This window comes from Bidens hawaiensis, unplaced genomic scaffold (genome assembly GCF_021521415.1).
Source record: "Bidens hawaiensis isolate Kalapana, Puna unplaced genomic scaffold, B.hawaiensis_p1.1 tig00008534_1, whole genome shotgun sequence".
Classification (NCBI taxonomy): Eukaryota; Viridiplantae; Streptophyta; class Magnoliopsida; order Asterales; family Asteraceae; genus Bidens; species Bidens hawaiensis.
Genome location: NW_027491609.1, coordinates 485,816 through 557,904, shown reverse-complemented (window position 1 = coordinate 557,904; position 72,089 = coordinate 485,816).

The window sequence follows — 72,089 nt, the reverse complement described above, 5'->3', positions numbered from 1 at the left end:
CATTTTTCCAGATAGTTGCTCAAGCATTTGATCGATGAAAGGAAATGGAAAATGATCTTTTCTTGTGGCGTCATTAAGCTTCCGGTAGTCAATGCAAACTCGCCAGCCTGTGATGGTCCTCATTGGTATTTGTTCGTCCTTCTCGTTCATTACAACAGTCATTCCTCATTCTTGGGTACTACTTGAACGGGACTAACCCAAGGTGAATCCGAGATCGGGTAGATTAATCCGGCATCAAGCAGTTTGATTACTTCCTTCTTCACCACATCTTGCATGTTGGGATTGAGACGCCTTTGATGTTGGACCACAGGTTTGTATTTTTCTTCCATGAGAATCTTGTGAGTACAAAAGGAGGGACTGATGCCCTTGATATCCATGATCTTTCATGCGATAGCCTTCTTATGGTTTTTGAGGACCTTAATAAGTTCGTCTTTCTCTTCTTTAGAAAGGTGAGATGAAATAATTACTGGGAGTTGAGAATCTTTTTCTAGGAATGCGTATTCGAGATGTTTTGGTAGTTCTTTTAACTCTAAGGCTGGTGGTTCTTCGATTGATGGTTTTGATTTTTCATTGGATTCAGTGATCTCAAATACTACTTCTGATGCTTCCTGATAGTTATTCACAGTATTGAGATTATTGCTTTCTAAAATGGGTTTGGTACTAGTATCTGTTAAGATTTGTGTTTCTAATGAGGCATTAAGGGAAGATTTCCGAACATAGCAACTCATGATAGAATCGACGATGTCAACACAGTATAATGTGTCATCGTGATGTTGTGGATATTGCATAGATTTTCCTATGTCAAAAGTGATTGCCTCGTCATTGACCCTGAGAGTGAGTTTGCCGGGGCAAACATCAATAATAGCCTTTGCGGTGGCTAAAAAGGGTCTTCCTAAAATCAGAGGTACACTTTTGTCTTCCTCCATGTCTACAATCACAAAATCTACTGGGAAAACAAACTTGTCAATTTTGACAAGCATGTTTTCAACAATGCCCCAAGGATATTTAACGAATTGGTCAGCTAACTGAGTGCTCATGCGGGTGGGTTTGGTTCTCCTATCCCTAGTTTTGCAAAAACCGCATAAGGCATTAAATTAATACTAGCTTCTAGGTCAGCCAGGGCATTGCTAACAGACAAATTTCCTATGAGACAAGGGATAGTAAAACTCCCTGGATCGGTCATTTTTGGTGGCAGCTTGCTTTGGAGGACAGCTAAGCATTCTTTACTCAAGGTGACGTGTGAGAGTTCCTCCAGCTTCCTCTTGTTTATCAGCACTTCTTTGAGAAACTTGGCATATTTTGGCATTTGAGCGATGGATTCGATAAAAGGGATGTTGATGTGGAGTTGTTTGAAGTGTCCTAAAAACTTCCCGTACTGAGCTTCCAATCTCTCCTACTTCAGCCGTCCAGGGTATGGAATAGGTGGAATATAAGTTCGGACTGACTCCTTGGGTTTTACGGTGCCCGTTAGGATCAGTCTTTCCTGCGTTTTATCAAGGGATTCCTTTTCCATAACCGGTTCTGAAGTTGGTGAGGCAACAGTGGTTGTGCCACTTCTTAATGTAACAGCGTTGGCTGCTGCATTTGGGTTTGTTATAGTGTTGCTTGGAAGAGCGTCAGGTGGTCTTTCTGACAATTGTCAGGCAATCTGTCCAATCTGAGTTTCTATATACCGCAATGATGCTTGTTGACTTTGTAGGTAAGCTTCATGTTTTAATAATACTCCGCTAATATCAACAGCTCTTGAGTCGGCCTTCTTCTCTGCTTCATTTGTTTTCTTCATGAGTTGGATTAGCATTTATTCGAATTTCTAGTAGCTTGGGTTTTGATGGCTACTAGAACTTTGATCTTGAAATTGGGGTTTAGGCTGGAAGGATTGATTCATCGGTCTTTTTTCGAATCCTGGTAAAGTTTGAGCGTTACCTCTGTCTTTCCAGCTGAAATTCGGGTGGTTTCTCCATCCTGGATTGTAGTTATTGCTGAAAGCGTTGTTCTGTCGAGTGATGAAATCGACTTCTTCCATGGCCATGATGACTTGCTTACAGTTAATCGTCTTATGGCTTCCTCCACAAGTGTCACAGGTGAGTCTGGTTTTTGATAGTTCGGCTTGAAGTTGTTCGAATTTTTTAGAGAGGGCTTCAAGCTGTGCTGTGACAAGAGTATTGGAAATGACGTGGTGTATTCCTTTATGGGTAGGTGTAGATCTTGGTGGGTTGTAAGCGAAACTCTTCTTTGCGGCCTTCTCCAGGACTTTAAATGCTTCGTTAGGTGATTTGGATCCCAGGTCTCCACCAGCGATTTGGTCGATGGCCTGTTTGTTTTGACTGGATTGTGCGTCAAAGAAAGTTTGAACTTGTAACCATACGCTCAGTCCATGATGTGGACATCTTCTTAGAAGACTTTTGTATCTCTCCCATGCTGCGTGTAACGACTCATCATCATCAGTCCGGAATTCGGTAATGCTGGCTCGGTATTTGGCAGTTTTAGCAGGCGGAAAATATTTGAGGAGAAGCTGTTCAACCATCTGGTCCCAAGTGGTGATGGAACCAGAAGAAAGAGATTCTATCCATTCTAGGGCTTGGCCCCTCAGAGAGAAAGGAAAGAGTTTGAGTTTAGTTTGATCGTCTGAACAGTCTTGGATTTTAAAAGTTCCACAGATTCGTAAGAATCGAGATATGTGAGAAAGAGGGTCTTCGTCGAGGAGACCATGAAATTGAACTGAATTTTCCACTATATGAATGGTGCTTGATTTGATATCGAAATTTTCGGTGGTTTCGAGTGGAGCCACTCCATTGCCGTAGCCTTCGAGAGTTGGCTTGGCATACTGGCTCATGTTCGGCTCATTATTCTGGGCCGCCATCATTTCTTCGGTTTGATTTTCTCCTGATGTGGTGGCATCTACTAATTCGTCTTTGATTGCTTCGGCGGTTTCTGCTGTCCGTTTACGTGCTCGTCGACGAAAGAGTCGTTCCGGTTCAGAAATTGGAGAAACAAGCCCAGGCTCAATAGTAGAGGACATACATGGAACTAAATCAAAATTAAGACTAAGACAAAAGTTAGCTAAGTTAGTCTAAGTTAAACTACGAGTTAGGCTAAGCTACTTTAAACTATACTAAGGTCTAAATTAGTTAATCTAAAGTAAATGTAAGGTAATTAAAGGTAAAAAGTAGGCTAGCCGTAAAATTATATATTTTAGTATTTAAATATATATATATAAATAAATTAAATAGAAGTTAAAAAATTTGTACAATTATAGACAATGATTAAATTAAAACTTGGATCGTTCTTAAAACGTACCGTGTCCCTTGCAACGGCGCCAAAAACTTGATGTGTGCGTGCGCGTGCGGTTAAAATATAAGAGGTTGGATGATTTGCTTTTGCACCAGATCGTGTTTTATATTTATAAAAGTGATTTCTACAAATACTAAACACACACAAAATAGGCAAGTGTACCTATCGTATATGTAGAATAGTATTGGTAAGAACCAAGTATCGATCCGTGGACACAAGTGTTTCTAATGATAAATCGTCGTTTTACTTTAATCGGAGGTTTTAATCATTTTGGGTTAATTTTTGAACTTTTAGAAAATATAAATACTTATATATAATATATAGGTTACCAAGAAAAGATATTCTAAACGAGTTGTTCAATTAAGTGAAGGTTACCATCTAATATCTAGAATCCACTCCATTGTTCCTTGATGATTAATAGTTAAACATGTGATAGACTTGTCCTAATAATATATGATGGAATTATGATCCTCATTTTTGAGTGAACACATTCTATGACATAATGAATAATAGCATGCATATTTTCAAGTCCATCCTATGCTTAATAGCATGCTACCCCGAGAATGTCAATTTAAGTAGACGAGCAGTTGGTAAAGTAGAATGATTAGAATTGACTTCGATTTCTCAAATACCAATCATAACAACTTCGAGTGGTTGTAGTTAACTCACACAACCTCCCCTTGGTTGATTTATGTAGGTTATAATTACACATTCCGTTAACATATGATTTCTTTAACTAGCATGATATCCTAAGCAAAGCCATTTTCGGATTACCAAGACTTAGAGAAATACATCATAACTTATATCTCATCATTTCTAAGTACAATATAAAAATTCATGTTTCGATAATGTATCAAAGTATTTCTATCTTTCAAGAACATGAATTGATCATGAACGATTGCCAATATAATTGACAATAACTAACTTTGAATTAGTATTTTAAGATGGTGAAACATTTCTCATCAAAAGATAATTGTAAGATAACCATGTACTTTACCTAACTAAACCACATGTTTTATATAATCATCAAGTAAAACAAAGCTTCTTCATAGATTTTAGATGGTAAATGGAGTTTAGCTCATAATGAGCATAATGATGAACATTAAGTGAACGATGATAACAAATACATGATTAAACTTGGAATGATCTAACCAAATGTAGATGAATCTTTCTTCTTAATGATGGTGATGATGGTTGATGGTGGTGATCTCCAAGCCTTCAAACTCTTCACTAAACCTTCTATGTGAGTGTTAGTGTGTGTTTTTGTAAGTGAAAACCGGATAGAACTCTTTTCAAGGCACACCAAATGAGTGCAACATGAGCCACTATTTATAGGCAATCTGGATAGTGAGGCACGGCCCCGTGCTTGATGAGCACGCCCCCGTGCATTTTTATGACATGTGCTAGATTTGTTTTGTCTTTTCTGTGACGTGGCCACGACCCAGTGGTTGGTAGGCACGACCCCGTGGTTTTTAGTGAAATGTGCTCAATTCTTCTTTGTCGTTTCTGAAAGGTAAGCACGGCCCTGTGCTTCCAAAAGCATGGCCCCGTGTCCAGCTGTTTACTATTTTGTCTTTTCTTGTAAATTTTTTTGTCTTTTTTGAAAAGTGACCAGAAGCACGGCCCCGTGCTTCCAAAAGCACGGCCCATGCTTCCAAAAGCACAGCCCCGTGTTTCCAAAAGCACAGCCCCGTGTTTCCTGAAGCACAGCCCCGTGTTTCCTGAAGCACAGCCCCATGTTTTGCTGTTTTCTTTGGTTTTCATTGGTTTTTCTTTGGTTTTTCATTCGTTTCTTCGTTTGAGGCTTGGATTCACCTGAAAATATATTTTAACATGATAAGTAGTTATTTTAACAATATTATGCGATAGAAGTTGCAGTTTTTAAAGATTATTTGATGCTAAATTGATGTATATTTTTATATACATCAACATTTCTATGGATAAAAAATATGTTGGTAATTTTAGTGTTATCAATGTGTATATAGTATATTGGATTAACTTATCGATCGGGTAAGTAACGTTAGAGATTAAATGAGTTGGGTGACGCGGGAGTCCGTGCTCTATTTAATTCCAGATGTTATTTGGATTTTTTGTTATTAAATAATAACTTGGACCTTAATAGATTATCTAATGGGAAACTAATTAAATAGGTTTTGGTTAAAAACCCATGACATCAATTTTAGTTAGTAGCATGGAAAATATATACGAGCAAAAACATTCGATCGATAGAATAAGAACAGAAAGGTATTTATCATTATGTTCTTGATAGCATTCACAACAACATACAAATCTGATTAAATAGATCTTCGTTAAAAGGTTGGTGTAATTTATCTTCTTGAACTTCTTTGTTTTTTTTCGTATTACGTCTTGTTAGTTAGTCTCGTCTAATGAAAGGTTGTTGTTCCAAAATAGGTATGCCAAGTGTCATTCTCCAAAGAGTTCTACTCTTGTGGTGGCACAACGACTGTCAAGTGGCAGTCGGCAGCATGATTTCCCGGGAAACACCCAAGCCAAACTTTGAAGCCAGCGTGGGCCCGGTTAAGACAACATAGTTTGGCCAGAGTGGAGCATCGGGGCTCTCCAAATTTGGAGAGTGAGGTTGCCTAATTACGATAATGTCGTTGTTTTAAAAAAATGTCATTCCTATTTATGTTAGATGGTAAGGTGGTTTGAGTGTAAAATATGAGATCAATAGTTCAATCCATTTAGAGTATATTATTATTTAATTGTTAAAAAAAGGTTTATTGGATTTTAATAATTCTTATTGACTGGTATTGGTTGATTGCCTAATAATAATCCCTATTCATTTTATCGCCAATGACAGTCCCAAATTTAAAAATGTTGGTCTCCAATGGCCCCCGGTTAAAAAAGACTTAACGTCATTATACTTTTTTTTCCAAATTTCAAACTAATGTTTTAGGGTTTTTTATCGGAAGGAGGATACGGTCTATTTATGTAAAACTTAGATCGAAATGGTGCTCCAAAACGAAGAAATAATGCTTCAATTCGGGGGGTTGAACTTTCAATTAACAAAAATCAAGTTGTTTGGATCACCGTTTTGAACTAAGTATTACATCAGTTGACTCGTATCCTCCTTCCGATCAAAATCCCTAAAACATTAGTTTGAAGTTTGAAAAAAGCATAACATCGTTAAGTACTTTTTAACGGTGGACTATTGGGGCCAACGTTTTAAATTTGGGACTGTAAGTGATGATAAAATAAATAATGATTATTATCAGCCAATACCAGTTAATATGAATTATTACAATCTAATAAACCAAAAAAAAAAAAGAAAAAAAAAGGAAGGTATGGCAAGTCAATCTTTACGCTTCTATGTGTAAAAGGTGTGTGCAATCTTATGGTGTCTAACTACTCTCTAACTACATAAAGTCTTCCAACCTCTATTTGCTTTATTTTAGCAATGTCAACCAATTAGTATAACCTAGATTGAGACAACTACAATAAACAAACCTAAAAAAAAGATGGTGCCTCTAATAGATAGCAAAATCCATGTGAAGTGGTGATACGGCTATTTCTGTAGGTCCTATAACCGGATGTTACAACTTGTTCTTGAATCAATCTTGGTTGCAAGCTAGCGGAAATGGGCATGCTTCTTCTATTTATAGTAGGAAGCATGTCATGCTTTCTTTACATTACATGGGCCCAAATGGGCTTTATTACTATGGCCTTAGGCCCAATCATTACAAAGACTAAACGAAAGCTAACGTAATACATCGTGAAATAAATGAACAAATACAAAAGACTTAAATAACAAAATGGGCGCTACAAATCTCCTTCTAGTCTTTTAGTATTTGTTGTAGCTTTCGTCTTCAGTTATTCTCGTACACAAGACAACCGTCATCTCATAGTTGATCTTCAACAAGTCGACGAACAAACTTGTTGAATGTCTCAACTATAAGACCAGTGTTAGGCTTACCTATATCCCTAAGTGTGTGTAGAGGAGAATTGTATAACTTCATCACATCATCCTTCTCGAGACCCATCAACTCATGCTCATCAAACACACGTAGAGGGTGCATGAACTTGCAGCGAATCACTGCTTCACCCGGTTCATTGTCAAACTCCCAACATATAAAGTCACGAAGAGTGTTAGGCGGAAACGGTTATCCATGATAGATTTCATGCCCCTATTTTGGCATCTTGTACCTCCAAGATTTTCTTCTTTTCCCAGTGACAGGATCAATCTCAGTCGGATGCTTGTAAGTCCTCCCCTTATTGAATTTGAAGTTGGGCTAGTCATCCTTTGATTGTCTGTGCAGATGCCGTTTGAACCAGCCTTCGAATCTTTTCTCACCTACTCCATCACCAGCTTTTTCTCTAAATAAGTTCATACCAAGTTCAGACAGTGAATGCATTTCAGTATAATGCATGTACGTGATGTCGGAATTTGCATGCCTGATGACCCAATAATCACTGTCAGCGTGCCATTTTCAATATAGGATGAGAGAGTCGTCATGATAAGGGTAGTTCCTGCAACGCACACTGCCATGTTTATCAACGCGGTGCCACTTTCATTTTCTTGGCTTCAGGACTTGAGTGTCATCAGCAGTAGGATCATCCACAGCAGCTGCTTGAACGGGATCCCTGACTTCCGGTTTTGGTGAGAAGTTGAGGTAGTCAACCTCATAGTCAGAGTCCAGTCACGTTCATTTGACCTGGGCTTCAGTAGCTGTCAACGAATCAACATTAAAGATAGAGCGAAAGTCTTGGTCAAGATCTGCATCCCGATCTCTTATTTTCTTGACAGCATACCCGACTAACGGATCATCATGTGGCATATCATCATATGGAGCAGTTTGATTACCTCTTCCACTGCCACCATTAACATCATCACCTCCATTTCCACCATCATTATTGTCATCAAAGTCATCGTTGTCATCTGACTCATTGTTATTTACATATCCTTCCTCTTCATCGTCCTCTTCATAATCACTCTCAGAATCATCACTAGTAACAGTTTCAGCACCAACAATAACTGTTCCTACAATAACAACATCTGAACCACCAACTCCACTACCACCAGTACCAGTATCACTACCACCGGCACCACCATCACCACCCCCAACAATAGGACCAGCCATAGTAGGCTGTCTCTTCTTCTTCTTCTTCTTCTTCTTCTTCTTCTTACCTCTATCATCTTAATCACAGTTCACCCAACTTCCAAACACTATCTTCAACCGACCTTTCAGCTCATCAATATCTTAAGCAGTCTTCTTCATAAGTTCAGAGGCGGCCCAATATTTACCCACGGGATCTTCACAATCTTAATTTGAGCTTCTCAATCTCTTTTTCTCTTAATTCTTGACCTTAAGCCTCTCAATCTCTAACTTGAATTGTGCAATCTCTGTCCTTAGACTAGCTTCAACATTGGTAAAGGACGACAAATCATTCTTAAGAAAAGCAACCATTGACTCTAGAATTTCAATTTCAGCATGGCGTTCGGCGAGGGACATTGATTGATTGTTTAAAAAAGTTTGTTGACTGCCCATTCGTAGCTGAAGTACAACCATCATGCTCTCATATCTAGAAATCTTGGCTTTAAGCATCCCTTTTCTTCTCTAGTCTATCTAATCGTTCCTTTTCAACAACCCTCTCGTTCTCCAACTTCTATGTTCTTTCCCTTTCAACGTCCCTTTCTTTTCCAACCTCATCCATCTTCTCCTTCATCTTCTTGCTAAAGTCTAGCATTACATTTTCCCGCTCCACCCTTTTTGCATTTTATTCCTCCAGTTCCACATTCCTATCTAAGATAGGATCCATGAACATTGAAGATTTTCCAGTATTTACCACTAGACAGAGGGTTTGGGATTAGGATATATGGTCAGGTGGCTAAGGGTGGTGTGCTTGAATGGGTAGGTTGGGTGGTAGATTGGATTGGCATGGTTATGGTTTGGGTTTGGTAAGAGGTTTGTAATGTTAAGGGTAGGGTTTGGGTTTCAGTTTGAATGATTGTTGGGATAAGGATGGTGATCGGTAAGGACATGGGTGAGGACGTAAATGGGGAGGTCCAGAAGGTTGTGATTATTAGTGGTGAGGTGATACCTATGGTCTATGGGTGGGAACCTAAGTAGGGAAGTGCTAGGAGATATGAGAGGTAAAGTGGTAGGTTGGACAGGTGGGGATAGTAAATCTAAGAGTGAGGATGAGAAAAGGTAAGGTAGAAATGAACTATGGATGGGTTACGGTTTGTTGTTTGGGAGAGAGTTCGGGGCTTGTTACAGGTGAGTCGTGAAGTGAAAGCTTGGATGGTTTGGACTTTGGTTTGGTCATGAGGATTTTGGCTTGTTTACCCTTCAGCTTGGCTAGTTCTCGTTTTATGGTGTCGGGTGAGCCTACATAAGGATCTTGTTGAGTGGTTTGTGGAGGTGGTGTGGAGGTTTTTGTCCCAATGCCACTAGAAAGCTTTATTACTAAGGAAGTGGGCTTCTAGAGTCCCCAACCTTCTTCAACCGCTTCAATGGTCGCTTGGCGACTCTTCTTTCTCTTAAGTTTGTGGGGGAAAACCTACCATGAGGAGGTTTGCTAGCGGCCTTCCATTTCTTTTCTACCTTCTTCTTAGCTTTTACACCCTTGTCACTGGCTTTCTAACCTCATCCTCAGTCTCAGTCTCAGTCTCCTCATCTTCCAGCTCCTCAACAATCTGCTCCTCTTCACTTGAACCCCCGTCAACTGGTTTAATCTCAGCAAACAACCCAAACTTATCTCCATGAACATTTCATATACATTGATAACCTCTTCCCTTTTTGCTTAACTTAGAACCAAAGACAATTTGTTTCACCATTGAAACATGGTGAGGTTCTGTTTGTGGTAATTCAACTCCATAATCATCATACTCCACTTTATAGACTGGCATTGGAACTTCAGGCATGTTGTCATCAATCAACAATTGCACAAATCTTGGATACAACATCCAAGAACTATCTACACTAGCATTTGCGTGCATGCATAGAAATATATATATATATATATATATATATATATATATATATATATATATATATATATGTATTTGGAGTAGTTGAATAGTACTTTGTTGATGAAGCATGCCATTACTCCAACCCAGTTAGTCCTCAGACAGTCAAAGCCTCCCCTCAGATCAAACAAGCAATGGGCAACTATATGAAAAAGATATCTCCAGTACGGTTCAAAATGTGGTTTTTGGGGATGGAATTTGTGACGTCAACCTATACGGTTTCTAGTTTTTCTAATTTCTTCCCTAGCCAAGTGTGAACGATTACCTTTTAATTTACCAGAAGCAAAAGAAGAGTTAGTAGCAGGTTATCAAACCGAATATTCCGGTATCAAATTTGGTATATTTTATGTTGCTTCATATTTAAATCTACTAGTTTCTTCATTATATGTAACAGTTCTTTTACTTTGGGGGTTGGAATCTTTCTATTCCTTACATATATGTTTTTTATCTTTTTGGTATTACTAAATGGTCGTATCTTTTTGGTTAATAAGGTCCAAAAGGTTTATCGATCCTAGGGGGTGCACATACATAATAGGCATATAGAAATTATTGTACGTCTAATAACATCAAAAACGCTGGTTTCAGAAGATGAAATATCTAATGTTTATTCGCCCGGAGAACTAATTGGATTGATGCAAGATTCTTTTTGTCTGATGTCTTCCACTGTGTACCATATCCCATTTTCTCAACAATTTCCTACAACTCCTTCTTGAATTTTTTAAGAAGTTATTTATATCATCCTTGATGTTGAGAACCCTTATGATGTTTTCTTCATTTATTGCTAGCTTCTTCTCAGCCACTTCCACTTATGAAGTGTCCTTGACCCCTTTTGCATTTTTCCAAAACTCTTCAATCCACAATGAGTGTATCTTAGGGTTGGTTGTGATGGCATCAACAAGGACATATTCTCTTAAACCCTTGATCATTGAGGTAAAAACCTTGTGCTTATTGTTTTTTGGAAGTTTCAAAGGACAATACATGTTATGTTGATATAAAACATCATCAAACAAACGCATTAGTGCAATTGTATTAAATCAGAAAAAAATAGAATACAAAACATAAAATCTAAAATTTTGAAAAATCTTCTATGTCCAAAGGAATCGCATTAACATGTGAAAGGAATCGCATTTGCATAGAGAAAGGAATCACATTCACATGATGATTTCAATTGCATTCGCATGCTATGCGATTGTGATTCAAAACATTTTGTGATTACGATTCAAATATTTATGCGATGTGATTCTGAAAGGACGTGTGCGTATTAGGATCAATACACTGAGTTTACAATCTACTCTTTAACATAATGAGCAGAATTCATTATGAGATAAGAAACACAAGATAGATTCACTTTTAATATACTTGATATTCACTTCAACACCAATAACAATATAAGGAGTATGAAAAATCATGCTCAGTACAGGACTTGGAAATCCAGATCACTACCTTAGAATGGACGAAGAAGTCTATATTTATAGACTATACATATCTGTTGTATATGTCATATACGACATATATATATATATATATATATATATGTACATATACTCCGTATATGTACATATCCGCTAATATGACTTATACGTCCATTGAACATTCAAACCTGTTTTCTATTCAAAATTAAAAGATCCTAGCATTAGACATTATGCACTAACATATTCAAAACATTTATGCTATTGCGATTCTTATCCATGTGATACGATTCGAAACATTGTAAGAGATTACGAGTATTATCCATGCGATGTGATTCAAATCCAGGCGATGCGATTCGAATCCATGTGATGCGATTCGAAAGTTAGAGTTCATCATAAGTTCAATTTTCTTGAAAGTCCAAGGTCTCCTAAGTCCGAAATTCCTATTTGTACAACTTTTGTGACCAAACATGAACATCAAGAATACCAATCAGACTTAGGGATGTCATAACATGTCATACATGACACGATAATACACAATGACATGTGGTGCTAAACACGAACACAACACGATAAGTAATCGTGTCATTTTTCCAAACACGCACACGAACCTGTTTAGTAACAGGTTAACTTGTTAAGACATGTTAAGGGACCTGTTTTAAAGATTCAATGAATAATACATGTGTAAATGTCTTAATTAATAGATAACCCATATCATATTTGAAACAAAACACCACAAATCAATAACATACTTGAAACAAAAGACGAAAAATCCATAACATAGTTGAAACAAAAAGTCATAGAAACAAATCATAGCATCCATAAAAAATATAATATCGGGTTTTGACGAGCATTAGTGAAATGTTGTTACTTTAGTCTTAAGACTTTAGGAGTGTGTGTGTCTGTGTGTGTATAAAATAAAAATCTACACAGGTTACTAACATGTTACCAGGTCGACCTGTTTAAGACACGAAACCTGTTAAGCTCAAACCCAAACCTGTTAAAACATGTGTAGTATCTTGTCGTGTTAACAGGTCCGTGTTATAAATTGACAGCCCTAATCGGACTTAATAAAGTCCGAGAACCCCTAAAAATCCAAAAACCTAACATATCTTTACTAAAATTAAATTAAATCAGTATATACATCCATTAGGATGTCGATGACCAGGATCTATGATCGATTACAACAAACAATAACGTGAGATAGTTCTACTGATTCCATAAAGGTTTGGTTATGAACCGACAGACAAGAACATCGATTCAAAGTGAAATGATGTTATACCTTGGGTGATGGATCCATGTTTGAAGTTTTTCAAGCGTGAGTTACAAAGAGGATCAAGCAGATTTGATTGTGTTAAGGTTTGAAGTTGGTTAGAGGTTTTAGAGAGAGAGAGAGAGAGAGAGAGAGAGAGTTGAAAGAGTATGAGTTCTTGAAAAGTGATAAAGTGGAAAAGAATTTTAGGGTCTAGTTGGCTAGCCCGATTCTTTGTTGTTTATGTATATATTTTATTTGATGCAGATTTTTGCTTCTTATGCCATATACTTAGTAGGTTAGAGATTCCTTGCTATTTGGTAGTTTGCTATCTATATATTGCTAAGTGTCTTTGCTTGTAGGATGTATGTTTACTCTGTTTACCTGTATGTGGCTTTTTGAGCCGGGGGTCTCTCTGAAAGCAGCCTCTCTATTCTCACGGATAGAGGAAAGACTTGCCTACATCCCACCCTCCCCTGACCCTACCGATGGCGTGCTATGCGGTGGGATATACAGGGCTTGATTGATTAATTGATTGATAGTGTCAAATTATCTCGCGATAGGGATAAATTCTCTCGAGTTTTTGAAACATTTTACACTCTCAACCCTCGATCTTCGAAAATATTTACCGATTTAAACCCGAAAAATATTTAGACACCAAACCCAAACACTCATATATATACACACACACACACACAAGATATATTTTTGTTAGTCCATACGTTTGAAAAACTTTGTATGGAAGACCTTGATGTAAAGCAAAAAAATAATTAAAACTAAAAGAGAGAAAGAAAAAAATAAGAACAAAATAAAAATAAAATAAAGATAAAAAAATAAAAAAATAATAATAATATTAAAGTAAAATGAACCAAGTTTAAACAAGATTTTAAGTAAAAAACATAAAAACAAAACAAATGAAATGAAACAAACAAAAGGCAAATAATTTGAAATTTTAAAACAATAGTAAAAAATATTTGATAATGTATACACATACACATACATTAAACACTTATAATTTTCCCAGAAAGACCACAACATGGAATCACTTTGACGGTTAATGTCCTAGACCATACTTTCAATATTATTTTGCCAAGAAACCAAAGTCGATTGTAGATATATTTTGTCCACTTTAAACTTGACAAGTATTTTAATGTCGGCGTGATATGTTAAGGTATATATTAAGCACCATACTACTGCGGTCCCCATTTAATACCACAAGTTACAGACGTCATCATATATCTGACTTAATTAGCATTCACATATAACCTCAACTTGACTTAAACCTGTCTTATCTGATCATAGTACACGTATATACATTCGGTTTGAAAATTTATAGAAAGATTAAAATAATGCAGAAGTTCAGGGCCTTAGCAATCAGGTTGGATAATGCCACATTATCGCGCAGAGAAAGTCCAAGGCTTGAACAAAAAGAAAGAAAACAAAACAAAGCAGAAGATCCAGGGCCTTAAAAATCAGATCTTGTATGACTACAAACGTAAAAAGTCCAATGCTTTAATCAATATAAAGGAAAAAAAATAAGTTGAAATTTAAAATCCTAATGATTTCTTTTCTTTTTCTTCTCTTAATCTTTTCTGACTCTTAGTGAAGACACACAACAATATATGACAACAGTGATCAGGTAAAGAGAGGCGTGGGTGTGACATGTTATTTACATTTCTGCCTTCATGGATATGACTTTAGTGGATATGCATCCGCTTCATACATGTGCAACCACTAGTATAGACATAATTTAGTTTATATCACATTTACACTTATTCATTTGTCAAGCCTATCTACACATCGAGTAATGATCTTATTGGCTTTTGATCTACTATTTTCATTTGCTATAAACATTAGGGACAATTTCTTATCATTTTCCGATGGTCGGATCAATTTCTCAATATTTTGAAATATCCACCTCCCTCTTAACGGGAGCTCCCTCTAATCATGAGAAGTCGTTTTTGAATAAATTTTCTGATTTTGTGAACCGGGGATAAAATCTTTTTGGTGAGTTAAGTAACTCATTTTCTCCCTCTAATTTTGTGACAAATTTTGAAAAAAAATATTTTCAGATATTGACAGAAAAACAGTTTTTAATCGAAACAGATCATGCCAAGCGATTCTACAAGATATAGAAATAGGGCACGATCAAAAGCATTAGTAAAAAGGTATGCAAAATTGTGGTCAGTGTGTACCTTTTCCATATTGACAAGTTTACGGTCAAAACAATCATGAATGAAATGCATTCAGATGTCAACATGTTTTGTTTTGAGTGTTGGACCGGGTTTTTAACAATACAAACCGCTACATCATTATCACACTTTATTGGGGTGTTTAAGAAATTCAAACCGTAATCCAGCAGCTGATGATGGATCCATATCACTTGAGAACAACAACTAGAGGCGGCAATTATTCTGCTTCAGCAGTGGAGGCGGATACGGTGACTTGTTTTTTGCATTTCCATGAGACTAACCAGTCACCCAGGAACTGAGATCCTCTAAGTTGCATCCCCCATAATCATTGTCGGTGTAAGCATACGGCACCAAAGGAGACTCTTTTGGATACCAAAGACTCAAATGAGGCTTTCCCTTGAGATATCAGAAGTTATGCTTGATAGCGGTTAAGTGAGACTCTTCAGATCTAATTGATATCTGGCACACTGCCAAACAGAGAACATGATGTCCAACCTTCTTAAAGTGAGATACATCAGGGAGCCAATCATGGACCTATAAAGATGTTGATCGATTGACTTTCCCAATGGGTTTGGAGCTAACACTGGTCTTGTAGCAATCGGAGTGTTGTATGGAGTATAATCCTTGAACCCAAAGTTCAGAACAATTTCATGGATGTATTTTTCTTGATGAATCAAAATCTCATCCGTCTTCTGTTTAACTTGTAGGCCCAAGAAGAATGTCATCTCCCCCCACCCAATGAACTCATTTAAAACCGACTCTACATTACCCCTGATAACTCTCTACACAAATTATCATTTGTTGATCCAAAGATAGTGTCATCAACATACACTTGGACCAGGATCCGATCGTTTCCAACATTCTTGACAAAGAGTGTTTGATGCGATGTGGATGTAGTATGAAAAGTGGTTAAGTTTTTCTTTATTTCACACAATGTCGAGTTTTTAATTTATAAAAATGATTATTATCTTAACTAAAACACACAAAAATAGGCAAGGGTATCTATCGTAGATGTAGTAAAGTATAAGTAAGAACCAAGTATCTATCCACAAACACACTTGTTTGATTTTTACTACTAAATCGTTTTATTTGTTTTAATTGGAAGTAAACATCATAGTTTGTTTGGGTTGACAAGTAAATATTTAAAAGAAATTTAAAAGCATTAATTAAAAACAATATTTTTTAGGTTTTGATATTTTTATATAAATGATCAATGATAAAAGTGTATCATCTTGATATGAGCTTGCTATAGTGATTAAATGTGTGAACAACACCTTATTCCCAAGTCATATTATTCCATGATAATTAAAGAAAGAGATATGCATAACTTCATGATGTCCACTAAAAATCATTTTATGTATGCAAGTGGTTTATATTAAGTATTTATAAGATAACTTACTATAAAGATAAGACAACCCCTTAAATTATTAAGTGAGTTGTCCTTGATATTTAGTAAAAAATAACTCTTGTATTATACTTAAAATAACAATTAAGATTATTTAAGTTGTAAAGGATCAACCTTGATTTACCAAGTATTAACCCACACAACTTTTGAAATATTATATAACTCATGTAATAACCACCCAAGAATTGTTTAAAATATGTTATGTTGCACATTCACTTGACAAGTAATTAACAGATTTTAGTGGAAGAACGTTAACAATCTGTTTTCACAACATTATCATTTAAGATGATCAATTACTACTAATACTTCATTTGGTCCATGTTCATATTAGGATTCATGCTTTTTTTCTCAACCAAGCCCTTACAAGAATTACAGCTCCCTAGATTATCATCAATCTCGGTACCTGGTGTCTCTTTTAAAGTTTATTAACCAAGGCCTCACAAGACTAGAAATTTCTCGGCTTATTGTTAAGCTCGGAACTTGGGTCCTGTAAGAGTATTTTAACATTTCTCGTCAAGTGATACTCACAACATAATCTTTACTTATTATAAACCGATCACATGTTTAACCAATATTACTGAAATTCAGTTAAGATTCATTATAAACCAAGATGATACTATGAAAGTTTAACCGATAATAAGCATAATGTTATACATAAAAGTAATATATTAAAATATTATCAAATTTGAACAATAACCAATTTGGATGACTAATCTTTGATGCTAATGACTTCTTCCAAGAGCTTAATCTCCTTGATCTTCAAAGGTGGGATGAATGAGATAATTCCCTTATTAATGGTGGAGAAAAGAGGTGCCTGAAGTGAATTTAATGTTGTTGAAGGTGTGTTGAATGTGGAAGATGAGCATTCAGTTAATTGACTGATCTAGGGACTCAACACGGCCCGTGTGGAGTTGGGCATGGCCATGTTAATTATTTTGTCCTATTCTATTTAATGCTCATTGTCAGATGGTATAACAGGAGAGTGAACACGACCGTGTTGACCTCTGAACACAATTGTGGTAAGTTCAGAAGAGTCCAAGTCTTTTTTCCTGTACTTTCACCATGGGCGTGTTTAGGTTGAACATAGGCCATGTTGAGCTTCAGAATATTTTATTTTGTCTTTTCCTTTTGTATTATGACATGAAGTGTGTTGATATCAACATGGCCATGTTATGTCTTCTTAAATTTTGTCTTTTCATCGTATGTTCTTGACATGGCCATGCCTTAATTCACCACAGGGTGTGTGAAGTTTGTTTTCACTGATTTTCTTTGTATATCAGCTCATTTTATCCTCTAAGAATATATTTACATAGAGATAGAAATTATAAACATTAGTGGTTATTTATTCTAATATAATTTCCGATATTACGCTTATTTGGAGATATTTTAGCACCGAAAAGATGTATAAATTATTACAATGAGTGTTTGATCAATAACACCTCTCCGGGAGCCAATTTCTAATAGATGTTCTACTAATGTAGTATAACAAGCACGGGGTGCTTGATGAAGGCCATAGAGAGCTTTGTCAAGTCGATAGAAATAGTTTGGATGATCAGGATCTTCAAAACCCGGCGGTTTCTTGACATAAGTTTCCTTTTTCACTTTTCCATACAAGAAAACATTCTTCACATCCATTTGATATACTTTGAAGTTCATGTATGAAGCATAGGCTAGAAAGATACGAATAGCCTCAAGCCTGGCAACAGGGGCATAAACTTCATCGTAATCAAGATCTTCACGTTGAGAAAAAACTTGCACCACTAGCCTTGCTTTGTTTCTTATTATCACCCCTTTATCATTCTTCTTGGTTCTGAAAACCCACTTGGTACCAATCGGTCTCTTGTTATTGGGCTTCTTTACAACCTCCATACATTGAGCTTCTTGAACTGCAACAACTCTTCCAGCATTGCTTCAACCCAGGAGTATCCTTGAGAGTGACGCGATAATCTTTAGGTTCAACCTGAGAAATAGAACAAGCAAAAAGACATTTGTTAATAGCTTCAGTCTGAATCCGAATCGAAAGCATCTTCAACAAGAACTACATCAGTTGTATCTACGGCTTGTGGAGCTGGATTAACTACAACAGGTTGAGGAACTCTAGGTAATTCAATTCTAACTTGAGTACCACGAGATACATTTACATTATCCAAATTATCAATAAGAGCTTGAATCAACGCTGATTGAGGTACTGTAGTTGGGGCTGGAGCAGATGCAACTGGAGGGGTACACATGACACGAAACTGGTTGAACATGTAGTCATAATCAAACATTCTGTTTGGACCAGTGCAAGCATCTGTCTGATTTTTCTCTTGCCAGTCAACACTGAAGAATTCCACAATTACTCATGCTCTCTTGTTTTATACTCGATAAGTTGTCTTGTTGGAATCATACCCAACAAAATAACACTCATGCGCTTTTTTAGCAAATTTGGGACCTTAGTTGGCATTTATATGAAGCAGAGTGCATGGACATTCAAAGGTCTAGAAGTAGTTGACTCGCGGCTTGGTTTTGCAATAGACTTCATATGGAGTCTTCCTTAGATGCTTGTTAAGCAGCACACGGTTTTGAATGATCAAGCAGTATTAATTGCTTCACCTAAAAAAAAAACAAAGGAAGCTTTGAATTTGACAACATCGTTATGCAACCTCGATCAATTGTCAATTTCGTCTTTCAGCAACCCCATTCGGTTGTGTAGTATATGTGGCACTGAATTGGCGGTCTATCCCTTTGGAGCGGCAAAAATTATTCACCATTCGGTAGAAAAATTTCGTCTGGTTGTCACTTCGTATACATTTGATGCTTGTTGGTTTGGTTCTCCATAAGTGTCATGATCTGATCAGGATCTGAGCTGTTTCATTCTTATTAACTAGAAGAAAATTCTAACTGAAACAAGAATAATCATTAGTAACAAGACGATAGGGTTTTCGGCCTATTGCCAACGGATGAATGGGTCCAAACAAGTCCCTATGTAACAGTTGAAGAATGAAATCTATGAATTAACAGTTTTGGGCCTTTGAGGGAGTTTGTGTTGCTTGCGTTTTAAACAAGAAATACATTTTATTAGTGCAAGAGAAAGTTTTAATAGTCAAACCCCACACATGCTCACCCTTTGACCAGTCTGTTTAAATTCTTAAAGTTGACATGACCAAGACGTCGATGCCTAAATGATGAATCATTCTACAAGGCTTTGGATATCAGGCATGAGGCAGTTTGTCCTCAAGTCTAATATATAAGCGTCATTATGCCTTGGAGTGCTCATCAGAATACATTATCCTAGGACTTTAAAACCTGGTTTTAAGATCAAGCATTCATGTTCAGTCCAGAGAGTGGAGTATTTCTTGTCACAAATTTGAGAGGATATGAGCAGATTGTGTTGGAGCTATTCGACAAGATTGACATCTTTAAAGGTCAAAGTGCCATTTGAGTCGTTTCTTATCTTCTTTATTTTCCCACGCATGTCACCAGCAAAGGATACAAATCCACCATCAAACGGCTGAACGTCAAACAGTAAGGATTCATCTCCCGTCATATTTCAGGTTCAGCCATTGTCTAAGTACCAAATACTATTGGCATGCCTCCTTGACTGACCCTACACGTATCAGCAACTAATTAAGTATGGGTTCCCGAGACGTAAATATCTTGGGAAGGTTGACAATAAAATCTCTAAATTTTATTTATTTCTTGAAAACGTTTAAATCCTCGGTGTGTCATCACATGAGGAATAGTCCTTAGGAATCCAGATGTGTTCCTTGTTTTTCGCCGGTTTGAACTTTGTTTTCTTTATTTTCAAAACAAAATCCTCAAATTTTTCCTTTATTTTGGAACTGTTTTTAATGGATTCTTAGACTCTACAACCTTTTATTACCTTTTTGCTTGGTTATCCAAAAAAGATTTTTCTTTATCTTGATTTTTATTAGTTTTGGATCTCACATCTATTTCACTGGCTTCACTTACAGTTTGTTCAGTCCATGATCCCCCAAACTGCTAACAGTTGTAGACCCGAACTGATTTAATTTTTTTTGCGCATCTCCTTACTGTCTATGCCAGTGCTTGCAATGTCTTTCAAGGTGAGAAGGATTACCACACACATAACAACATTTTTATTATGAACTCCAAAATACTCATCAGAATTATAGGAGCTTTGATGATGCTGAAAAGTTGATCATTGGAAGAACATGATTTTGTTGATAATGATCGTAGTTGTTATCATTAAAGTTTTATGACTAAGGATATCATAAATGATTAATAGTTTGAGAAAATGATCTTCACTTGGTGGAACATATTTACTTGAAGTACTAGCTTGATTTTCAATTTCAAACACTTCGTTTTTATTTGAATTTTCCTCAAGCTTACAACTTGAAGATGACCAATTTGGTATGTTCACATCAACAGACTCACCTAAATTTTCATAATATATAGTTTCACAATCACTTCCTAAAATAATATCAATACTTTCATCCAAAATAACGTGACTATCACAAATTGCATCGCTATCCAAAGTTAAGTTCAATGTATTTTGCATGGAAAGAAAATTATTATCAATACAGAAAGAGTTGACAAATGATTTTTTGATTTCATATCAAAATCATAAAGTGAATCTAAATCTCTATCCTTTTCACAACTCATGTCCTTTTCCAATGATCCATTTTCCTTTACACCACCTACTGAACAAGATGAATTACTATTAGAACTAACTGGTTTAAAGATTGGATCAACAATCTTAGGAACTGCAGGAATAAATATCTTAGGTTTTGGTACATGACCAATTTCATTGACCAGTATCTGGTGGGGTGTTGAAACTAAAGTGAGGTAGGGACGTATAGTTATCATCAAATGGTGGAGGAATACCAGCAAGCTCATATCCAACACCTGTCATTTTGTTTCACCCACATTGTAAGGCCCCAATCCCGTTGCCCTATGTTGGACATTGAATTTACTCATAAACACGGTTTTAAATATCATCGTGGATTAAAACTTTTGTGGAAATATTAAAAAGTCAACCATTTCTTACAAACCATAGAATACTTGTATTAAAACATCACAGATTATCTTAACATAAAACATAAAAGTAAAACATCATGTCTTCCTTCTCTATATGTCAGTCGCTCAGTCCATACCATGTGACATCATCAACCTAACTCCTTTAACCTATTTACCTGTGTGCATACTAAAAGTCAGCTACGCTGAGTGAGTTCTAGTTAATCAAGCAACATAAATTACGCTCACATACTACATATTTAACATACTTTACTTTCTTTTGTACATAGATTAGTATATACCTTCATTCTTACCTTCATACTTTCGTTCTTTCATACTTTCATCTTTTGTCTTACTTTACTTTCATACTTATACGTTTTAAAGAGCCTTTCGTCATATAACCTCACAAATATTATTAGGGTATGCCACCCTCCTTTCACATATTTTATTAGGGTCTACCACGCTCCTTTCACAGATATTATTAGGGTCTGCCACCCTCATTTCACAAATATTATTAGGGTCTGCCACCCATCTTTCACAAATATTATTAGGGTCTACCACCCTCATAACGTACAACATAATTACATTTCCTTATATTTATTTATATATACTTTCAAACAAAACCTTTTCTACATCATTCATATATTATTCATAGAACATTCATATATCATACACATACCAGTTAAGGTAAGTGCGTCAACATAACAAGAAAAAGGGGCTAGAAATTCACTTGTGTGCTGTACCTCTTGGAGTTAACTATAATACCCCTCCTTAGTTGTGCATGACTACCACTATAATAATTATAAGTATCAAGTAACTACCTCTAAATATATCATACTTCTAGGTTATTAAAACCCCTAGCTAACGGGGGTCCGGGGGCAGCACCCCTGGCAGCCGGGTCTAGGTGCGGAGCCTCTAGCAGGGTCCAAGGGGAAGAGCTCCTGGCTGGGGTCGAGCTGACCATTCGAATCGAGTTTCAAACTAATCGAATCGAGTTTTCAAACCATTCGAATCGAGTTTCAAACCAATCAAAACGAGTCTGAAAATGCAATTGAATTGAGTTTCAATTCGATTCGATTCATTTCCATTCAACTCGAATCGTTTTCCAGTTCGATTCGAATCATATCCTTACATCCCTTTATGCTTGTTTTACTTATAAAACGAGTTCCAAGCCATAACAACTTCAATTTTCTCATTCTAACACAGTCCAAATGTCACTCGTTTGTCCCATTTCATTCCAAACACATTGTTTACATTCAAGTTTACATTTTTCTTACATAATAAGGCTCTATTTGTCTTAGTGTCAAATATTAGGGTAAACCGACCTCAAAAACTAAACCTTTAACCTAAAACTTACCTTTTTGGTTCACTTATAGCTTCGGGTTTGATTCAGCATGTGAATCTAGATGTGTTTCCTGCTTGTAAGATGAAGATCTAGCGCAAACCCTTCTTAGTTCGGATTCGGATCTGAGCCGAAATGGAAGAGTAGTTTTTGCGTGTGTATTTTAGTGTGCCACCCTACTTTCATATAAATTATTAGGGTCTATCACACTCCATTCACAGATATTATTAGGGTTTGTCACCCTCATATCGTACAACCACACAACCATATATATATACTTTCATACATAACCTTTTCTACATCATTCATAAAACATTCACATGTCATACACTTACCACTTAAGGTAAGTACATCAACATAACAAGAAAATGGGGCTTAAAACTCACTTGTGTCCTATGCCTCTCAGAGTAAACTGTAATACCCCTTTTTAGATGTTCACGACTAATCGTGTAATAATTATAAGTATCAATTAACTACCTCTAACTATATCATACTTCTAGGTTATTGAAACCTCTAGCTAATGGGGGTCCGGGGGTAGCACCCCTGGCAGCCGGGTCTGGGGGCGGTAGTCCCTTGCATGGTCAAGTGGCAGAGTTCCTAGCTGGGGTCGAGCTGACTATTCGAATCAAGTTTCAAACAGTTTGAATCGAGTTTTCAAATAAATCGAATCGATTTTCAAACCAATAGAATCGAGTTTCAAACCAATCGAATCGAGTTTTCAAACCAATCGAATCGAGTTTTCAAATCAATCGAATCAAGTTTCAATTCGATTCAATTAATTTCCAATTCGATTTGATTCGTTTTCCAGTTCGATTTAATCATTGTAAGGCCCAGTTCCCGGTGCCTTACACTGGCGTTGGATTTACTCATAAACATAGTTCTATAAATCAGAGTTAATTAAAACTTTCGCTAAATGTTAAAACCTCAATCATTCATTACAAAACATATCATAAAATAGGTTATTAAAACATCATGACAAATCTTCTGTGGATGTCAGTCCCTTCAGATCCTGCCATGTGTCTTCCTCAAGCTAGCTGCTTCAATCTATTTACATGCATGCATACTAAAAGTCACCTACGCTGAGTGAGTTCTAGTTAAAGCAGGTAACATACAATACATCCACATACTTACTTATACGTATCCGGAGATACATATTTCTTACATAACGTGTTCATTCTTTCTTTCACACTTACATTATTTCATTTTTTTCTATGTACTTACATTCATATATATATATTTTAAGAGCATTTCGCCCTATAACATTCGCATATTTTATTACGGCCTGTTGCCTACATTCGCATATATTATTAGGGTCTGTTCCCTTTATTCGCAGATATTATTAGGGTGTGTTCCCTTCATTCGCAGATTATTCGGCTCTGTTCCCTTCATTCGTAGATATTATTAGGTCTATTCCCTTCATTCGCATATATTACTAGGGTCTGTTCCCTACATTCACAGATATAATTAGGGTCTGTTCCCTATGTTCGCACAACCATACCTTCATACTATTTCAAACATACCCTGCTTTATCATTCATACATACTTTATACACAATTACATATTCTAACACTTACCTTCCTTGGCGATACGTGCAATATCCGAAGATCATTCACGTACCAAAAAGCATTCATTAATAACTTCGATAACTATCACACATACCATATATTAGTGGTGAGCAACTTAACCGCCATAACCGTTTAACCGAACCATAACCGACATAACCGAACCGATTTTAACCAATAACCGACATAACCGGTGGGTCGGTGTAGTGAATTTTCCAAAACCGCCAAATATGGGTCGGTTTTGGTTAAAGATAATTCCAAACCCGTTATAACCGAACCAACCCATTTATTTAACCTACAATATTTTTGAGGCTAAGTTCCATCAAACATATTGTCGGAATATACCATTTTGATGGTTTTGATTCAACGTTTGTTATTGAATAAACTTGGAATTTTATTGTTGGATTATATGTTGTTGTTTTTTTATTAATATTTGGTATTAGTATTGCGGATTATAAATTTTGTTGGACTATGTAATGTCATTTTTTTGTAATATTTGCTACCAAACTTTTAGGTTTAGATACATTGTTTTGGTTACGGTTAACTGACCCAAACCGATTCGTTATAACCTTCAAAACCGATTAACCAAAACCGCTATAATGGATCGGTTATGGTTATGGATTCCATTAACCGACATATCGATTATGGTTATGGGTTTGGCTCAAACTCCCTTAAACCGACCCATGCACACCCCTATCATATATGGCATACACTTACCACTTAAGTTAAGTGTATTAACTATTCACATTGAATATGCACACAGCCCCAAAAACATAACAAGGAAATGGGGCTAGAAAGTCACCTGTAAGTGATTCCTTTCAGGGTTAATGGTAACTTCTTTCCTTAATTGGGGCAGCTAAATGTATAACAATTACATGTATCATTTAAACTAGCCCTATCCATATCATATTTCTAGGTTATTGTAACCCCTAGCTACGTGGGGTCTGAGGGTAGCGCCCCTGGCACCAGGGTTCTAGGGGTGGCAACCCCTAGTGGGGTCCAAGGGGCAGAGCCCCTGGCTGGAATTAAGCTGCAAAAACTTGAAGTTCAATTATTTAATTAAATTAAATCTTCATTTTAAACGTTACCTTTCATTATTAATTATTTACTTGTCTTTAGTTCATTTATCATATAAGTCCACATCTTTCGTTTACGTACGTGTACGTTGTTTATACTTCGTTTATTTTAGAAGATCACCTTCACCATATAGTCTTATTGGCGTATAAGTTGTTCAGCGCATAAGTCTCCCCAACGTGTCAGTGGCTCTGATGTATAAGTAATTCTTATACGTCCTTACATATACGTCACATACATTCATACACGTGCATACATATACGGGCATACATATACGTTTATGCATATATAGAGGCACACACACACATATACATACGGGCATACATATAAGATGCTTAAATACTTATACGGCCTAAGTCAATTCTGTTATCTTATTTCACGTTTTTAAGGATTTTCTTCAATTCCGGCGCCGTCAGCCGCTGCTAACCACCATGGTTGGTCGGGGTTTGATCATTTATGACATAGGAAGCTTCGGTGTGTCCAGATCTGAGCTAAGGTGGTCCTTAAGCTCGTTTTTGGTTGATTAAACACCTAAATATATAGCTAGATCTAGATCCAAATGGCTCATACGACATCACGGGGCTGCAGTGTCGGGTTCTAATAGGTTGGTTCAGCTGAGATAAATGATTTCTTACCTTCAGTTGGTCTCAAATCGTAGAATATAGTAGAGTAGAGAGTGTTTGGCTTAAGTGTGTGTAACATCCCATTTCCTATTTCGGTTAATAAAATTAATAATATTAGTTATTATGAGATGGGCTTGTGTTGGGTTAAATAAATGTGGGTGATGGACTTAGATCAATAAGGAAGGAAGAAAGACCATGGGCTTAAGCCCATGGCCCATAATATAAAAACAATATTATTCATTAATCCATTCATTCCACTCATTTCTTACACCATCCAAAACACACGATTAAGCTCTCTCTCAGCTTTCTCTCTTTCTCTAGCCGAACCCAAGAGGAAACTGAGCTTCAATCCGAGGTAATGATGCTATGATCTTATGGATCCAAACCCGGTAGATCTAGTCACGAAACGATGAACCGACACCCTCAACCGTTAAAGTCACGAGATCCGGATGAAATTGGGTATAAATCGATCGAGATACGAGCTTAGGGGTCACCCTAGCTCGGATCCGGATCGAACGGGACGAAAAACGGTGGAAAGACAACTGAGATCTCATTTTTCCAGTGAGATCCCGGTTTTCCTGTGATGACGGCGCCGGCGATAGGGTATTGTTTAGGGAATGTCAGTGAATGTTCTGACATTCTCTGATCTAACCCTAGGCGCGTGTAACAAATGAACTGCCATTCGCTATGCCCCTTCGTTAAGAAAGAATAACGAACGAGTTACATTCGTTAAGCCATTCGCTATGCCCATTCGATAAGGAATGAGTAACGAATGAGTTAAATTCGTTAGCCCATTTGTTACAGAGGGATGACGAATGAACCATCATTCGTTATAAAGGTCCATTTGTCGGGAAGTAACGAATGAGTCCATTCGTTATAAAAGAACACACACGTTAGGAGGCAACGAATGAGCCCCATTCGTTATGGGATTGTATAACGAATTAGAGTTTGAAAGAATGCTAGAATGGTCCCTGACTTAGGATAACATGGATTAATTACAAAGAAGCCCTCAGACTTTATGAGTTAACAATAAAATATTATTAAAGAATTCTAATGGAAATTTTGATAAGAACATTTAATGAAAATAAAATCTTTCCAAGCTGACTTGACAGCTTGACCCCAGCTAGGGGCTCTGCCCCTTAGACCCTGCTATGGACTGCCGCCCCTAGAACCCCGCTGTCAGGGGCGCTGCCCCTGGACCCCTGTTCGTTGAGTATTATAATTGAACTAGAAACACGATATGGGTAGTGATATTTAATTGATACGCGTAATTGTTATACAGTTAGTCGCGCAGAGCTAAAGAAAGGATTAACCAGTAATGGTGAACGTGGCAGGACACAGGTGAGTTTCTAGCCCCATTTCTTTGTTATGTTTTTGGGGCTGTGCGCATACTCGACGTTTTAGTTAATACACTTACCCTAAATGGTAAGTGTATGCCTTATTTGATTTATGTGAATTATTGAGGTTATGAATGAATGTTTGCCGGTACGTGAACGATCTTCTGATATTGCACGTATCGCCAGGAAAGTGAGTTTTGCATAAGATGCATGAATGATTAAGAATATGTATGAATGTATACAATAGAATGTATGTGTAAAGAAGAGTATGTATGGTTGCATGGAAAGAAGGGACCCAACTCTAATAATATTTGAGATAGAAGGGAACAGACCCTAATATTATCTGAGATAGAGAAGAAAGGGACCAGACTCTAATAATATCTGAGATAGAGAAGAAAGGGATCAGACCCAACAAATATCTGAGATGGTAAATATATTTATCTATGTATTATGAGTGTATGAAAGTGTGATGGTATGAAAGAATGTATGAAACTATGAAAGAAAGAAAGAAAGAAAGTATATATGTACGGATGAAATAAAGGTAACAGGCTAAGTATGTAATATGTATCTTCGGACACGTATATATGTAAGTATATGAATGTAATGTATGTAGCCTGATTCACTAGAACTCACTCAGCGTAGCTGACTTTTAGTATGCACGCAGGTGAGTAGGATGAGACAGCTGGCTTGAAGGGGGACACATGGCAGATGAATAAAGAAGCTAGCATCTGAAGACTCGGTTGTTAATGTTTGAACTAAAAAGACATGTTTTATATTATTTTAAATTTAGACTTATGTAATGAATGGTTGACTTTTAATATTATTTCGCGAAAGTTTTAATTCACTCTGATATTTAGAATTGTGTTTATGAGTAATCCAACGCCAAAGTAGGGCACCGGGACCGAGGCCTTACAATGTGTGTTTTTGATGGTGCAGACTAAGGTGTAAAATGAAAGAGATGGATATAAATAGAAAGGATTAGGGTTTAAGAAGTATTTATACTCCCTTAGGCCCATCTTTCCTTTTTAGTCCATAGTTAATTCCATCTTTAATGCCTACTTAACCTTCCTTCTTTATTATTTTACTAACTCAAGTAAACTTTTCCATCATAAATTAATAATATTATTAAATATCATTTTTAAAAATTTTGGGATGTTACATTTATACAAGAAGTGACTTGTCGGGTTGACTACTATTGAAAAAACAACTTGGTGTTGTTATGAACGAAATTAATTGTCCAAATATCACTACTAGCGTGTTGAAAATTATTTAATGTGTTATTATGGTTGGACATATTTTGACAGTTCAAGAATAAAGTCTCGGTATGAAATGAGGAAATGATGATATGACTTCCTGGAGTTCCATTAAGGGAGTACCTCAATGAAAACTACAAGACAATATCATTGCGATGATCTTGGTCGAATGATGAAAATGTTGATGATAACAACACTTTGTAATTGATGTCTAGATGTTGTCAATTTATCCATTTGGATTGTTGTTAAAAGAGTTGTAAACATTATGTTGTAATTTCGGTTGTATTATTTTGTGTTCAATATATTCGGATAACACGTGCAATTTTACAACGAAATAAATCAATGTGTATTGTGACTTACAAAATGTTATTTTCTAGATTTCGTTTAATGGATAGTTGCACAATAAACAACTTGGGACATGTTCTGTTGACTATAAGTTCATGACACGATCCTTATCGCCCCTACGCCCTATGTCTTCCACAAAGAATGGTCTAATTGGTTTAAACATTTAAGGTTTGACCTTAATACCCTTCTAGTCCCTTTCTTTCACTTTTGAACTCCATAATCTCAAACCTCACCTATTCCAACTAAAAATAAATTATATATACTTTACTTAACTAAAAATACATCAAAATTATGATGTTACATTTTAAAACTTGTTTGAATATTAAACGATAAAACATGTCAATTATCACACATCCCCTTTGCCTCGTTAAAAAGATAAGACGTGTCTTGTTATATTACTAAGTCTTGTTACTTGTACACTTCATGGGGCTTTAAGTAAAGAAAATTCTTTCTAAACTAGTATTATGTAAAGAAATACATAGGCTATACCAAGTACGATAAAAGATAGAATATAATAATCTCTAATCGTACAAAACATATGCGACATCCATCTAAGTTGATATTGAAAGAACACAGAAACCCTAAAACAAAAACTAATCCATCACCATCGATCTCCTCTGTCAATCCATCCCCACCACCACTGATACACCACTCGCCATCATTGACATCCTCCATCACCATCACCGGTGTCGACGATGAGTGTCCATAAACTCACTGGAAAACGCAGTTCTGCTCCCTTTTGTTGACATGTGTGTTTTAACAATTGTTTTAGCAATTGATCAATTAAACTTTGGAATTGATCAAATTAATCATCAATTCATCAAAACAAACAGTTTTGGATCTTTAATTGAATCAAATTTTGACATGAGCGTAACTTGTTTTAACCTTGAACGTTCTACATTTTACATGGTCTGGAATTCAATTGAGAGCTTTTTATTTTACCCCTTGAATGTTTTTTTTTTTTACATGTCTTTATATTTTGGATTACAATTGAGCGCAATTGGATTTTAACCTTGAGCGTTTCGCACATACCTATTATACGTTAAGAAATGGTTGTATGTTAATTATACCCTACAAAATACAACCTGTATTTATCTCTAAGGGGTTAAGTTAAAATAAGAAGTATGGTATTTGTAGGAATAATAAGAAGGATTTTTGTCCATTGATTTTGAATTTGGATGGTTAAGATTAGTTTGAGGGAAAATTAAGTTTGAAATAAGGGGAAGTGTATAAAAGGAATAACACATATTTGTTGACTTTGTCTATATACATGTCAATTCTTCTACCATTTTAAAGCGTCCATAACTTTTTTATATGGCATTTTTTAAGAAATGATAGTCACCATAACAACAATCGTTTTTCTACCTTTAATATGAGTACTTTATTGCTATATAAAAAAGAATAGGGAGTTATATATCGTGTTATATGTTTTGGTTATTGTGTTTTACAAATTGTGTTATACCAAATGGTGTTTTAACATATGTTTTTTTATTGTGTTTTAATATAGTGTTTTCTATTGTGTTATTTACAAATACTTTATTTCATTGTGTTGTTTATAGTGTTTTTTATTTGAAGTTTTATCATTGAGTTATAATTTATCAATGTGTTATTAATAAATTTATTTTTTAATTGTGTTTTAACATAGTGTTTTAATTATTGTGTTTTAAGATAGTTATTTAGCAACGTATTTTTGGCTTAATAAACACAATTGTGTTATTTCATTATGTATTTTATACAATTGTGTTTTAGAAATTGTAGCTAAAAACTGAGAAACACATTGTGTTATCACGCTACAAAAATCATGGGTCTCTCTGGTTATTGTAACAACTCGGATTCTCCATATATTATACCTGGCCCGCTTTTATGTTCGGTTATCAAATAAATTATCGCATTTATCGAGTTAAATTAATTGTTATAATACTATTTTTAATTATTTATTTAAAACATAATTATAACTTTCATTCATATACACAATTTATCCTAAACTATAGTTTTACCTCTTCATGTCCCCATCTAACAAGTTAAGGGATTAATTTGTAATTTTGAATAACTATTATAATGAATCAGGAACCTTCCACCCAACCCGAACCCGTATCCATATCTTTGACCCGTTTATAAACCAATTTTTATACCCGAACGATTTCTTGTCCCACAATCTTTGTTGTAAATCAAAATTTGATCTTGTAAGATCAATTATCTGTTTAATATGAACTTGCACCGACGTCTAATTAAAGAAAATAATCAAAACGATTTAGTTTACCTCTTTTAACGTCACCGTCATCACCATTTAGACCTCTTTCTATATAGGGTTGTTAATAACTCAATTAAACTCGTCAATACGTTCCTTATGACATCACAAATCAAACCCATATGACGAATTACGTTATCAAGGTCTGCATCTGTTGTTCTCCGTCGCATTTGGCCGCGGCTGGGTTGTGTCCTCGTTCGTCATCAATTGATCGTCTTAACTGGTAATTGTTACAGCTAGCATGTTCTTTTTTCATCACAAATCCTTAAACCCTTGGTTAATTTCAACTACAACAGCCGTAGATCGTGTTTTTAGGATATGTTCAGGCCGCTTGTTCATCATCCACTTACGTCGTCAGTTCAGAACTGTTACAGGTATAAATTATATTCTTCGGACTCATTTTGATCTCATTAACAATAACCCTAAACTTAATTGGTTGATCAATACACAGATTAAACGATTTTAATTGTTAGGGCTATAAGGGTTTTGGGATGAACTGCTAGTTGGCTATAAACAATCGTTCTCATCTTTTAAACAACTGTCTTTCTAGCTCAATGGGTGCTTTGTTTGCGTGTTAACACAGTGAGCCGGCCAGGGGCGCGGGTTCGATCCCTGGCCAACCCACTTTTGCATTATTAATTTATTTCTTTTATTAATGATTTATTAATTAAATTATAATTAATAATAAACATAAATTAATATTATTTTTATGTAACCGACACCTCATATTGGCATTTTCTGGATGTTACTCGTCTTTGTATTTTTTAATCTTTATATGTATGTATAAGTATATATATCTTTATAATATATTTGTATATATATATATATACATACACGCTTTTGTTATTGAATAATGGTATAGTAAATATATAAAAGAATACGTTAACTATAATTTTTCCATAAACCGAGTTTTGTCAAGGGTTCGAAATACTTATTCATTAAAAATATTACATACTATATTTATATATTTATTTAAACGTTGATATTACGTATTATAATTAATTACTTAAACATCTATCTATTTAAAGGTTTATATAATTGTACTTTATTTATTCCAGTAAGTATAAGTAGATTTTATATTAGACTTTGTTATATAAATATTAATTATTAAACTTGATTATATATTTATCGCGTGTAAGGGCCCGTTATCGGTAACCCTACTTTGGTGTTGGATTTACTCATAAACACAGTTCATAATATCAGAGTTAATAAAAACATTCGCGGAAGATTAAAACCTTCAAACCATCATATTACAAAATCATACTTTGTTGTCTTAACGGGCATTCAAATTATTTAAACATAAAACATTGTCTTTAAATTATCAAAACATAACACTTCATTGAGATGCCAGTGTCTTCAATTCCATGCCATGTGCTTCCCCTCAAGCAAGTTGCCTCATTCTACTCACCTGCGTGCATACTAAAAGTCAGCTACGCTGAGTGAGTTCTAGTAAATCATACAATCATACAATCTGTTCACATACTTGCACACGTGCCCGAAGGGGTGTACATTATTCATACTTACTTTTCATACATAACTATCCGTCCTATTTAAAGAGCCTTCCGCTCTATAACCTCACAGATATTATAAGGGTCTGGTCCCTAACATCAAAGATATTATAAAGGGGTCTGGTCCCCAACATCATAGATATTATTAGGGTCTGGTCCCTACCATCACAGATATTATTAGGGTCTGGTCCCTACCATCACAGATATTATTAGGGTCTGGTCCCTACCATCACAGATATTATTAGGGTCTGGTCCCTTTGTTTCATGCAACTGTACCGTACCTGTTCATACATACTTTCCTTGACAATACGTGCAATCTCCAAAGAGCGTTCAATTACCATCATCAACATAACATACATACATTATGCATACATCATATATTCATACATACATCATACTTATCAATCGTATCTTTAACTACCACCTGACGGTACATGCAATATCCGAAGATCGTTCATGCACCATCAAGCAAGCATCATACATAAATCATACAAGGCATACACTTACCACTTAAGGTAAGTGTATTAACTATCACATCGAGTATGCACACAACCCCGAAAATATAGCAAGGAAGTGGGGCTAGAAACTCACCTGAAGTCGGTTACGTTCACCGTTAATAGTTATTCCTTTATTCAGTTGGGCACGGCTAACTGTATAACAATTACACGTATCAATTAACTATCACTACTTATATCATCTTTATAGTCTTAGTTATTACCCTCAAGGAACGGGGGTCCGGGGGCAGTGCCCCTGGAAGCGGGGTCTAGGGGCGGCAACCCTAGCAGGGTCCAAGGGGCAGAGCCCCTGGCTGGGGTCGAGCTGACCTGGTCAGCTTGAATAATTTTATTTCTATTAACCGTCGCAACACATTTTCCATTAGAATTTTGAATCACTAATTAATTTGCCACTTAAAAGTCCAAGGACTTCTTTGTAATTAAAAAATTCTTTTCTAAGTCCAGGGACTATTTTGTCATTCAGTTAAACTTCTAATTCGTTACATTATTCTTAACGAATCGGGCTGTCATACGAGCTGGTTCTTGTAACGAATTGACCCCCGTAACGAACTGGTTGTTTAAAAGAATCAGTTCCTGTAGAGAATTGGATAATCTAATTCGTTATCTTCTTTAACGAACTGGCTAACACGAAACAAGGGTAATTAGTTACCCTTTTCCCTTAACGAATCGGATACGAATCAGGTCTAGTTCGTTAGGCTTCCTTATGCGAATAAGCTAAAGAATCACCCTCCGATTCGCTAAGTCCCCATAGCGAACTAGGGTTAGGTCAGGGAATGTCAAAACATTCCCTGACATTCCTGCTACCTCGTATTAACTTTTCCGGCGCAGCCTTTCTGGCGTCGCCGCCGGAAAATCGCGGATTCGCCGGAAAAATGTGTTTTAACTCGTTTTTCTTCGTTTTTCGTCCCGTTCGATTCAAATCTGAGCTAGGATGATCCCTAAGATCATCTTAGGTTCGGTTTATACCCGATTCCATCCGGATCTCGTGACTTAAACGGTTTAACGGTGTCGGCTCGTAGTTTCGCGATAATGTCTAACGAGTTTAGGTAAATAAAACAACATACTAGTATTACCTCGGGTCGGAATCGTTTTCCTTCTTGGTTTCGGCTTAGAGAAAAGGAAGAACTAGAGAGAGATCTTAAGTGTGTGTTTTGGTGGTGCATGGAATATGTGAGAATGAAGAATTAAATGGGTATTAAGGGTTTATATATTTATGGATCATGGGCTTAAGCCCATGGTCTTTCCTTCTTTCTTTTCATAACCCAAGTCCATAACCCATATTCATTCACCCAACACTAGCCCAACTCATATTCTATTCATCTAAACTGATAACGCCAATTATAAAATAAATGAAATTTATTTTATTAATAACCAAAAATAGGACGTTACAAGTCTTCCCTCCTTAAAGAGGTTTCGTCCCCGAAACCTAACTATTACATAAACAAAATCGGGTAAAACTTGCGCATCTCATCCTCAGCTTCCCAAGTAGCATCTGATCCCTTGCGATGCTTCCATATCACTTTCACTTGAAGTATAACCTTGTGTCGGAGTTGCTTTTCCTTGCGATCAACTATCTCGATTGGTTGCTCAACGTAGTTCAACTGTTCATCAATCTCAGTGTCCATTAATGGCACGTGCGACGCGTCATCAACTAGACATTTTCTCAGATGAGAAACATGGAAGGTTGAGTGAATTCCTTCTAACTCTTCTGGCAAATCTATCTTGTAAGCCACTTCACCTACTCGATCTAAAATTCTGAACGGTCCAATGTACCTTGGACTCAGCTTTCCCCTCTTCCTAAAACGAATAATTCCTTTCCAAGGCGAGACCTTGAGCATCACATTATCACCAACTTTAAACTCAATCGGTCGTCGCCGCTTATCGGCATACGACTTCTGTCTGTCTTGAGCAGCTTTCATTCTTGCTTTGATCTGATCGAACTTTGAAGAAGTTTCTTGCACAAATTATAGGCTTCCCATCTCTTTCTGACCAATTTCTCCCCAACATACCGGGGTTCTAGATCGTCTACCGTAAAGCATCTCAAACGGTGGCATACCAATACTTGAATGGTAGCTGTTGTTATAGGAGAATTCTGCTAGGTGCAGATGATCGTCCAAACTTCCACCAAAGTCTAAAACACAAGCACGTAGCATATCCTCAAGGGTTTGGATCTTCCTTTTAGACTGTCCATCTGTTTGAGGATGATACACCATACTAATGTTCAATCTAGTTCCCATGGCTTCATGGAAATTCTTCCAAAACCTCGAAGTAAAACGAGTATCTCTATCAGACACGATCGATAACGGCACTCCATGCTTAGATACGACCTCTTTTATGAACAAGCTTGCTAACGTTTCTGATGAGATAGCCTCTCGTATAGGCAGAAAATGAGCACTCTTGGTCAAACGATCCACAATCACCCAGATGGTATCATGATGCTTAGCTGTACGGGGTAGCTTAGTTATGAAATCCATGGTGATGTGTTCCCATTTCCATTCTGGTATCTCCAAAGGTTGCATCTTTCCATAAGGCTTTTGGTGCTCAGCCTTGACTTGTAAACAAGTTAAGCACTTACTGACATAATCTATTACATCATTCTTCATACCCGGCCACCAATAATCTCTGTTCAAGTCTAGGTACATCTTAGTAGCTCCTGGATGAATCGAATATCTTGACTTATGAACTTTATCTAAGATTCGTCCTCTGAGATCTCCATGGCGTGGAATCCACATACGGTCAAACCTAATCTTAACACCATCCGTGTTTTTCATCAACTCGTCTTGCTGACCAAAAATTCTTTCTTTCTTCACTAGTCCTTCATCTCCAAGCACTTCTGACTGCACCTTGATTGTAAGGCCCCGAACCCGGTAGCCCTACTTTAGCGTTGGATTTACTCATAAACACAGTTATACCAATCAGAGTTTATTAAACCTTTTCGCGTAATATAAAACATCAATCATTTGTTGCAAAACATTAAATCTTTTCTTTGATACCAAAACCCAAAACATTATATTTAAACATCTTTACTTCTATCTTCGCATGCCAGCCGTTCAATCCAAGCCATGTGCCGTCCTCATGCTAACGCTATAGTTAGCTCACCTGCATGCATACTAAAAGTCAGCTACGCTGAGTGAGTTCTAGTTAATCAAGCAACTTATCATACAACCACTACATGCATCATATACGTATCTGAAGACACGTAGTTCACTATCTAACCTGCTCACCTTACCACTTAGCCTCTTATTTACACCTACCACTTTGCCACTTTGCCACTTTAATAACGTATAACGTTATGCCACTTTGCCACTTTAATGACGTAGTCACGTATAGGCTTACCCTACCACGTACTATCATCATGCCACTAACACTCTTACTAGACTCTTGCCACTTCTAACACGCTCTACCTCTACTTGTCTACAACACGCTTCATATCATTTACATAATAATCAAGTCACATCATAGCATTCATACACATTAATAACCACTTGGCAATCACTATCCTTGGCAATACGTGCAATATCCGAAGATCGTTCACGTAACGACAAACATTATATAATAGCTACCTCTTATAACATCTATAGCATACACTTACCACTTAAGGTAAGTGTATTCACATTTCACATCGAGTATGCAAACAGCCCCAAAAACAAAACAAGGAAATGGGGCTAAAAACTCACCTGAATTTGGTTACTTCTTCTGCTACTGGTTATTCCTTCTCGAGCTGTGCGTGTCTAACTGTTTAATATTTGAATATCAAATACTACTCTAGCCATTCTCATTACTACTTAATTAGTCTTACGTGTCTAAGATGATTTTACTTCATTGAATCATTACCCGGTTAGTTAATCGTTACTCGTTAATCCTTTAAGGGCATCTTTCATAAATTATCAAAGTCCAAGGGCTACTATGTAATTATCTCATTCCTTTCTGAGTACAGGGACCATTCTGTCATTATTCTAAACTTCTAGTTTAACTATAACCCTCAACGGACAGGGGTCCGGGGGCATCGCCCCTGGAAGCGGAGTCTAGGGGCGGCAGCCCCTAGCAGGGTCCAAGGGGCAGAGCCCCTGGCTGGGGTCGAGCTGACTAAAAGTTTAACTGTCTTAACTGTCTTATCACATTTTCCACTAGGATTTGAAATTATTATTTTATTCACCATCTCATTCTCTATAACGAATTAAGTGTAATTCATTATCAGATCACACTCTAATTCGCTATCCAGATCACATTCTGATTCGTTATCCATTCTTAGCTGATTCGTTAATCTAGTTCGTCATCTTCCATAACGAATTGGGCCTTAACGAATCAGTCCATAACGAAACAGTCCCCTCTAACGAATCGCCCATCTAATTCGTTATCTTCTCTAACGAACTGGCTAATCTACATTACAATCGGCCGATATTCTTGTTTTTCGGTGGGTAGGTGGAAAACACGCTTGTGTCGACCTCACTGGAGTGTCCCCTCTTGTTGGGATTAGGGACAATGGGTTTGTAGCAGGCTAGGCAGCATTGAAGGCGGCATCGGGCAAGGTTGCTAAACACGATAGAGCTTGTTTGGAGAATCAACATGTGTTTATCCCCTTTGCCTTTGACACTTTTGGTTTCTTAGCTCCGGATGTCGTGGACCTTTTGAATAAGGTTCAAATGGTTGTGCATAGTAACGTATCGGCCCATAAGAATCGAAACTTTGTTTTTAGTAGGATTGAGTTTGCTATCTAAAAGGTGGTTGCGGCGCAGCTTGTTGCCCGCTTACCTGCCACTTCATTGTAAATCGTTTGAATGTTTCTATGATATTAAAAATATATTAAATGAAAAAAAAAGTTCATAACAATTTAAATTATTATTCTTTCCTTATCCTAAAAAATGGTTAAATAAACTAATAATTAGAAAATATGCTTATCAATTAAATAATTCAAAACTTAATTAAAATGGTCGTTATTTTAAAATGGAAATCAATAACTTCATACTTATGATCATTGGTCAGCGATTTATTAATTTACATTGAATTCTATATTTTGTAGGAATTAATGCTTGAATTTGTAATATATTTTGACCCCCTTATAAATTTTGGCTCCTTTTTTGGTTTCTTAACCAAGAAAGAAATCATGATTTGAATTAAATTATTTTAAACCGTTTATTAATATATGGATTCCAACACATGGTTTTAAATACGATATAAGCCTTTGTGTTGTCCACATGTCCTTCTCCTAGACTATTCACGTATGCATCCATGTCATTCACTTCCAAACTTATAATTTTCACATATTCACAATAATTTTTAAATCAATGATATTTGACTTTTATATTTTTGTAACTTATTAATGTATTTAAATTTTAATTCAATGATATTGACTTTTATATTATTATAACTTATTAATGTAATTATGATATTAATTATTCTAATTATTATTAGAATTCAAAAACTTACTGAATCATCTCATTCACATTTGTAAGGCCCCAGTCCCGGTGCCCTACATTAGCGTTGGATTTACTCATAAACACAGTTCTACATATATGAGTGAATTAAAACCTTTGCAGAATAATAATAAAAGTCAAAAATTCATTACAAACATCCATAACTTATCCTTTTTAAAACATAACATTAAATGTAGTATCAAACATTATGACAAATCTTCAAATGTCTGCCTTTTCAATCCTGCCATGTGTCTCCCCCTCAAGCTAGCTGTCTCAGTCTATTTACCTACGTGCATACTAAAAGTCAGCTACGCTGAGTGAGTTCTAGTTAATTAGGCAACATATAATACATTCACATACTTACATACATACGTATCCAAAGATACATTTTATGTAGTTAGCCTGTTACCTTTCTTTCCTTCATACATACGTGCTTCCTTTCTTTCTTTCATACTTTCATACTTTCTTGTTTTATCGTACTTCTACATAAATAATTATCTCAACGTTTTAAAGAACATTTCGCCCTATAACCTTTGCAGATATTATTAGGGTATGCAACCCTGTAACCTTCGCATATATTATTAGGGTATGCAACTATGCAACCTTCACAGATATTATTAGGGTCTGCAACCCTGTAACCTTCTCATATATTATATTGGTATGCAACCCTATAACCTTCGCATATATTATTAGGGTATGCAACCCTGTAACCTTCGCATATATTATTAGGGTTTACAACCCTTCAAGCTAAAAGGTAAGGTAAGGTTAAAGGGTTGCATAACCTAATAATAGATGCGAAGGTTAAAGGGTTGCATACCCTAATAATATATGCGAAGGTTAAAGGGTTGCATACCCTAATAATATATGCGAAGGTTAAAGGGTTGCACACCCTAATAATATATGCGAAGGTTAAAGGGTTGCATACCCTAATAATATATGCGAAGGTTATAGGGCGTAATGCTCTTTAAAACGTAAGGTATGGTTATGCAAGTATGAAAGTATGAAGTATGTATGAAAGTATGTAGTTATGAATATGTTGTATGTGGTATGATTAACTAGAACTCACTCAGCGTAGCTGACTTTTAGTATGCATGCAGGTGAGTAGAATGAGACAACTGGCTTGAGTGGGGGCACATGGTAGAAGAATAAAGAGTCTGGCATCTGTAGATTTAAGACGTTTAGAATTAATATTTGATTTGAAAGACATTATGTTTTAATATGACAAAGTTATGGATTTATATGTAATGTTTTATGAATGTTTTAATATTTCGCCAATGTTTTTATTAACTCTCATATTTAGAACTGTGTTTATGAGTAAATCCAACGTTAAAGTGAGGCAACAGTAATGGGGCCTTACAACCCTAATGGCCGATTATCACATTACTCATTATTTCATTGACAATTATTTTTCTTTTCCATTTTTGTCTGTATTTATTTTAATTATTATATGATTTTTTTATAATCTCTTTAGGTTGGATATCTAAATCCAAAATTTAATGGAGATGTTGAACTATTATGGTTTTCCGGTAAGGTTTTATTTGATACTATATAGTGGCTAATTCTCATATTATTCATTATTTCATTGACATTTCTTTTTCTTTTCCGTTTTTGTTGGTATTGATATTATTTATTATATGATTTTCTTATAATCTCTTTAGGTTCTATATTATATCCGGTAAGGTTCTTTGATACTCACATGTCCGATTCTCATATTATTCATTATGTCATTGTCCATTCATTTTCTTTGCCCTTTCAGTTATTGGTTTTATTATATTTATTATTCCTGGCACATATATTTGGAATTAAATTATTTCTGTCATTGTTAATTATTCAGGGTATAGTCATTGCAAAATCAATTTTTCCGACTATTGATTATTATTCTGGTTATACAATATAACATCAAATTTACATTGGTTCACATAATTCAGAGATTTCATAATTGTTAATTCAATTATTATGTGCTATTAATTGTTATTGTATTTAATTATGATTATTCCTGTTAAAACCAAAGTTCCGTTTAGTCCAAATTATATATTGTTTAACATTTATTTAATTTTATCGTTTCAGCTTATGCCCCCCCCCCCCCCCCCCCCCAAGAAAAAAAGTAGAATTGCTAATATCATGGATGGAGTATTTAAAAATGTCTTAATTTTTGTACAATATTGGATGAATATATTATTTTTATTATTAATGTATTTATGTATTTTTCACACTTTATGTAATTTAATTAATTTTTATATAATCAATCTTATATCGTTGTTGGTCAAAGTCCATTTAATATATTTTCATGATTTTGATTCGTTTTCAAAATCGTTTTAATATATTTCCATGATTATCATCATTGGTCAAATTCTATTTAATATGTTTCCATTTTTTTAATTTAAATATGATATCATAGGCAATTAAGTCACCAATGTTAATGAAATTTAAAACATTTTTATAGTATCCAATATTATCGGACTATACATTTTAAAATAATACACATTTATGTGGTACCCATTATTTTTTATTAATATTGATAGCCTATTTAATAGCCATTTTAAAAACCGATTTTCTCCATTGTTTTTGGAATGTTTTAAATGTTTCGTTACTCTTCAAGATCAATAATGTTTTCAGTTTTAATATTTGACTATTTTCTAATTAAGATAAAATTTCAAAAATAACATATATATACACATATTTAAACTCATTTCAAATTCTGAATTTGACCAATCTTGATATTGAAAATTATTAGTCAGATACCATAATGATTATTAATTATTTTTTTTTTCAAATTCACTCCTAAAAATTGCAACATTGGCCTCTTAATTTTCGTAACTTATGAATATTATTATTCTTATCATTATTTTGAAATTAACAATATTTATATTTTACACTACTTTACAAAAATTAAAAAAACTCTTATTTACTATATAAGATAGATGTCAAAAATGATATCTTCACATGTTTATGATGTTCAAAAACGTTAATTTTAATTGTTTGATATTTCCTACAGACCAATATATATATATTTAGTCTTTCGAAGGATATGATAACATACATGGAAATTAAATTGAGCAAACTCTTAAGAACATATTCTAGTAAGGGCAAATTAATTTTTTTTTGTATGTTTAAAATTTCACTGCTTTCCTTAACCATGTTTTTTAATTATGTTATACTATTAAGTATGATCATGAAAAACATTAACATGAACATTTCTTCAATAATCATATATTATTATAAAATGTGTCGAATAACCTAATTTTTTTATTTAATAATTTTGTTTTGAATATTGTTATATTCTGTAAAACAATTTAGTCAATGTTTCCCCATATACTAAAGACTAATAAAGGTGAAAAATTTATTTATGCACCTTATACAATTCATGTAAATTAATGTATTTTTATATGATCAAACTTTGTTTTGACTATTAATTCAAATATTTTTTTTTTAATATTTACAACTTATATCTTATAACTTGATCATTTTTTTTAATTTTTATAACTTTTTTATACTTATAATTCAAATAATTATATGCATTATATGTAACATCTTGAAATTTTCATGAGTAATATTAAAATATTAATTACGTTGGAGGAATTAATTTGAGCTAGTAGAATTATAATACTAATAATAATAATAATAATAATAATAATAATAATAATAATAATAATAATAATAATAATAATAGATAACAAGAGATGGTAGGCTAAAATAGTCATGGACTTAGATAAGAAAGATGGGCATAAGGTTCATGAACCAAGGGTATAAATACTCTAAAACCTTAACCTTTCCGTCCATCTCTTTCATTTTACACCTTAGCCTACACCATCAAAAACACACACTTAAGCCAAATACTCTCTACTCTATTCCATTCAAAGATCTAAGACCAACAGATGGTAAGAAATAATTTATCTCAGCTGACCCAACATGTTAAAATCAGACACCGCAGCCCCGGGATGCCGAATGAATCGTTTGAATCCAGATCTAGCTTATTTCGGGTGTTTTATAAACCAAAAACGAGCTTAAGGGCCACTTTAACTCAGATCTGGACACCCGAAGCAACATGGGTCACAAACGAACTAACTCCGGCCGACCATGGTAATTAACGGCAGCCAACGGCGCCGTAATCGAAAAAAAACCCTAAAAACGCGAAAAACAAAGGCTGAACTGCACATACAGGCGTATATGTATACGGCCGTATAAGTGTATGTCTGTATAAATGTATATGCGTATATGTATGTCCGTATAAGTAGGCATGGGCGTATATGTATATAACGCATATGTATGTGTATGCCGTATATGTATAGGCGTATATGTATGTTTAGCTTGTAAGTATGGTTCAGCGTACAAGTATATTAACGCATAAGTCACTTATGCGTATAAGTTATACACAACGTATAAGTTATACGGAGGTATTTATATGTGAATAAACTTATACGTGCTGACTTATACGTTGGGGACTTATACTGGTAAAAGAATATTTTTCAAATAAACGAAAGGTAAACGGCGTATACGTACGTAAACGATAGATATGGACTTACATGATATATAATATAAGAATCAGTAAATAATTAATAATGAAATGTAACGTTTAAAATGAATATTCGATTTGATTAAATAATTGAACATCAGTTTTTCTGACGAGGATTTTGGTAAAGGCTTATTAAGGGCATGTTTGGGATTGAGTTTTAAAAATGCTTATTGGCTTTTTCAAAAAACCATTTTGAAAAGCCTGGATTTGGGGCTTTTAAAAATTGCTTTTTAACCCTTTCAAAAAGCTAAAATAAAAAGGATTTTTGTGATTGCCAAACACATTTTGGCTTATTTGCTTTTTAAAAACATCAAAAAGCCAATAAGTATTTTTCAAACCCAATCCAACATGCTCTAAATAATTGAAGTACAACTTAACCCCAGCCAGGGGCTCTGCCCTTGGACCCTACTAGGGGCTGCCGCCCCTAGAACCCCACTGCTAGGGTCGCTAGGTTACAAGAAATATGATATGGGTAGGGCTAGTTAATTGATACATGTAATTGTTATATAGTTAGCCGCGCCCAGTTAAGGTAATGAGTTACCATTAACTCTGAAAGGAATTAGACCCATGTGAGTTTATAACCCCCTTTCCTTGTTATGTTTTTGGGGATGTGTGCATACTCGATGTGATTAGCTAAGTTAATACACTTACCTTAAGTGGTAGGTGTATGCCTTATATGATTTACGTGATAGTTATTGAGATATGAATGAATGCTTGTCGGTACGTGAACGATCTTAGTTATTGCACGTATCGCCGGGAAAAGGTGATCCTTAGAAGATGGGATTGTTTTATATATGATGCATAAATGATATATTACGTTATATGAAAGATTGAGAGTATGAATGAAAGTAATAAAAATAAATATAAAGAAAGGTATGGTATGGTTGTATGGAAAGAAGGGAACCAGGCCCTAATAATACTCAAGGAAGAAGGGACCAGACCTTAATAATATCCGAGGTAGAAAGGAACCGGACCCTAATAATACTTGAGGAAGAAGGGGCCGAACCCTATGTAAGTCCCGAATCTGGATCACTACAATTATGATATCAATATAACAAGTATAGGTGCGGAATACCGATACTTGGTGATTCAAGAACACGAGTAAACACAAGATAGTAACACGATATTGCTTCAAAACACATGTATATTAAGATACGTCAGGTGCTTAAGCACTTACAATACACAATACTAAATAATGAGTGAACGAACAACCGGTTACCTATACATGAAATCTACTATATATAGGAAAACCCAAAACACCTAAGCCCATACGCACCCAAAATCCCGCCGAGAACTCTAAGGAGTACTCGGCGTACATGTTAGCCCAAGCCCAAGTACAAGTGAAACACAAAACAACTTAGACTAAGTACAAACCAAATAAACTAGGCCCAAAAATCTCCCCCTTGGTTTGTGGCTTTGTCTTTTAATCATGCTACATGTAGTCAATGTCAGCATCTTTCAATGCACCTGCCCAAAACTTGCATCTGATAATAGAAGCTACCATACCAGTGAATTCTTTAGCAGCCATTTCAAAAATTGGATCAACAATTATCTGGAAAGTACTGAGCGTCTTGATGTCCCTTTCTCCCAACTTTAATAAGTCTCTTGGATCAACAAATATATACTAACCCTTTCCTTTCGCCAGCTTGATGACAACTGTAGCAGTGACACTATCATACATCCAAAATATCATGTTGTCCAACGTGCCATCTGGAATCGCGTATGGAAAAGGAATATGAGTGGCCTTGTCGTGGCAGGCCACATAACATTTACCATTGTTTTCCCGGTGTTTGGATCTTGGACTCCCTTTGCCTTCTTCAGAAAAGATTCAACAGTCTCCATATTTGGGAAGCCTCTGTCAACTTCCCTTCTAAGAAAGTTCTAGAAGTCTATACCACGTTTTTCATTCATCGGGTTGGTGAAAGGAGAGTTAATCAGATCAATAAGGTCCACTTTGGTCCAGGAGCCAAAGTCTTTCATTTTCTTGTAATACTCAGTTGTTCCTGACTTCTTTTTTACCCACCACGTATTCTTGTCTGCATTAAAACCCCATGATAGAACTCCTGATCGGTCACCATATTTGTCCGAGAACCCCTTTTGAAATGTAATGACAAACCTGTCTGGATGATCTGATGATTCAACATTTTGATTTGAGTTCTTCATCACCAACAGTTTCTTCTTCCCCTTTACAAGTATTTTCTGCTGAATTATGTCTGATTTCTCTTTGGTGATGGAGGGGGCATCCATGTACTGTTGCAGTGATTCTGACTCATCAATGTTATCAACAGGGCGAGTAGTAGAGCTACCGCCTTGACTAACGTTGTGCATTTTAGAGACCACATCATCATTGCCTTTAAACTCTTCTCCAAACTTTTGAAACAGCTTTTGTTGAAGGTCAAGATACAATGCTGTTAATTCTCCCATGTTGGACGTAGTTCTTTGATCTTGGCATCTTTGTTAGAGTTACCTGCTTCCAACTCTTGAATACGAACGTCTTTAACTACTGAATCTTGTTCTAGTTCAAAGACTCGACGTTGTAATGCATGAATGTCAACAGGAGCATCTTCAAGAACAACACCTTTACCTTTGTTCTAAAGGTAAGATTCTTGCATAGCTAGAATTTGGGCAATCTTGTCTGACGTACCTGAACTCGACTGACCCTGAGCATCTGGACCAGATGAACTGGAGGGAATATTTGTAGTGTCGGTGTGTGGAATATCTGTCTCAAAGTAAAATTCACTAATAAAATCACTAGTCAACAGATCATGAAATGAAGGCTCAGCAGTAGATGTATCTTGTTCAGCTTGTATTTCGGGAGCTTGTGGCTCAGGTTGAGCAGTTTGTTGTGTGGGCTAATTGTTGCATCTGTGGTTGTTTCAGGTTCACTTATCAGTACGCCAGGCCTTGGATCTTTCTTTCTTCATTTATGTGGACCGAGGTCTGCGGCTGGATCTTCAGCTATATTTTCCTCATTGATTTCAGCAACTGTCTGAGGAGGCTTCAGAGCAGTTGAATGTAATAAAGCTTTTACAGCTTCCAAAGCACTTAAGTTCTCAGCACTTGGAGGGGTATCTGATTGATGGTGTTCAGTTTCATCTTCTTTATCTTCAGAAATTTCAAATGACGCAGCACATGGCTGAGTTGGAGCCACATGTTCATCAGCAACCAGAGCTATAACTGGCTCAGCTTCTGTTTCCGCAAATCGTCCGAATTTGTTGAGTCAAGAAATTGACCTAAGGGGGAGATTGTTGAGTCAAATATTTGACCTAAATGAAGTACATGGAAGATTGGAATCTTCTCAACCTCCTCTGATTTCGCTAAGTAATGGATACGAGCACACCTTAGACATCCGAGCAAGCTTTTACTTAGCCGGGTACGATATTTTGCCTAACGGGCAAGGTTTACTTCAAGTAGTCTTCTTTAGTGGATATCTGAGCAGGGTTTGCAAATTAGTGCATTTCCGGGTAAGGTACACTAGTTTATGTAAATCCAGGAAAGGTTCACTTTATCAAGCAAGTCTGTTCTTCAGAGCCAAGTATATTACTCTTCCAAGTAAGGTTTGGTTAACCAAGTCCAAGAAGCCAAGTGATTGGAAGACTGGGCAAGGTATTCATTAATAAGTATGATCCAAGTATGCTTGATGATCTAAAGGAATATATCTAAGTAATATCGGGCAAGTTTCAGCTCAAGCAAGGAACAGTACTCCCGAGTACACTTTGCTAATAAGTTATTTTATAGCAAAGAGCTGAAATGGATCAATGAAGAACAAGGTTGCTAGTAAAGATTTGTCGGGCAAAGTCTGACAAAGCCAAGAAGACTGAAGTCTACTCGGTGAGTATTTTACTTGGTGAATTACTCTTCAAGCAAAGTCTACCCGGAAACTGATCCCGAGCACACTTCTATGTTACCAAGTCATGAAGGATGGCAGAGTACACAGCGTACTCAGAAAATGAAGATTTATGAAAAGCCTACTCGGAAGACTTGTTTTACACTTAGTTTATTTTGAATATGTAATTTGAATATGTATGATTGTATTTAGGGTTTTTAGAAGGAATGACAGCTGTCCTAGGTTGGCAGGCCTATAAATAGAATGTTTAGAACACGCCGCCAAGAGAGAGGACACGGATTTTGAGCCTTTACACTTTTCGGATAAGAAAGAATATTTCTTGAAAGTGACGGCTGTCCTAGGATTCCTAGAACCCTAAATCGATTATCCACTTTGTATGATGAAAATTATATAGATGGAAATCTTTTGAGTGAATCCTGTGTGTGCTTTCTACCTTTGATTATTATTTGCAACCGTATGTTTTTTATTGATTCCGCCTTTAACAAACAGATATCTTTCTAAATATAGCAACCCGTCATTAACTCTCTTGTCAACACATTAATCTGTGTGAGTTATGACATGATTAATTAAGATCCAGCTGAAATCAAGGGGCCCGACAAGTGGTATCAGAGCATGTTACTGCTATTTTGGAAAGATTGTTGCTGATTGAAGATTTGAAGAAGAATGACGTAAGCAGACCACTGTTCGATTGATTTGTGACGTCAGCAGCCTTGTTTTTTTAATTTTTTCTTCCAGATCTACAATCTACCGGTGTTTTCTCTTCCTTATTTCAATTAAAGTTCTAATCTTTATATCTAAATCTTGTTCAAATCACATCAGACACATCAGATCTGAGCATTCTGTTTTCAGATCTGATTATTTTGAAACTCTGTGTTTACAAAGAAACTGATTTTTGATTTCTCAAAATGTCTGGGTGTGAGAAACAAGAGGTGTCTACTAACAAGATACCAAGGTTGTATGGACAGGAAAAATTTATCAAATGGATAGTACTCTTTGAAGCAGCCGTATGCTACAATGATATTGATATGTGGAACTCCATCAAAAATGGTCCACAAACTACTGTTGAAGAAGGTGCAAATGCAGCTGCAACTGCTGCTGTAAGAGAAAGAATGAGAATGGTGGATGACAAAGCCTTAGCTATGATTAAGCTAGGTTTGTCTTGGGAGATTCTGACCAAGGTGGCACATCACACAACTGCCAAGCAAATGTATGATGCCATCCTTGAGATGTATGAAGGGAATACTGAACTAAAGAACATAAAGAAGCAAAGATTGAAGCAACAGTTGGAAAGGTTCAAGTATAAGGAAGGAGAGAGGTTGAAATCAATACTAGAACGTTTTCTAAGTATTGTGAATGAGTTGAGGACAACTGATTATGTAATGACTGACTTTGATTTAAATACAAAGTTAGTCAACTCAATGCTAAAAGAATGGTTTACTGCTTGCAAGTTCATCCTTCAGAAGCATAATTTCAATGAATTGAAATTGGATGATGTAGTATGCTTTCTTCAGGCTGCAGAACTTGAAATGATAAAGAATGAGATGATTAAGGAAGATAGACCCTGCTTCAATGTTTCAAATGCATTGATTGCACCCATGGGAAATCTGTCTACCAAGAATCAACAGCAAATTCCCATTATTGAAGAACCAGCTGAACATAATGTTGTTACTCCAAAATCTTTCATTGGAGGTAGCACAAGTAATCAAGGAAATCAGCAGAGGTTCAATGTGCAACTGATTGATGACACTGATTCTGCCTCTATGCCAAGTGGAAATGTTCCTCATACTGGCACAAGACATGGTCAAAGCAATGATACACAGGCTTTGCTGTCTATGTTTACTGAGTCATATAATGCATTTGTTGCAAAGAACCTAATTCACACAAGTGTGGTACAAGATGATTTAGAGCAAATTGATGCAGATGACTTGGAAGACATGGATTTGAAGTGGCAAGCTGCCTTGTTGGGTTTGAGAAGTAAAAGGCTGTATAACAGAACTGGTAGGTCTCTAGTTTCTAGTCCCAATGACAGGATTGGATTTAACAAGTCAAAATCAATCTGCTACAATTGTCAGCAACTTGGTCATTTTGCAAGAGAATGCAATCAATCAAGAAACTTTCAAATGAATCAATTCCAGAATCAACAATTAGGAGGTCAGCAGCAATATCAACAAAATCAACCAAGAGGTCAGCAGCATTACCAACAAAATCAGCTAAGATTCAACAACAACAACAATCAAATGAACAACTTCAACAACAACAACTTCAATCCCAACAAAAATTACAACCCCAACTTCAACAACTTTCAGCCTCAAATGAATAATCAACAACAAAGTATGCAACAGACTCAAGGTTTTCAAATGAATAACAATCAAAACCTTCAAGAAGCTCAAAATGTTACAAACAACACTGTTCCAGCAAATCAAAATCAAATCAGAAATCAAGGAAATGTGGCAGTGACTACACAACATGAAGGAAATTTTGATTGGAGCAATCATGAAGAGGACATTGCAGATGATATCAGGAAAGCAAATGTGGCATTCATGGCCATAATTGAGTAAGAAAAAGGATCATCATCTCAGGTACACTCTGCTCCTACTGTTGATTTAAATGAACTTATCATTGAATTGAGAACAAAAGTAGGCAAGCTGGAAAGTGAGTGTTTTAGAAAACAAAGTATCATCAATGAGTATGAGGCAAGTGAGATGATCAGTGAAGAAAAGATTAAAAGCCTTGAAGATGATTGCATGATCAATTACAGAACTCAAACCAGATACATCACTGAGATTGATGGATTAAAGAAGATGGTGGTTGAAGAAAAGGTGCAAAACACAAGACTGAAGGTTGAAACTGAATTTCTGAAGAATTTGGTCTCAACAGGCAACATATGTGGTATACTGAACAAGGTAAAGGACCAAGACAAATACAAAGCAGTTCCACCTCCATTCAACAACAACTTCATGCCAAAAGTTGACAAAGAGAAAAGAGATGCATACTTGCAACAATTCAGTGATGTCTTTCAAGACAAGGAAGAATTTGTTGATTTGTACAAAAAGGTAGAAGTGAATAAAGAAGGATAGTTTGTGATTAAGAAAGTGGTAAAAGAGGATAAGTCAATTGGAGTTCAAGTCTCTGAGGATGACTTTGATTCAGTTGAATTGGATCAAGATGACTTGAGTGATTTGAGTGATCAAATTACTGAAAAGGAAATCAGAGCTGCTGAAAGAGGAAGAAAATATAATAAACCGGAATCTGTTGATAAACTTCCAAAGTATCTACCAGTCCCACCAAGATTGAAGAAACAGAATGATAAAATGAAAAGAGAACATGTTTCTTTTGACATTTGTGAAAGGAGGAAGATAAACTACAATGCAGTCAGACCACCAAGCAAGGCTGTATTGGGTAGGATAAAGCAGAACAACAAAAAGAAGATAGTGACTGAAAAAGTTGATACATAAAACTTTATCCCAGTTTATCCAATCTTTTCTAGTCATGAGGTGTTGGATGTTGGAGAAGTGGAAACTATGGAAGAGTATGAGAAAAGACAGTCAAGGGTTAGAGAGAGCAGTGATGAAGAACCTATGATTATTAAAAAAATTGTCTTTGTCAAAAGAAAACTTGAAAGACAAGACATTAAGATTGAGGAGTTTGTGCCATTCTCAATTAACTTTGATAGCTTAAAGAATCAAAAGACACTAGGAGTCAAGTCACCTAAGCCAAGTGAAAGATTCAAGAAACCAAAAGAACATGAAATATTCAAAGGCAAGGTTTGATGCACAAGGTGTGATGAATATGGTCACCACACAGACTCATGCAATGAGAGATTAAAATTTCAACCATTTCATGTCCCAGATGGAACAAAGTATGGCCAAGAATTTGTCCTTTACAAACAGAAGTATGATGTATATCTGGGAAAAGGAAAGGTGTGTGGAAATGAAACCATGAACAAAAAAGAAAAGAAATCTGCAAAGGAGACAAGGATTGAGAAGAAAGCTGAAGTAACAACAAAGAAGCAAGTGGCTGAATTAGCAAAAAGAAGTAAATCTCCTAAGAAGCATGAGAAATTGACTAAAAAGAACTATCAGTCTTTGAGAATCAAACAAGATACTCAATCAGTCAAATCTGATGGTTCTCAAGGATCATCAAGCAGTGAGAAGACAAGAAGAAAAGATGCACATTCTAGAAATAAACCAACAGAACTCACTGGTGATGAGAAGTTTCTATTAAAACACGGATATGAACCACATGGTTTCCTTTGGAAACCTAAGACTGAGAGTAAGGTTGAGCAAGTTGCTGATGTGAGAGACTACTCTGAGAAGAAGGACTATGTGATAAAGGAGTATGCCACTGACTCGGCTGAATACCAGTGTCCAACCTCACTTTTTAAAACTCCAAGAGAGTGTGGTTATGAAACTGATAATTCAGACAACTTAGAATTGACTCATGAAGATCCTAAACCAACAACACTCACTTCCCAAGTTGTGTCTGAAACTGAATCTGATGAGCTGCAAGTTGATAAGGCTTGCACTTCATCACTCAACTGATCAAACTTTCTTTGTATGTGCAGGAACAGTCCACTCCTCTAAATGACATATGGTATATGGATAGTGGCTGTTCTAGGCACATGACTTGTGACAAGAGATCTCTTGTCAATTATGAAGAAAAGTATGAAGGTCCAGTAGCTTTTGGGAGTGATGAGAATGGTGGAAAGATTGTTGGAAAAAGGAATCTTAACAAATGGGAAAGTCTCATTTGATAATGTATTTCATGTTGAAGGTCTTCAGTACAATCTGCTGAGTATATCATAAATGTGTGATAAGGGTTACAAAGTCAGTTTTGATGATTCATACTGTTTCATTTTAAAACCTGAGTTTGTAATTCCACCTAAAATGATTATGATGATGGCACCAAGAAATGGTAACTTGTATGAATTAAATATGAAAGAAGCTATTTCAAGAGGAGGTGCATGTTTTGTTTCCAAAGCCACTAAAAATGAGTCAAAATTGTGGCATAGGAAACTATGTCATGTGAACTTAAAGAACATGAATAGACTTGTCAAAGGTGAGCATGTCATAGGCTTACCTACAAGAGAATTCAAGTTGGAAGATCATTGTGATTCATGTCAAAAGGGAAAACAACATAAATCTACTCATAAGTCAAAACTCATCAATTCAATTGATCAAGTACTTGAATTACTTCACATGGATCTCTTTGGTCCTGTGAGTGTACCAAGTATTGGGAAGAAAAGATTGTCTGGTCATCATTGATGACTATTCAAGATACACTTGGGTTTATTTCCTAAGTACCAAGGATGAGACTGGAGAGTTGATTAAACGTTGTGTAACAATGATTGAGAACAAGTTGAATAAGACAGTCAAGATGATGAGAAGTGACAATGGCACTAAGTTCAAGAATGGAGTTATGCAAGAATTCTGTGAAGCAAAAGGAATACAATAACAATTCGCAGCTCCTAGAACTCCTGAACAAAATGGTGTTGCAGAAAGAAGAAATAGAACTTTGATTGAAGCTGCAAGAACCATATTAGCAGATGCTAATCTGCCTGTCACTTTTTAGGCTGAAGCTATAAATACAGCCTGCTATGTTCAGAACAGGGTACTTGTGAACAAAAGGCATAACAAAACTCCTTATGAAATATTTCACAACAGAAAGCCTTACATCAAGTTTTTCAAGCCCTTTGGATGCAAATGTTTTCTGTTAAATACAAGGGACTATTTGAACAAGTTTCAAACAAAATCCCTGGATTGCTTCTTTGTTGGATACTCTACACACTCAAAAGCCTACAGAGTTTATGTGAAAGATCACTTGAGTGTTATAGAATCATCTGACATCATCTTTAATGAGAATCAATTCAATACAGTTGATGGTGCAGCATGGCTATTTGACCATGAAAAGTTAATAAGGTCTTTCAAGATTTGTCCTGAAGACTTTGATGACTTATTCTACAAGACCAGTGTAATTGAAGAAAAGAAGAAGAAAACATTGGACTTGGAAGAATTATGGAAGAAGGTTGCTAGAAAAGATAAGGAGTATACTTTTGTGAAGAATTCCTCATGTGATATTGGTGAACCTGATCAAGAAAACAATCACAATGTTGAAGATGATCATACTGAGAACAATCAAGATGCACAAAATAATCAAGTTCAGAATGAGAGTGACACAAGCAACCAAGCAAGTGGAGAAGAAGCTGCATCTACAGCAATATTTCAAGATGTATTTCAAAGATTGAACTTTGAAAACAATGGTGCATCTACTTCAGGACAACATAATGATGAAGCACCAGAATTTCATGATGCAGATGGTGATTTAATGATTGAAGACCCAAAGTTCAATGAAACAAATCTTGACACAAATTTGTCTACAAGTATGATTGTACAAACTCCTTATGTGGAATAGAATCATCCTTCTGAAAACATCATTGGTGATTTGCATGAAAGAGTTACAAGAAGTCATTCCGAAATTGCAAACATTTGTCTTTACTCTTGTTTTCTGTCCCAAATAGAACCAAAGAACATAGCACAAGCATTAAAAGATAATAGTTGGGTGGAAGAAATGCAAGAGGAATTGGCACAATTTAGAGACCTGCATGTGTGGGATCTTGTTGATAAGCCATTTGACAGATATGCAATTGGAACCAAATGGGTTTTTAGAAACAAAAGGGATGAAAGGGGTTTGGTGATTAAGAATAAAGCTAGACTTGTAGCACTGGGATGTCTTCAAGAAGAAGGAATAGACTTTGAGGAAGTCTTTGCACCGGTTGCAAGACTTGAAGCTATCATGATTTTTCTTGCATATGCTGCCTCAAAGAACATTAGAGTGTTCCAGCTTGATGTAAAGTCTGCATTTCTAAATGGAAAGATTGATGAAGAGGTGTATGTTGCTCAACCTCCAGGTTTTGAGGATCCAATGTATCCAAATAGGGTGTATAAGTTAAAGCCCTTTATGGATTGCATCAGGCTCATAGAGCATGGTATGATGAGCTTTCAAATCATCTTCTTGAAAATGGTTTCAAAAGAGGAGCCATTGACAAGACACTCTTCTACAATAGAAAGGGATCAGACTTGCTTCTGTTACAAGTATATGTGGATGACATCATCTTTGGTTCTACAAATGAACAAATGTGTATGGAGTTTGAAGGGGTAATGAAGTCCAAATATAGCATGAGTTCTATGGGATAAATGAACTTCTTTCTAGGACTGCAAGTTCAACAGAAGGATGAGGGGATTTTCATTCATCAAAACAAATATGTGCAGGACATCTTGAACAAGTTCAACTGTCAAGAGTACAAGACTGCTTCAACTCCAATGGACACCAAAGAAAAGATGATTGCAGATGAAAAGGGGGAGCCTATAGATGAACATGAATATAGAGCCAAAATTGGATTTCTGATGTATCTGATTGTAACAAGACCAGATATCATGTTTGCTGTATGTGTGTGTGCAAGATTCCAATCAAGTCCAAAAGTCTCCCACATGAATGCTGTTAAAAGAATATTCAGATATTTGAAGGGAAGACCAGACTTAGGGATTTGGTATCCAAAGAACCAAGCTTTTGATCTGATTGCACATACAGACAGTGATTATGATGGCTGCAACATGAGCAGAAAGTCAACCTCAGGAGGATGTCAATTTTTGGGTGAAAGGCTAGTGTCATGGCAATGTAAAAAGCAGACTACAGTCTCAATCTCTACTGTAGAAGCTGAATATGTTGCTGCATCCGCCTGCTGTGCACAAGTTCTATGGATTCAAAACCAGATGCTGGACTATGGTTTGAATTTCTTGAACACCCCTATTCTTATTGATAATACTGCTTCATATTTTACTGTTAAATATCCAGTTCAACGTTCCAAAACTAAGCACATTGAAATCAAACATCATTTCATCAGAGACTGCAGTGAAAAAGGTTTGATTGAAATGCAAAGGGTTGATACAAGTGACAATTTGGCTGACCTATTCACCAAACCACTTGATAGAACCAGGTTCAACTTTCTTCTGAAAGACCTGGGAATGATCAACTCTGATGAAATCTGATTAAGGATGTGTGCCTGGTTGTGTGTCTCTCTGTGATAACTGATTATTTTGTTAGAGATTACACATATTGAATGTTTAGTGAATATGCTTGATTATGTTACTTAAGTATGATATTTGAATATCCTACTGAATATGTTAACTGTTATGTGCTTTAACTGTGTATGTATGCAAAATTTGACATGTTTGATCTGATTGATAGGTTTGCATGATTATCAGTTGATGTGCATTTGTGATGTTAGAATAAGTGTCTGTGTTGTGATTTACTTGTGAGAGTAAGCTTATTTGACATCACTGCTTGAATGCTTGAATATGTGTATTATCTGATCTTCTGATGTTATTTAGATAAGTTAGAATTTGATTATTAGTACTGTCTACTTGTCTTGATGATTTCATGTTTGATTAAGATTTGAATATGTTACAACTGTTTATGTCAAAATGTGTTTTATGTCAAACTTAAGTGATGAAATGAAGATTTTCCAATGAATTTTACATAAATACTCTATTCTGATAAAAACATGAGCATGTTGTTAATGGTGCAGAGATATGATAAGATTATTCAGTTCAAGCATTAAAAGAAGCATAAAAGAAGGATTCTTTAGGAAAAGTCTCAAGTAGTTGTTTTTGCTGAAAATTATGTCATTTGCCCAGTTGGAAGGACATGCACCCGTGTATGTTTGGTCCTAAAATCTCTACAGATTCAATGGATAGCCATTGACCTGAAAACTGAATGCATTTGGGGCAATAATAACTTGTTTCTTACTCCTTCACTTAAAACTATGTCAATAGCTCTGACTTTGAAAGGACATATATTCACATGTATGTTTGGTCCTGTTGACCACTTTTGGTCAAACAGGATAGCCATAAACCTGACAATGAAGAGATATTGGGGTGATTGAATATTAAACTGTGTTTCATTTGGGAAATGATAGTACATTGACTACTTAGCTGATCATATGGAATCAATAGGCTAAAAAGACCTTAGTATAGTCATTAACATGTATGGTTGCTTTCCCATGATAATGTAAAATCTAAGGTGATATAAACATAATGAATATGCTAATCTTTATGTGGAGATACATAGTTGTCTTGCATGTCTCAAGATAAATCTCTCCAAATGATAGGCAGAAAAGTGATTACCCAGTCATACACGAGCCTGTTGTTATTTGGTCAACCAAAAATGAAACATCTTTAAATATGACAAAGAACATGCTTTAAGAAAATTTGAGAAAATATCAAAAACAATGGGAAGAATGAATAAATCAACCAAAAGTTGATAAGTGTTTTAAATATTTTATCAAACAAGAGGGTTACAACAAGAACTACAAAGATGTTGACAAAATATGTCTCATCTTAAATGAAAGGCATGTTACTAACTGTAAGTCCAACGTTCAACCTATATATGTTTGAATCTCAAAAATACAAAAATACAATAAGTTCTGTCATACAAAAACTATTTTTGACCAAATACAGGAGGTTGGGGTCAAATTGGGGTGATATGGGGAAAGCCAAATAAGCTTTGAGAAGAGATATGAGGCATCATAGCACAGTGTTGACCATTAATGCATTATGCTTAAATTGAACCTTAATCATATCATCAAAGAAATGAAATTCAAGCTAAGTTTATACCTACTGTTAACCTATCTATGTTGTCATAATAATGCTGAGAGTGAAGTAATGAGATAGCTACTTAGTCAATATGATCCCATTCTTGAGATCTTTTCAGAAAATGGAAGAAACTGTTTTGAAGAGAAATATAATTGAAATTTGATCTCTAAATGCACCATTTGCTCTTAAACTATGAATAGAAAAGAAAAATATAATTTGACAAAGTGGTTTAAGTCAAAGAGTGTTGCATTTTGCCTAAAATAGGCTGAATATGTAAGTTCGGGTAAGGTTTGAAGTTTTATAACCTTTCCGGGCACAAAACAGTTGAATATGTTTGAATATGATATTTCGGGTAAGGTTTAATGATTTACAACCTTTCCGGGTACAAAACAGTTGATTATGTGTGAATATGTTGTTTCGGGTAAGGTTTAATTTTTTCCAACCTTTCCGAGTAAGCTTAGTCACTTTTGACTAACTTCATGATTTTCGGGCATGCTTTGAAGTGTTTACACTTTCTGGGTAGAGTACACTGTTGTACTCATTTCCCGAGCAAGCTTGAAGTCTTGAGATGATTATGTGTTGTTATAGCTAGCTTTTAACAAGAAATTCTTGTTTCGGGCAAGCTATGAATGTTATATGCTGATTGTTATTCCAAGCAAACTTTGTGAACTTAAGTTAGTACACCGAGTAAGCTTTGTAATTTGTGTGAATATGTTGTTAGGAGAGGTTTGTTAATCTTTCCGGGCATGCTTAGATATCACTATTTAGGTTTGTCATTTTCGGGTATGGTTTGATCATGCTAAAATCCCTCGGGTAAGGGCATACCTGATGATTGAATATGTTTATCCTAGCAAGCTTAGTGCTAACATAGGATTTTCAGGCAAACTCTTTGAAATTTTAAACTATAGCACAGTTAAATGTTTCTGTTTTTTAATTTCATTCCGAGCATGCTCTGTGATATGTGTGTTTATGATTTCTTTGAAATTACAAGTGTTTTCGGGCAAACTTTGTTTTCCGGGCACACTTTATATTTCGGGTACACTTTTGTTCCCTCAATATACTTGGTAATTTCAAAACTTAACTTTCCGAGTACACTGTCTGCTAGAATTTCTTTTCCGGGCACACTTTGTACTATATGAAGGTTATTCGGGCATACTTTGCATTAGAAAGGTGTTCGGACACACTATTCTCTTGAATGGTTGCTCAGGCACACTATGTTTTCTAGTATGCTTGATTGAATATGTTAGTTAGTATAATAAAATTGATTATGATTCTTATTAGGGTTTATGCTAGATAAGTTTTAATTTGAAATTGAGAAATCTCTATGAGTGTCTTGACTGACTCTTAGTAAGGATGTTTATTTGATGATTATACTTGATTATTTGCCTTGTGATTAATTTCTCAAGAAATCTAGTATTTCGGGTAAGCTTTCTTCATTATGTCTTAACTTTAAATTAATTTGCCTGATCGAGCAAGGTTTATAAATAGAAGAATTCGGGCAAACTTTGTATATTCAAAAATGAAAATTTTCCAAGCAAAGTTTGATTGGGTAAGCTTTGTAAGTGGATGTATGCCGAGCAGACTTTGAAAAGAATAATTCCGAGTAAGGTTTTATTAACTTAAAAGATAAATATTGTTTTTAATATCAAGTGGATAATGTTACTGTTTGACAGCTAATAATTCACAAAATGACAAAAAACATTTAAAACTCACTTTCAAAAGGTATATAAGAGGGATTTAGGCAAAATTTTCAACATTATTTTTCCCTCTCTCTCCTTCCACTGCAAACTTCTTACTCTCAAAGAAACCCAAACCGACTTATCACATTCTATGATTCCTAACCCTAAATTGAATTAGCCTTCTAATTCCGACTCGGTAAGCAACATTAATGTGTTTTCCGACGATAATTAGACTATAATGAGCTTTGATTATGTATCTGATTACTAATACTCTGTTTATGTGTATAGGTTATAAATTTGTCGAAGAACAGGTTCTTGATGATTTTCTCTCTTTTCTTTCTTCTTCATTTTTATACCTTGAAATTATCTAAAGTACTGAACTTTATGACTAATTTCACTTTAAATATGTTTGTTTATGTGATTCAGATATGGTAGAAGATGAACCCAAGTATGTATTCGAACCAAAACATAATATGTGTGCACTTCTACAAATGACACCTGACAATGAGCCGATGGCTAGGATGATAACTTGGATGGCTCGGTCCAACGTCAGTTTTGCGTTCACCGAAAGCCCTTTCATATACAGAATTCATTATTTGGATTTCTAGAGATCTGCTGAACTGGTTGAGGACATAAATGGTAAAAGAATCGAGGCAACCGTGGCTAGACAAGAGATACATAATACGGAGAGAATGATAAGAAGATGTCTCCGGTTGAATGATGGTGATCATAACTCAATAAACTTCAGCACACTCCACCTAATGAAAATATTTGAAGAGACAATCGATTATCAAGGAAATGTTCATGATGGACAATTTCAGAAGGGCATGTTTCCTATGCTGTACAGATTTCTTATTCACCATGTTATACACGGATTTTCTCCAAGGAAGGGATCGTGGACCTTGATGAGTCACGACTTGGCAAATGCCACAGTTGGGATTATATATGATCTGCCCTTCAATTTCTCTAAGATGATATTTGAAGGATTAGTAGGAAATCTGAGAGGATGACAGTGATGATGATGGAAACTCTGATGATGGAGATGGTAATGGAGATGAAGGAGGAGACGAAGTGAATATTGAAGTTGTTGCACCTATTCAGGGGGAGCAACTTGAGCACATTGAACAACAAATTATTCCATCACCACCACAAACTCCACCACATCAGATCACTCACACACAACCACAAATCCTAACATTAAGAAAACCAGAAACATCTACACATACATCCCCACCACCACAAACACCACCATCCGTATTTCAATCCCACACTTCAAACCAAGACCAACCTGATTATGAACATTTCACCACATCACCATCTACAACACCACCAACTTATAGTGACCTTCTGACCTTATTAAAAGAAAATGTTGAACTGAGAAGAAGGAATGAGGAAGTAATTGAGGAAAATGTTATGTTAATGAAGAGACTAGTAGAAGAAAATTTGAGAATTCAAACCCTGGAGCCGGAGGTTGAGAAGACCTCAACTGTCCCAAAACAGAGGGAGAATGAATCTAGGCCAACTGTCTCAAATGTGAATAATGAAGAGACTGTAGCAGTTGTTGAGACTGAAAACAGTTTAAAGCTGATTATGAGTATGTATGATGATGGAGAAGAAAGCAGTGATGAAAGGAGGATTGATGATGTTGAGTATGAAGGAGATATGTCTGAGGGTGCAGATTAAGACTATGATTACATTAATGAAAGAAGTGATGAAGAGACTGTTGAGAAAGAAAATGAAATTGAAAAGATAAATACTGAAGAGCAGGCTGAGACAGAGGAAAGGATTGAGGAGATAAATACAGAAGAGAATGTGGCTATCACTGATATGGCTACTGATATTCCTACTGACATTGCTACTGATGTCTTGACTGACATACTTACAGAAGTAGACACTGAAGTGATGAATGATGAAGATACTGCTACTGAGGAGATTGTGCTCACTAAACCAGAAAATGAACAAGCAGAATGCTCCAAGACATCAGTTACAGAAAGTGAAGAAGATTTAAAGAAAAGGATGGAAAAGGGAAAAGCCAAAGTTACAGAAGAAGAGCCTGTTAAGGCATATCCAGAAAAGGATATTTTCTTTAGAGAAGATGATGAAGCTGCTGCTGCTGCTCTAAGGGAACATGAAAACATTTTGAGAGAAACAAGGGACAGAGAAATACTGGCCTAAACTATGGACCCTGTAGAGTTGGCAGAGCAGGAAAACTTGATCAATCAAGCAAAATTTGCAAGGGAATTCATTGAAGAAGTGGCTGATCAAGAAGTGATAGAGGCCTTGATTGAGTTGAGAAGAGATGAGGAAGTTGATAACTCCCTAGCTATGGTGGTCAGCATGTTTCAAACTGAAAGTCAACAAGAAACAAAGTCAAATGAGACTGCTGAACAAGTAAATCTGAATACTGATATGATGGCTGAAGAAGAAATTGGTGAGTCCATGGCCTCAACGGCTGCACAGAAATGGGCTCAACAGATCAAAGATGACATTAGACAAAATCCTGATGAATGGGAGTATGTGGATGATCCCAAGTATGGAAAGAAGTATTCAAGGAAAAGGGATCGACCAGAAACATTCATGTCAGATGAAGGTACTAAGCATGTAAAGAAAGGGAGATGGGATGAAAAGAACAAATACTATGTTGAGACTCCTGATAATGATAGTGAGAATGATGATAGCCCAATCAGAGTTATTCCTCTGCAGACTTTAAGTCCAGATGAACATGTGCAAGGAGTGCCAAATGTATCAATCCCTGAGAATCCACTTTCTAATGAACCACAAATTGATACAATGAATGATCTAACTGAAGGTGAGGATGAGTCTGAAGACTCTAATGATGATGATGATGACCCTGAGAATGATCAGGAAATGAATGTGAAAGCTACTAATGTTGTGTCCCCTCAAGTCACAATGACTGAGGAACAAAAGACAAACATTGAGTTGAGTATGAGGGAGGCTAAAAGGAAAAATCCTTTGGTTGTAAAACTGAGAACATATGGCATAAGTTTTGATTCACTGGCTGATCTTGATGATGATCAGTTGCAGATGAGACTTGACAAAGAGAGAGATGCCCTGAAGGAAAATATGGAAGAGAAAAATAGGGAAAGTCAGAAATTCAGGGAATATCTCAGAAGGCACAATCATTCAGAAAAAGATCTATCTAACCTAAACTTTGACAAACTACAAGATCTGTATACCGAGAGAGAGAGAAGGTGATTGAGAAGTGTGTAAAAGAAGATGAGAAACTTGAAAAGTTGGAGAATTTGAAGAAAAAGTTTGGAGGAATGTGTGGATACCTGCTGGAAAGAGGTATGAAGCCTGAGATTGTTGAATATTTATGCAGAGAATCAGTGTTGGACCAATACAACAAGTTGAAAAGAAAAGAAAAATTGAAAAGGGTCAAAACTGAGAGCTCTACCAAACAGGCTGAATCAACTGATGAACCTCAAGCTAAGAAAAGAAGAATTCAGACCTTGAGAGAGAAGGAAAAAGAACAAATCAGATCAGTTGAAATCCCTACTCCTCAAGATGTGAAACCTGAACCTGAGGATGAACCATTTGTTCCATGGGAAAATGAAGAAATGATCAACATACTGAGGAACATAATGATCAACCAAAGGGGAATGAGTGAAGCAGACTTCAATGTCTTGGAAAAAGAGGATCTGAAATACCTCTTTTATATACAAAAGGCTGAATGGTAAAAGGCTTTAAGAGAAGGAGAGAACCCAAGATACTACGCTAATGGTAGGTTTATACCTGCTGGATTGGCAAGAACTCCTGGAATGGAAAAGATGTTAAGAGAACTTAAAGCAGCAGGACATGATGTTGTTGAATTAGCTAACCTTCCTACTGAAATGGTAGAGGCTATCTATGTAAAAGTTTTCAACTTGGGACCTCAAAAGCCCAAGAAGTCTGTTCCCTTCAGATCTCCTAATCCAAGAAGATATCCAAGAAGTGGAAGAGGTGAAGGTGGAAGAGGTGAATCTAGTAGTTCAACACAACAAAGAACAACAAGACTACAATCAAATGTGGATCTTCCAAGAGAACTATACTATGATTCTGTTTGTGAATGTTTGAGAGTAATCATGGAAAGTAGGCAATTGAGAGAGATAGTTGTGAGGAGTGACTTTTATGAGTACACTCAAGAGCTACTGGAACGGATGGTTAATCTTAATTTGTATAATTACAGAGACAGATTCAGGACTGCTGGAAGGCAGATGAACGATTTGACAAAATTTCTGCTAAAAGAAGCTAAGAATGGATTCAAGTTCCTAAAAGAAAAGAGAACCTGGAGAAAAGTCAAATTTCACAAGTCAAAGAGGACTGGAAAGCTGAGAAGAATGGACATTGCTGAAAGAGATTATTCAATGAAGGTCAAAGACAAGAATCCATTGTCAAATCTGAATACTTGTATAAGTCTTGGAAGAAGGATGACACGCCCCAATTATACAGTGCAAAGAAATGGTGTTATTACAGAAGTTGAATACAAAGAAAGTAATGACCATTATTTGCTGAGGAACTCTGATGGCAAAATACTGGGGATTACCAAGAAGGATGAAGACTTAAACTGCCTGCATGATGAAGATCTAACTGATATAAGGGACTTGGTGATACCAGAAAGTCACACTCACTACCGAGCCCTTAACATCTTTAAAATGAAAGCTGCATCAGTCATAAACAACAGAAAGCAAGTAGCCTACAATGCATGGAAAAGACAGAATTCCTAGATTAGGCTTTGTTTTGTAATGTCTTCGGACAACTTTCTGATTATGTAATTTGCTTATGTTATTTGAATATGTAATGTTGATTTTTGATTTGATGTGTATTTTTGCTAAGTGTAAGTAACCATAGAAATGTTTTGGGTCAGCTGAGGTGTTCCAATCTAGGGGGAGATTGTTGAGTCAAGAAATTCACCTAAGGGGGAGATTGTTGAGTCAAAGATTTGACCTAAATGAAGTACATGGAAGATTGGAATCTTCTCAACCTCCTCTGATTTCGCTAAGTAATGGATACGAGCACACCTTAGACATCCGAGCAAGCTTTTACTTAGTCGGGTACGATATTTTTCCTACCTGGCAAGGTTTACTTCAAGTAGTCTTCTTTAGTGGATATCCGAGCAGGTTTTGCAAATTAGTGCATTGCCGGGTAAGGTACACTAGTTTATGTAAATCCGGGCAAGGTTCACTTTATCAAGCAAGTCTTTTCTTCAGAGCCAAGTATATTACTCTTCCAAGTAAGGTTTGGTTAACCAAGTCCAAGAAGCCAAGTGATTGGAAGACCGGGCAAGGTATTCATTAATAAGTATGATCCAAGTATGCTTGATGATCTAAAGGAATATCTCTAAGTAATATCGGGCAAGGTTCAACTCAAGTAAGGAACAGTACTCCCGAGTACACTTTGCTAATAATTTATTTTATAGCAAAGAGTGAAATGGATCATTGAAGAACAAGTTTGCTCGTAAGGATTTGTCGGGCAAAGTCTGACAAAGCCAAGAAGACTGAAGTCTACTCGGTGAGTATTTTACTTGGTGAAATAATCTTCAAGCAAAGTCTACCCGGAAACTGATCCCGAGCACACTTCTATGTTACCAAGTCATGAAGGATGGCAGAGTACACAGCGTACTCGGAAAATGAAGATTTATGAAAAGCCTACCCGGAAGACTTGTTTTACACTTAGTTTATTTTGAATATGTAATTTGAATATGTATGATTGTATTTAAGTTTTCTAGAAGGAATGACAGCTGTCCTAGGTTGGCAGGCCTATAAATAGAATGTTTAGGACACGCCGCCAAGAGAGAGGACACGGATTTTGAGCCATTACACTTTTCGGATAAGAAAGAATATTTCTTGAAAGTGACGGCTGTCCTAGGATTCCTACAACCCTAAATCGATTATCCACTTTGTATGATGAAAATTATATAGATGGAAATCTTTTGAGTGAATCCTGTGTGTGCTTTCTACCTTTGATTATTATTTGCAACCGTATGTTTGTTATTGATCCCGCCTTTAACAAACGGATATCTTTCTAAATATAGCAACCCGTCATTAACTCTCTTGTCAACACATTAATCTGTGTGAGTTATGACATGATTAATTAAGACCCAGCTGAAATCAAGGGGCCCGACAGAATTTAACCAGAGCATGGAGGCCCCGATACACAATCTTGGATCCTTTTCTGTTTCGCTTCATCAATCCAAAGGTATTTGGTCCCATTGACTTCATATCCAAGGTGTCAACGGACTTGACAAGATCAATGTAGTGAGAATCAAAGATCATTTGCAGGAATCTTGGATACATAAGGAACATCTCATTCTTCTTCCCTTTTTGATTGCTCATCATTTCATTGAAAACGAACTTGGAAAAAATTGTAATTCCAATCCATGATCAGAGCAGTGACAGCGGACATCTGAACATGACTAATCTCATCAGAGCCCCCTTTCCTACCGGACACGCAGGTGAAGAACGTGTGAATCAAGAATCTCCAGTATGGATGAAATAGCTTCTTGATTTCCGGAGGATAGGTGCCCTGGTAACCCATTTTGGTGAGGACCTCAGTAACATCGGCAGTGGGATACTTAGTCGGGTAATCAGGTTGATCACCAAACATCAAGACCTCTCTCATGATGGCCTCAGTGATACTAACTGGCTTCTTTTGAACTTAGGAGTCTATGGATATAACTACATCTTGTCCTCGTGGGTTGATTGAAGCGTTGTTCCAAAAATCCGTGATCATCTTCTTGCATATGACAGATTCTCTCGTAGTGTGTGAGAGATCCTGCACGTGTTAAGACCGACAATCATAGACTTGAATTCCTTGTGAGTTAGAGGTGGATCATATAAGTATCCAGCTATGTTGTGTGTATCAACAACCTTTAACGAATTCTGATCAGCCATTTCTTCACCAAACGTATCAAGTTAGATAAATATATAGAATAATTCGATGTATTTAAAAATGACAAATAAGAGATTTGGTCCAATAAGTTGAACCAGGCCCCATATAGAGCTCATCTGAAGGCCCAAATTTAACTAGTATAGGATAAGGCCCAATGGTGAAAATTCAGCCCAAATGGCGAGATCTCGGTCAAATGGGGGAGTTCTCGGTCAATGAAAGTCAAAAGAAACAATCGAGAACTGGGGTTCTCGGTCATTTAACCGAGAACGGAAGTTTTCTGTAGAGACAAGGTGATCTCGGTCAACGAAAGTCAACCGAGAACCCTTGACAACTGGGAATAGAGAACCCCTTGGGTTCCTCCTTGGGAAACGTGCAATCATCTTCAATGCACCGAGATCTCAACCAAGACCGCCATAAAACCTGCAACTCGTATAATACAAATAGCCGAAAACACCTAATTAAACCCTAAGATGTCCACTCAAAACCCCTAATTTCTTATAAATTCTTTTTAACTCATCAATCCATCCATGAAATCAGTTCATGGCAACCTCAAGTGAGCCGCTTCAACACCTAGATCTCATATGGCATAGCTCATTACCTGTGAATCAAACAAGGAAACACTAATAGATGATTAGTGAAGATGGTTTAGTTTTCGGAAAAAAGACTCGAGTGAGAGAGAACCAGAATTTGAATTATTGTGAATAATGAAATTAGAACAACAATATCTAAGATATTTATGTTTCAAACAAACCAGGCCGAAAACTCAAGATGGGCAGAGAACTCAAGTTGGGCTCAGAATGGCCCAAAACAAAAAAACAGTCCAAACCACATATTGAACCCTTGTTTAAAATATTCAGCTCAAAACAATAAAAAGTCCAAATCACATTTGAACTCTTGTTGAAGTAAAATGGTAAAAACAATTTCGAGGAGAGTAGTTTCGGGGTAAGACACACCAACAAAAATAAAATATCATAAGTTAAAAAATTAATTAATACCAAACAACGTATGAAGGAACTCCCTTAAAATTTGTAAGATTGGATCAAATTTCAGTTTAAGTAAAATCTCTGCCTTTTTATGAAAAGATCCGAACATGGAATCATATCATTTAAGAGGCTGTCACAAGAATTCATGTTCAACGTTATTATGACATAAAGAGACAGGTTGATAGCAGGTATAACATACTTAGCATGATTTTCATTGCATTAGTGATATGATTAAGGGTTAGTTCGGCATAAAGCTTAGATGGACATCACTCATGGACCTGTGATGCCTCCTATATCTTCTCAAAGCGTATTTGGCTTTCCCAGATCACCCCAATTTGACTCCAACCCCCTAGTGCTTGATCAAAAGACTTTATATTAACGCAAATTATAGCCTTTAAGGTTGAACGTTGGACTTAGTGCCAATAAACTGACAAACCTTTCATTCGAGACATGACAGAATTTACTTGTGTGCCCCCATCTTTGTAATTCTAGTTTAACTCTTTAAGCCTCTCAAAATAGTTTTAATGGACTAGAATATACTTAAATAACTCTTTCACAAATTTTTTTTGACTTAATAATAATAGCTTGAAAATACAATATTTTTGGTGATCAAGACACTAACGGGCTCGTGTATGACTGGGTAATTTCTTTTCTGCCTATCATTCGGAAAGATGTATCTAGAGACATGCACATTTCTTTAGAATGACTCTCCACATTAAGTTTAGCAAGTTTAGTTTATATCACTTCAACTTTTATGCATCATGGAAAACTACCATACAAATCAATGACTGTTCTAGAGCCTTTTAAGCTTAGTAACTTCACCCGTTAGGCACACAAAAACAATTTACCTATCACTTTCCAAAGGTTGGATCGATTTTCATTTGAAAATATAAATATCACTTCCCATGGAGTTACATAAAACTGTTAACTGAATAATAAATATCACTTCCCATGGAGTTACATAAAACACGCGTGTTAAGAATTCAGTCACCCCGGTCACTGTTAAGCTTTTAGGTAAATGACTATCTTGTATGACCACAAGTGGTTAACCGGACCAAACATGTATGAACATACATGTCCTTCCAGCTCAGAGTTACCGACATAGTTTTAAGTGAAAGAACACAAAACACAAAACACATCATAATCGCCCCGGGTACTTTTAGTCATTGGGTAAATGGCTATCCTGTGAAGCTCAAGGTAGAACACCGGACCAACCATATACGATTATATGTCCTTCAAACTTAAGCAACCGACATAATTTTAAGCGAGAATGAATCAAGAAAAATTTTAATAATTTTTTTAATAATAAAGACAACACACACACACACACTATTTTTGACATTTTGAATTTTCTTAAAAAGTAAAACAACGCACACACACTATTTTGACTTTTTGATTTTTCTCCCCCTAAATAGTGAAAAAATAACAAATACGTACAAATTTATACCCAAAAAGACTCAATCCTCGAAACGAAGCATTTAAGAAAACCCACAAGCACATTAAATTTCGCTGTTCCAACCCGTTTTGTAAATAAGTCCGCCACATTGATGTAAGTGTGGACTTGTTCAAGGTGAATTAATTTTCGATCTAAACAGTCACGAATAAAATGAATTTTGATATCGATGTGCTTGGTTTTAGAGTGTTGAACTGGATTTTTCACAATTGCAATGGGCGCATCATTATCACAAAAAATAGGAGTATCAAGAAATTCCAAACCGTAATCCAGCAGTTGGTTTTGCATCCAGATAACCTGAGAGCAGCAAGCAGATGCGGCAACATACTCCTCTTCGGCAGTCGAAGTAGACATCGTCTGTTGTTTCTTACACTGCCATGAAATGAGACGGTCTCCTAACAACTGGCAATCAGCTGACGTGGATTTCCTATCAATGTTGTTAGGACATGAAATGTCACATGTATGTCCCCAGTTCTATCAGGTTGGTTCAACATGAAACCAACGATCGTGAAACCAAGTTAACGTACTGAAAAATGTCAAACGAAGCTGATTCGATCGAATCAGTGACTGATTCGATCGAACCAGATCTCATTCGATCGAACCAGATCTCATTCGATCGAATGAGTATCTCATTCGACCGAATGAGTCTTCGGTATATAAATGTTACTTGGGAAATTTCACATGCAGAGAACAGAATACACACTCACGAACCAGCAGCCTACAGAAACTCTCTCGACTGTTCTTCGTGTTCTTGGTCGTTTCCTCCAATCCTAGGCGTCAAACCCCTTTAGGAATCGTACCTACGTGCCCGTTGATCACCACCGAATCACCGTGTTAGAGGATTCCGCACTCTAACACGTTGCCCCGTGAATCGTTGGGAAACCGAGTCCCGAATCGGTCCTACAAAGTGGCATCAGAGCTTAAGGTTCTTGATTCACGAAAGATTCGTGGTGATATTCGTGTTTTTCTCGTGAAAATCATATATTTTGCTTGAAAAAATTTCGAAATCAAGTGTTTTTGTTCTTGGTGTTCATTGTGTTCTTATCAAAAACTCATAAAAGTCATACATTTTGGTTTTTGATCTCAAGATTTGGTGTTAAAATTCCGGGTTTTAACAAGAACATTCATCGTGTTCTTCGTTTTTTTTAAACGTTTGATCCATTTTTGTTTGGTTGGTTATTTGTTTAAGTGTTAATACACTTAAAAGAGTCATTTTTTGCTTCCAAATCAACTAGGATTCGTGTTATTGAATTTACAACCGAAAATCTGGTCAAATCTTCTAAGTTTGGAAATTCCATAAATCCCGATCGAACAAGTCGTATTTTTGGAACTCATTCGATCGAATAAGCATCTTATTCGATCGAACCAATTTGAATTTTGACCGAATCAGTTTTTCCCGCCGTGATCTGCGCCAAGTCCATTCGATCGAATCAGTTCATCCTTTCGATCGAACCTGATTCCAGTCGATCGAACAAGTCTCAGATTCAATCCACCCATTCGATCTCTTTCTTAGTCGACTGCCAGAACCCTTTCGATCGAACCGGACATCCATTCGATCGAACCTGTCACCTCATTCGATCGAACTAGATCGTATTCGATCGGATAAGCTTCTGAAGACCAGAACAGTGAATCAGTCAGTCATTCGATTGAATCAACACACATTCGATCGAATAAAGAATACATTCGATCGAATCAGTCACTTTCGATTAAAAGATCAAAGATTGAAGCAAAGAAGCAAACATGTCTGCCAGTTCAAGTACAAACAAAAGGATCCAATCGATCCTTGAGAGTGATTCAGAATCTGGAAGCTTCAACAAGCCTCCAAAGTTGATGGCACTCAATGAGTTTACTACCTGGAAGACAAGATTCCAGATTCATATCACAGGTGTGAATCCTGGACTATGGGAAGCGGTTCAGACAACGTGGGTGCATCCTACAAACGATGATGGTGAAAGCCTGAGCTACTTTAGGCTGTCAGAAGAACAAAAGATAGCCTTTGATGCTGAAAAGAAAGCCTTCTCCTTACTGTCTCAAGCTCTCTCCAGCGATCTCTTCCATCAGTTTAACCAGTTCACAACAGCATCAACACTTTGGAACGCACTGGTTGAACGATGCGAAGGATCTGAGTCACTTAAAGAAATTCACGCACGGGAGCTAAAGCGTGAATTTGATTTGTTTGGTCCAGAATCCGGAGAAGACATTGAATCGTTGCTGTCAAGGTTCTATCATCTTATGTCAGAGCTAAAGTCCTATAATGTCAAAACAACAGGGACTGAAAAGGTTAGATGTCTCGCTCAAGGACTCCCAACAAGCTGGAACACCTTCCTGACTGTGATGAGAAGAAGTCATCAATTGGAGACGATGCTTCTTTCTGACTTTATTAAAGAAATCAGACAGGAAGACGTTGAATTAAGAGCATCCTCCAGGAAACCCAGAGCAACATCTGACAAGTCACTGTACATGTCAAAATCACCAATGTCAGATTCAAATGACCATGCTCCAATGAAGACTGCGTTTGTCTCCTCAATGTCAAATCAATCTAAGGAGACCGAAACGAGATCTTCTGCACCACCAACATCAAATTCCGGACATTCAAGTTCTAACTCCGGACCCAAGTCAACTGAAAAGGCAACGTTAAACACTGAAGGCTTGGGAAAGGTAACGGTGAAAGTTGCCAAAGAACATATGGCAACGTTAGGCACAATAATTGGATCATACAGTTTAATGGTGGCTGGTAAACTTGGCAACAGTCATCTGGACACCGATGACTATGAACAGCTAGATGAAGACGATATGGAACGCATCGACATAATGTGGGCACTTGGCAGCGCGTTCCGTAGGGCTAGAAAGTGGGCTAAGAAAACAGGCCAAGCTCTTTCAATCAACAATAAATCCAAGTTTGGATTTGATAAAACAAAAGTTAAATGCTACAACTGTGGCGAACTTGGTCATTTTGCCAAGGAGTGCTCTAAACCAAAGAGGGAAGGTCACCAATATCCCTTCCGAACTACTTCAACTTCATCTACTCCTGCCGCAGCCGCTGCAAATGTCAACAATGAGAGACAACTGGTCCCTCAGAATCAAACAACAGCGAACAACGCCAACATCAACAATGAAGCTGCTCTTGCTGTTCAAGGTGATGAAGGCGAGTCCTGGAACTTCAGCATTAACATGGCTGACATCAACATTGTGAATCAAGACTCATAATCTGGGTCTGATGATTCCTCAACTGATGAAGAATACATTGTCGAGGAGCTAGCTACTGAAGTAAATGAAGGAGAGCATGAAGCTGAGGTGTCATCAGTGGAGATTATGGAGGATCAAGAAAAAGAGTCAAATGTTCCTCAATCATCTCCAAGTTCAACAATTCCTGCAGAAGCTGCTACTGTTGAAGAAGTCAACAAGGTACTGTCAAAAGCAAAGTCTGCATCTTTTCTGGAAAGAGCAGGGAATCTTTACTTTGCGTTCATGGCAGAGACGTCAAATGATGCCAAGGTAAGTTCTAACCCTACTACTCCCAAACCAGAAAATACCAAATGTTTAAAATGTGAAATGTCTGAACAAGAAATTCATTCTCTGAAAGAGAGAATTGAAGATCTCGAGGCTTATAAACAAGCAGCCTCAAGATCTTTAATTGAACTGACTGACGCTCTTGCACAAAACAAGGCTTGGAAGCAGAAAGAGTCTGTTTTTAAAGAAAAAGTTGATAGCCTTAAGCGTCAGAACAAGGAATTGGAGATATGTGTTCTAAATCAACAAGATTCTATAAATTTTCATATCAATAAAAATAATGTCTTGAAAAAGGAAATGGAGAACACAAAAGCTGATCTTGAATCATTGACTTTCAAATTAAAAAGTTACTCCAATTCCTCTTATTTGCTAGAACACATTATCCCCGAGTTCCGGTGCAAAAAGGAAAGAGGTGTGGGATATCACAATGTCCCACCCCCAGTGCTGAACCAATTTGTGAGCACACCAGGAGCTGTGCCAGACGATGACTCAAATGTTAAAACACCCGAGGACACAAACCAAATTTCAAAGTCCAAGGGTAAAGAAGTCATTGACCCGGCTCCTGAGAACAAACCAAATGTTGTTGCCACAGACTTAGGTTCCACAACTAAGTCAGGCCCATCCACATCTAAATCAAAGGCAACAACAAGTAATTCTCAGAAGAACAAGTTTAATCATAAATCTGAGAAAGTGCATGTGGAACATGGTACCCAGTTTGTCAGAGAGGGTAACTTTAATGAAAAACATAATTTTCCAAAGCCCCCTCCCAGACAAACTTCACCCCAAAATGTCAAATCAAAGGGGTACTATGGTAACAAACAA